Source organism: Rhineura floridana, chromosome 10 (genome assembly GCF_030035675.1).
Source record: "Rhineura floridana isolate rRhiFlo1 chromosome 10, rRhiFlo1.hap2, whole genome shotgun sequence".
Classification (NCBI taxonomy): Eukaryota; Metazoa; Chordata; class Lepidosauria; order Squamata; family Rhineuridae; genus Rhineura; species Rhineura floridana.
In genome coordinates, this window is record NC_084489.1 from 58,931,921 (window position 1) to 58,984,756 (window position 52,836).

The following is a 52,836-nucleotide window of genomic DNA, read 5'->3' on the forward strand; positions in this document are numbered from 1 at the left end:
AAAACTTAGGGCCCATCCATACCTAACCTCAAAATCCATGTTTTCCATATTTGGTTGGTGGCCTCCAGATCCATACATGTTCTGTTTGTGCTCGGATTTATTTTTTAAAACCCAAATTTTCAAATCCATATGCACAGGCGTTAAATTTTTTTGGTCTAATTTGCTTCTGCATTAGTCACACCCCTAAGTCCACCCCTTTACGGTGATTGGTCCAGAACGGTACTTTGCTTTTACCGCACTTTTCTGGAAGAGTGCAGAAACATATATCTGACTTTTTGAATTAACACAAAAGCGCAGGTTTGCCGTGCTTTCAATGAAGTCTATTGGCCTTTGCATAATATTGCAAAATAGCTTTTAAGTGGAAACATGATTCATTAAACATTTGATTTTATGTTTGATTGCAAAAGAGTAGTTTTAAAAAAGAAAAAAAGCAATGCCATACAGCTACAGAAGCCAGAAGGAGGAAATACCCAAGTTCAGTACCGGAAGCAGGAATGAATTGTAAGCATGGAGGAGGAAGCATGGACAGAGGGTGGGATCTAACGTCATCTGCCCATAATACAAAAAAGCAGGGAAAGATGCCCTCACTACAGAGGTTAGAGCGGTTAATAATTGGGATAGAAAAAATAATCGGTTTATACCAGGGTAGACGAAGTGTGGATCTAACTGGGAGAAAGTCCGAAATGGCGGGGAACATTATATGAACGCCGGTGAATTAATGGACACATAATGGGGTTAGATTGCAGATTAAAAGGCAGTATGGAAGGCCCTTAGAGGGCACATTTCTGTCAGAACATTAGACAAAAATTTTATTGACCCTCTTAAGACAAACATAACAGCAACAGGAAATTCTTGACTCAACCCAGACATAACTCAGTCTAGCTCTGACAATTCAAATAAAGGGCTGTAAATGAGGCCATGTCATGGCCCCTTTGGAAGACTCCTCGGAGGAGGAGGAGGACTCAAGGGCAGCAGGTGGCAGACCCAGGAGAAGGAACAAACAGAATCCCAGAGGATGCAACTCCAGCTACTCCCCAGCTGGAGAGTGTCCAGGACATGGTTGAAGCCCCTCAGTCGGACTCAGGGAGTGAACAGGAGCCTCCCTTCCCCCCTGCAGAGCGAAGACACTAGCGAGTATTGCAACAATGCCATAGATCAGGCCGTTTAAGACAGGCAAGCTCTTAGAAGCCGGGAGGCTGATCACCTGCACCTGTCTTAGGGAGTGGGGTTTATAAGGCAGTTAATGACTGCAGCAAGCTGCTGACTACAGCGTCGGTCATGACCTCCACGCGAGACCCAGCTTCCAAAACCCAGATCCTTGGACTGAACCCTTGGCTCACTGAACCCAGCTTTCCCTCCTTGACGAACGCGTTTGGACACTGCTTTTGGTACGTTTGCTCAGAAACATTCCTTCCCTTGTCCTGTTCCTGTTATCTGCCTAGCCTTGGCAGATTTACAACCCAGCTAACTGCCGGCTAATTAGTTATGGCCCAGCTATCAGCCCTCTGAAGTTGACAGGCCACATTGGTCAGCCTATTCCACTCTCAGCCTTACCCCATTGATTATGTTTCCAGTGGGCTGACTACCATTTTATTTTCAAGGCATGTAAAAACATTTGTCCTGGTGTCCATAACAGTTGCCCCTTATTTTAAAAAAAGAAAACTGTTTTTATAACAGTACAAAACAGTGCTCTGCTCGGGGATTGGAAGGGTTTTTCTTGGCGACTTAATGGAGGAAGCCAATTAGTGCTTCTGCACTGCGATCACAGACCAACAAGCATCTGCTTGAAACTTGCAGAACAGTTTCCCATCCCACACCCATCTGGGCGGAGAGAAATAGGTAACTTTTGGATTAAGGGTGCTTCCAGACAGGAGTTTATTATGGGATTGGTGCTCCCTGTGCATGCAAGTTTTTTGCAGCATCTACACATTGTCAGCATAAAAAATGCCAACCCATATCCCCCCCCGCCAAATTAATCTGGATTTACCCATTCTGGGAGAAATCTCTTTCTAAAAAACAAAACCTGTTTGCAATATCTCTGGGATGCAATTCCAAATTAAGGCTCTTGCCTTACATGTGTGCTGTTGCTCTCAGCTCCTGCTTGTGGGCTTTCCATGGGCATCTGGTTGGCCACTGTGAGAACAGGATGCTGGACTAGATGGTCCATTGGCTTGATCCAGCAATCTCTTCTTATGTTCTTACCATACATTTAAAGCACTCTCCCCCCCCCCAAAAAGAATCCTGGGAATAGTATTTTGTTAAGGGTGCAGTGAATTGTGGCTCTGTGGTGGGTAAATTATAGTTCCCAGGATTCTTTAGGGGAGGGATGTATATTAAATGTGCTTTCAATGTACGGTGTGTATGTAGCCAAGGTCCCTGCCTGGAAGTACCCTAAATTAAGTGAAGATGCTTCTAGAACAGCAGTACTTCTCAGGGAATGTTTTGTGAATCAGACTTGGGGAAGGGCCGTAGCTTAGAGGTAGAGTATCTGCTTTGTATGCAAAAGGTCCCACATACAATCTCCGGCATCTTCAGGTAGGGCTGGGAGAGAACCTTCCCTGAAATCCTGGAGAGCCGCTTCCGTCATTGTAGACAATACTGAGTTTGATGGACCAATGGGTCTGATTCAGGAGAAGGCAGCTGTCCGTGTTCTTTCTTCACTGCTGGCCCAAGGCATTTTGCTGTGGAAAGTGGACCCCAAAATGCTAGCATCCGCCGCCACTTGAAAATGTTTTGCTGCACCATTCTGACACAAATGCCTGCCTTCATCTGTCCTCCCTCACCACCACGCTCTCTCACACAGTGTTGTCTGCAGCAGGCCACTTAGCCCTGCTGCAAGGCAGGACTAACCCTGTCATCTTCTGTCTAAGGAAGACATTTCATTCCAATTTTAATCCAGAAAAAAACCCAACAACCGTGGCTTGGTTATCAAATGTTTGAGAAACTCTGGTACAGTGCCTTTTAACACTGCTTGTTAGATGCCCCTCTGTTTACTGCTTACTAATATCAAATGAGCGGGGACAATAAGGACATCAGCACCATCCATGGTGAAGAGTGGGAAACTTCAGATTTATCTCCCCTCACACAGGTACACAGGTACAATAAAATCTATAAATCTCTTCCTGGATTCAAAAGATACACTTATTTGATTGCTCAATAGGTTTATATTCCAATTCATCAAGATAAATGTTGAGGTGGCATATAAAACTCGTACAACAAGAAAACATACAAGTAAAAAAATGAGGTTAAAATAGCTTGCAGCAAAACATTAAAACAAATAACACTCAAACACAGAAATGAACATTCCTAAAAGTAGCAGATCAAAGTCCAAATAGGTGCAAACAGTAAAATCAGATTTAAAGCCCTGGACAAATAAATACCTTTACCCCATGCCTAAAGTTCACGTGGGGAGGTGTCAGATATATATGTATCCAGAGAGGGCTTTCCAAAGATGAGGTGCTACCACCCTCATCACCTCAGCTGGTAGGGTACCTCTGCAAGGGCCTCCCGAGATTCCCTCAAAATGTGGGCTGATTCATACAAGAATATGTAGTCCTTCCACTTTATGGAGAGCACTGTGATTTGCAACCAGCATAGGGTTGCCCTATTGCCTGGTTTACCTGGATTCCAGCCATGCTAATGCCTGCTTAGCCCATTAGGTGGCCTCAATTCCCAGCTTTCATTAAAACAAGTAAGTCTCTAGCCCTTGTGGAACTAAGATACAAGGCAAAATGTGGAGGCAGTTTTCTGCCCATTTTGTGAGAAGTGAGCCTACTCCTGCCTTCCATTGTTCTTAGCCAATGAGGGGCACCACAGCTACGATGGGAAAATCAAGAATTTTAGTCTGCCTGTGTGCTGCAGAATTTAGGCATTTTAGAAAACTTGACCAACATGTGCTCCTTACCCCTTAGCCATAGACTTTCTGGTTGAGTCAGCAAGGAGAAGCAGACTTCATCTCAATTGCCTCTGTGTCTCAGGGTATGTGACTTAAGTGATGAATGCAATGGGAGGGTTTGCCTGCCATCATGGAAGATGGAATAAAGGGGTCCACTTAAGACCAATAGGCATGGAATAGCTGCCCTGTCTAATGCTAGCACAGCTTGCCCATCTCTAGAATCCACTGCATTTTTTTATTTGAAAAAGAGGCACCAGCACTCAAGTCTCCATCAAGTTCCAGACTTTAAAGCACTTCTAGTTAATGAGAAATATGGAAGGCTTCAGCAAACAATGCATGTGGGAAAAAAGATGCAGAAAAAATGTAAACTTTCTATATCAGGTAGCAATTCGTACAGAATCCATTTTTGCCTGATGAAGAAACAGGCGGGGGTTGTGTTTGTGAAACAGGATTGGCAGGATAAATCAGTCCAAAATAACTTTGGCCTTTTCTCCTTGTTTCAGATTCTAGTTTCATCCAGTTGGGATAATGGCCTCATAAGAAGAGAAAAACCCAATGGAAATAGGATAATATTCCTTATGCAAGTAAGTGGGTTTTATTGCTCATTACCTTGTGCTTGTGAGCAATTTGTGTTCATATTTATTTCAGCAAAATTTACACGAAAAAGCAGCCTCATTTCCTTTTGGTTATGACATCTCTCCTATAAAGAAGCCTTTGGGGAAATGATTATATAAGCCCTTTCTGTGTTCTGAGGGTATATATCATACAGTGCCAATAGAACATTTTCTATGGCTTCTACAACCAAATACACTGAAGCAATATCAGGCTTGCATTTGAAAAAAGATTTCCTGTTTTTCTCAGATTATGGTTTTCTCTTCCAGTTCCAAACATTTTTGACTCTATAGGACATCACAATCAAGTCATGTCTATTCTAACTTCTTTCTTTACATTTCTCTTAAGGATTCCCTTTCCTTTGGCTGTTATATCCCCATAGAAATGCTACCAGTCCTCATCTGCATTTCAGCAAACCCACTTAAACTTGCCTCTATCAGCCAAGAGCATGCCATTTCTCTGTGTCCCTTGACGCTATGTAAAAAGGTTTCCTTCCATCCAAACTGACTTTTCACTTCCTTCATAGAAGCTGTTCTGTTATCAGAATCCTTCAGAATATGGTACATGGATTTGCATTGTGTTTTTGACTTGCCATCTCGGCTCACCCACTGGGCTTACCTCATTGTGTCATCTGCTCTATGGGCACCTTGCTAGTTCCCTGTTTCCTCACTGGACAGGCTGGTGCTGCAATTTAAGCTACCCTCCCCCTAAATCCACAAAATCAGTTTTGAAAACAGATGGGAAGATGGTATGGCAAATATTATTTGAAGTCATCTGGCTTCTCTATTAAAACTTGAGTGAACAAACAATATCCATTACAGACAAATGTGGAAGAATCCACTATTACTTATCTCAGTACAAGTGTGGAAAAACAACAAAACACAACAGAAATACTATGATTGTTCCTAGCCTGGTTTTTAACTTACTGAAGATTTGCAAAGCTCTGGCTCTATCTAGAGCATAGATTGGGAGTTACCAGTGTGGCACCTATGGATGCCAGTGTGCTCACCAGTACATCCTATGGTGCCTGTGAAATTTCTCAGTTAATATCCTCTTCAGAAATCTACAATGCACAAGATACTGTTTGCTCCACTGCTTGGCTCCTATTTGCACTGGCTTGACCTCTCCTACATTGAACACACACCCTTAAACACGCCCACATTTCATTAGATGCCATCCCTTCCCTGCCATTCAGAACAAAGGAGAGGTGCAAAAAGCTTCTCCCTGTAAGCAAGTGCAGTGGTGGCTGATGCAGGTTTTTCCCATTAATGTGAGGAGTTGATAGTAGCCATGGCCATGCCATTTTTATGTCCCTGTCTCTTTTTCTGTTTCTTATAGATGTGGCAGCCATTTTGTGTTATTCCATGCCCCCTTGGCAGCCATTTTGAGACTGTCACCCACATACTTGCTCTAAATCGCAAATGTGCCCACTGGCTCAAAAATGGTTGGCAATCTCTGCACCATACGGCCATTTATAACCTTGTCCACAAAATGCTTTGCATTGTGTGGGCAAAACTAAAACAAATTTGGACATATCATTCAAATTTTACATCATGCGGAGTGTGTTGTATTTTTGTATTTGATTTTTATTCATACTGTTTATGTTTAAGAGAATACTTTTTCTGTTAATTATTCTGTTTTGAATGTGTCTTTTATATTTGACCTGTATCTGTAGTGATTTCTTTTAATATTTTGTGATGTTTTTGTTTGCTGCTTTAATCTAGATTGAAAACCCCCAAGGTTTGCCCCCCCAAAATATAAAGCAGTGTAGAAATTACTTATATTATTATTATTAATAGAATAATAATAATAGTAAAACTGTTTTAACGTGTGACAATTTCTTCCATTAAAAACAACTTTTATCTGTAGCTTCTATTTAGGCAGGCAAAATGCATCAAAATATGCGTATCTGCATAATACATGAAAAGTCATTAGCAAGATCTTTCAAATGCCTTAAGAACTCCTCTAATAGGAAGTGCCAGGCTCTACATTATGCTAGCTCCAGTCTGCTCTGCCTATCTACTTAATTTTTGTCTTTGCCCTTAATGTGCACAATGAATGAATGAATGAATGAATGAATGCTAGTACAGAAGACAATCGCTGAAAATATTCCAAAAGGCAGCTCTGAATTATTATTCAAGGTCATGATGAGATAGAGTGTGCAATTTATTTCTGACTTGCGTAGACCTAAATGAGGAATGGATGAATCTGTCATTGTTGGGTTCCCTCAGTTTCTCATTTTCCCAATCTGAAGTTCAATTTGCCACATTTCTGCATCAGTTTGCAATTTTTTAAAAAACACCTTACAAAAATGGCTCTGCATTTTAGTGTCCATTTCTCCTTATACACACATTTTTGTATGCAATTTTGCCTTATACTGCTTTGCATGTTATTTTCAATAATATATGCATTTTTATGCACACTGTCTAATATGATACATATTTTTGCGCAACGTTTTTAGGTTGGAGAAATGTTTCACAAAATTCGGAGAAGTGCAGATTTAAAAGGACCACTGTGTTTCACTTCACATATTGTTTCAGGAAGAGCAAATTAGGTAGGTCTGCATTAAAATGCAAAGCAAACCAAATTCTTCTTTCTTCCCTGCCTTAAACTACAAAGCTCTATACAGCTTAGGACCAGGATACCTAAAAGATTTTTATTTATTTATTTATTTAATTCGATTTCTATACCGCCCGTAGCAAGCTCTCTGGGCGGTGTATAATCGATACGACATATAATTACATTTCAATTTTTAAAACAATCCTTAAAAACACAATAAACAAGCAGACAAAACACAGCCAACTTAAATAATATCAAATACAGATACAAAGATACAAGGTACAAAATTTTAAGATTTAAAAGGTTAAAATGATTTAAAATGATTTAAAATGCCTGGGTAAAGAGGAAGGTTTTCACCTGGCGCCGAAAAGATAATAAAGTAGGCGCCAGGCGTACCTCGTCAGGAAGGGTGTTCCATAGTTCGGGGGCCGCTACCGAGAAGGCCCTCTTTCTTGTAATCACCTTCCGGGCGTCTTTTTGAGTAGGCACCCGAAGGATAGTTTCATCCCTTATATACCCAACCAATCACTACACTCTGCAGGAGAGGATCTCCTACAGATGTTATCCCATCAGGAAGTCTGTCCTGCACGATGTAGGAATTGTGCCTTTAATGTTGTGGTATCTCCGTCCCATTGCATATCAGAAAGGCGTCATCTTAATTTTCTTTGCGGGGCCAACTGAAGTTCTTCCTTTGTCAACAAGACTTTATAAGTGGACATTTTTATCCCAGGCTGTATCTGTATTGGATCTGAAATTTCTTACATATGAAATTGCTTTTTATCCAAAATTGTTTTGTTGATGTTGTTATTGTTACATGGCTTCAAGGTCTTTTATAGGAAGCGATTCATAAATAGAATCAATTAAATAAATAACAAATAAATAATCTAACCATGAGGGGAGGAAAGTAAGGGAGTGTTCCTTTCCACTCAGCCAGTCAGCTTTCACACAGAGAACCTGGTACCTAGGCCATCGTGGAAGCTTCATTGAGTGAGCCTGGGGAGGAAAGGAAGACAAAAGTCATAGTGGATCAGCTTACTGACAAAATGATGCAGAGATATGAGAGGTCGATCCTCCCTGCATCACTGTACCCCAGAGCCTTGCACCAAACATCCTAGTGCCATCTTGCTGGGATGGAGACAGGAGTGGGAGGGGAGGGGAGCCTGCCCTATAAGACCAGGGGCCATCTTCGCAAGATAGTAATGAAAACATGAACTGCTATTTAAGCACAGATGCTCTCAAGATTGTGTGTGCTGGGGAACAGAGCCATATTACACCGATTCTGAAAGAATTACAATAGCTGCTGACTTTCTTCTGAGCCTAATTCAGTTCAATCGGGCTCAAATAAAAATTGGTACTTTTTTGAGACAGTGTTTCTCCATTTGTCTATATGAACTTTCAGAGTCCACCACTTAAGGCAGGGAAGGGGAACCTGTGACTAGGGATGAGGGAGAATATCCACTAAATCAGGCTTGGTACTGGACTGTCGAATTCTGACTGAATTCAACAGTTCACTATCCTTTTGGACCAGCACTGATTTCTTGCAGTGGGCCATGGCTGTAATCAGCATGGATTTCCCCCCCAAATTTCCCCCCTATTTCATGTAACTATCTTTGTAATCAAAGCTGCTGCATTCATAATTGCAGGTATGATAACAATCACAAAAAATCCATTTGGAACACTGTGATCATTCACGTATGCTACATAAAAATTATACAATTTTTTCCCACCACCAAAAAACCATGTCGAATACTGTCATCATTTACATAAGCACTCACGTTAATAATTACAAAAACATTTTGCCAGTGGAATCCCCCCCCACGCAGATTGAATCACCCAAAAACACACAGAGCAGATCAAATTGGCAAGTGCCAGAGCAAACTGGAACAAAAAAAGGGTGGATCGGGATCAAACGGCGGACTTTCAGAATACAAGCAGATCAGAACTATGCCATAAACCCCATCCCTACCTGTGTCCATTCAGATATTGGGCCAGCTCCCATCTGCCCCAGCCAGCATGGCCAATGGTCAGGGATGATGGAAGCTGTAGCCCAGCAGTATTTGAAAGAGTAATTTCATGGCCATTCACACAGTCTTGCTTTCCACCACTCTCTCCATGCTTCTGCCTGAACCCCTTCCCCCATTCCACCCCTCCAGTTTGAGCACAATAACCAATACCTTTCAGGATCCTGGCAACCCAGAACCTGGAGAGTCCTTGAAAAGGAATTGGAGCCCCAGATGCCACTCCAGAGATGGAGAAACCTGCACCAGTCCAAAGGCAGCCTGAGGAGCCACCTTTCAGAGACGGTTCACCTGAGTCCCCCAATGATCCCATCCCGAGTCCCGCCTTGACCCCTGATTCTCCACCATTGGCCCCTTGGGCCTTAGGAACAAAGGCAGTGGCAATCCTAGCTGCATTTGTTTGTTTGTGAATTTAATGGTAATATGTACTTGGTAGGCAGGAGAGGATTAAAGGTTAAGAACCACTGATCTAAACGCATTGAGGCCCTTCTCCATGTGCCCCCTTCAAGGGAAGTGCAGAGGGTAGCAACATGAGAAGGGGCCTTCACAGTGGTGGCTCCCCATTTGTGGAATGCTCTTCCCAGGGAGGAATGACTGGCACCATCATTGTTTATTTTTTGGCTCCTTTCGAGTTTTCTGTTTGTTTTTAGTTAGGTGGAGAGGAGTTGGATTTTGCTGTAAATATTTTTTGTGCATTTTATGATGTTTTTATCCTTGCTTTTATGTTCTAAGTCACTTGGAGTTTCTTTTGGAAAAAAAGCAACTAGTAAATTAAATAAATAATACTAAAATAATTCCTTTAAAAGCATCTGCAACATTTTCTTCTGCAACCTGCCATCCGCTATACTGTAACTGTAAGTCCTGCCTTCAGGACAGGCAAAATGCCATTGTGATGGAATGTCATGAGCAGAGATCAGTGACAGAAAATTAAAGAGGTTAACTGGCCACAGCATTCCAAGCTGAGAATGTCACAGCAGCTGAGCCTTGATCTGAATTGCCTATTTTTAATAGGATGTGTCATTAAACTCGCATTCATTGTGGAGGATTACTTTTTGAGATAATTTCTGTTGACAGGTGGGCCAGGTGTTTCCTTCTTTGTGGAATTAATCAGCAGAAGTGGATGATTTCAATGTCAAAGTTGTATTTTGCTAACTCTGCCAGACAAAATTCCTGCCAGCAGTCCCTGGGGTGGTTATTACTTATCTGGATCACAATTATGTCAGTGCAGTGCAACTTGGCAGGCCATTTAGCTGAAGTTGCCCTCAACTTGTTTGAAATTGTAGCAGTTTTCAAACAAACCATCACAAATCTTGGTATAATTTAAGCAGCAATTCCCTGCTATTAATCTATACGGACAAAAGAACATTCATAATGTTATCTGGATCTCAACACTCCTTTCAAGCTCAAATGTGGATTCTCTCCACCCTAATTTTTGTTAGTGTAAGCATCTTGCAGCTTCAGGTACATTATCAGAAATATTTCTGTCCCTAACCCCTACTGTGATCTCCATGGACATCTTGCGTGGCCTCCTTTTTGCCACATTAAAGTGCACAGATGAAGAGGGTGAAGGGGTGTGTGTGTGTACCCACCTTGCCTGTACTTCAAAACTTCCAACCCAAGGTGGATGATCAGGAGCAACATGGGCTGCAAGGTCTTTCTTCCTTCCTCTGAAGGACAACCTAGTCATTTTATTGCCCCAAGTAGCAGTAGCTCACCCTAGGAGCTGTTTTAAAGTTGCTACCCACTGGGGTGAATAGGGCTGAAGCATCCTCTGTGGCATTGTACAGGTTGCAGTGACAGATTTCTCAGATTTCCACAGCTTCTTTGCAAGTGTGAAGCACTGGCATCACAGATAAAATGTTGGGAGAAAAAATTGTAAAGTGAGTTGGATAGAAATGACAGATTAAATATATATATATTGGAGAGGACTGAGGACAGATGCATGTGTGAAGGTATAGGGCTCATCCAGACGACTGTAAAATGTGTGACATGATCGCTTTGTGTTTTCATTATTTTTCAGTTGTCCATATGACGCCACACGCTTTTGCGCATTTTCGTGCGGTTAAATCCGCTCCTGCAATACCTCAAATCATGCGATTTGCTTTTTTAAACCGGGAATCATCCGCTGTACCTTCAGGCGCTTGGATGCAATACCACAGACTTTACAGATGTGGGTGTTTGATGGGCTGTTCTTGGGCGGTTCCCCATATCCCTTCCCTCATTCTCAACCAATCATGTATTTCCACTGTTGCGCATGTGCACGAATGTCCGGGGAAAGCCCGGGAAAAAGGAACCTATCAGAGCAATTGTGTGGTGTTGGGGGGGCCCTGCAACTTCTACTGCGCAGATGCAAAAAAGCGCATTTGCGCAGAAGCAGCAATAGTGGTTAATTTTTAGCCAGCCTGCAAACTGGGCGGCCGCTCAGGGTGAGATCTGCAATTGTGGTTGTTTGTAAACTTTTTCAAGGGAGAAAATATTTATCTTTACCTATCTTTATTTATTTATCTTTACCTAACCTCCACCTCCCACCCTTCACCCTCCACATCAAATGCCCTTCTTGAACGTATTGGTCTTTGCTTCCAGGCATCCAGAGTCGAGGGAGAGGGGGGGAGAAGAGAAGAGAAATAGAGGCTTTCCTCTTGGATTACAGACAGTCATGCACCCTTAGTCAATTTTGCTTTCCTACTCTCTTTGAGTCTTCTCAATTTCAACCACAGCCTGCAGGTTCTCCGCAGCCCAGCTGAGCTGAAAAGCATACAGTCAATAAATACAAGCAAAAAACCCACAGGAATTATTGGCATATAAGTGGTCTGCTAGAGTGTCTCAGCCACCTGCAACTATAGAGACTGGTGGTCTACCTTCCTAGACATGACACATCATTACTTGCTGTTCTGGAGAAATAAGTGGAATTGCAATCATGTGTATCTCCAGAAACGTTAAAGGTAGAAAAGCATACAGTCGGTTTTGCGAAATATTGCAAATACAAACAAAACAAAAATACAGGAATTATAGGCATATAAGTGATTTGCATGTTTCTTTTATCAGAGGGAACACCGCAAAGCCTGTGCTGGTCGCTTCAGCACAGATTGACACAGCAGCACGTGGGGCTGTTTGCCCGCATTCCCTGCCTGAGCCAAGAGTGGACACCTGTGGGGGGGGCTGTTTGCTTCCCTCAGGGGCAGCATTCCTGCCGCCGAGCCGCATAACGGTCCGGGGCTGAACCCTGCAGTGAATGAGCCCAAGGGTCATGGGGGGATTCGCCCGGCGATTACAAGCGCTGATCCCTTGCACTGCCCACAATCCCCCTGGATGGTCAGGGGCACCTGGAGACACACACCCCGGCTGGTGCTGCTCCAGAGTGATGTGCGACAAGGAACTCCATTACAGCCACTACTACCAAACCATCAGGAAATTCAAACTTTCGCGCTTGTACGTTCAAGCGCATGTGCCTTATTGTGCTTTGTTGCAAAGGGTGAGAGGAGCATACATCATATTTTTGCAGACCAATTGGCTGATAGGGGGGAGTGTTATGGGCAGAGCTGGGAAAAAGCAAGAAGAAGTACGGGTCCTCTCGCTGCGTGTGCGGGAGCAAAAGAAGCGGGTTTTTTTATTGGGAAAGAGCGAACAAACAGGCAAAGTGAGGACTGTCAGATGACGAACTGGATATGGAAAACGTGGATTATTCCGTTCCATTTGGATGAGCCAATAATCACATTCTAAGACATCGAGGAATAGTTGATACAATTGAAAGGAAGCAGGCTGCAATCCTCTACTCAGTCTCATGGGAGTAAGCTCCATTGAACTCAATGGGACTTCCTTGAGTAGGCACATATAGGATTATGCTAAGAGAGGCAAAACAGCAAAACTCAGACCTAGGTTCATTTACAAAACAGGAGTGAGAGAGACAGAATTAGTCACAGACAAACAAAACAATTGGCTGAAGACTAATTTATGGATCAAAATGCATGAGAGATTTTTATTTGAGAAAAGGAAGATAAATATTCATGGCCCATTAAGTGAAGGTTATATCAAACATGTAAAGGTTACTATTGGAGGAAGGAATCATTCTTGAGAGCTTCTGAAATCTGCACCATGGGAATGTGCTTGGTGTTTAACACATGCAACAGCACATTGCAGAATGTAAGCCTGTAAATAGAAAACAAATGAATGGCTAAGATTAAATATTAACAGCACACCAATATTTCCAAAAAAATCCTACACAACTACAAGATCTGTTTGCTAAATAATATAATATTTGCATTAAAAATATCAAGATTGAAGGAAGGATAAAACATGGATGTGTGTCAAAAAACATGCTGCAATTTCTTATAGTTGGGATCTCAAGGTGAACTTTGTGTGCAGTAATCCTGGTTATGGAAACATAATATTTGTATCTATGCAGTGACCTGCTGTAAAATTTCAGCTCCATAAATTGACCAGTGCCATTTGGTCAATGCTTGGTAAAACCAGACACATTCAAACTACCATGAAGCACAAGTTTTTGTTGAATTGCCAAGTTAATTCCCTTCAGTACTGGAAGCATCTAGAAAGGCTCATTTGCAGTAGTATATAAACACTGAGAAACTATCTTATTTAAAAGGTTAGTTTTTCTGTTTTTCTTCTTTAAAAAAATCAATCTACATAGATTGAGTATTGATATTGTACAGTATCTGAGAAAATGCAACTTGGTGAACTTCACATATATGGACTGAGATATGTTAACAGCATGGCTTTTAAAATGAAAGTCTTGGAGAAGATGGATTGGAATACATCTAAGCAGGCTACTGAAAACAAACAAAAACAGTACAAAAGGGAAAAAAGAGTATGCATTGCCAAGCCACATAGCATATTTAATGCTAAAATGTTTGCAAGTCCCACAGGCTACTTAGCTTGGAGCCCTGGTGAGGAACCAAAACTAAAAGCGTACATAGAGTGACTCCGTGTACATTTAGTGCTCAGAACTGGCAGCGACCAGTTACACAGGGCTAAGTTCTAAGATGCCAGTAGTACTTTACGAATGCAGATAGCGTACTCCTCTAAGCAAGTACTCCCTGACAGAAATGCCCTCATCTCTCTGGAAAGCTTGGCATTCTCCATTTTGCATTAAAGTCAGTGTCATATGAAGATGCTGAATTTCTATAAAGCACAAAGGAGTTCAAACTGGGGATTTAGATAGAACCAGGCACCTCACTTCCTCAGCCACTAGGACTATTTTAAGGTTGAAGGCATAACTGTATAAGGTTCTGTTGTGATGTAGCACCACTCATATAGTGGCCTGTGTTCACAGGACCATGTGACTTGAGGAACCAATAGGACTGGTCTATACAACCACGAGCTTGTCTTTTTGACTACATTTCTGCCTCTGGACCTTAGCTTTTTATCTAATCAGCTTGGGATCTGATCGCCAGCCACAGCCTGTCTTTTGAGTACATTTCCTGCTTCTGGTCCCTCGCCTCCCTTTGCCAGAATCTGAACCCAGCTTCAGCCTGCCACAGAACTATGCCTCTGGCTGAACAGCTTCTCTCACACTATCGACTGGCATCTTACCACAAATGCTCAGGCAACTTGCCAAGTCTAGCACACTTGCTGTCACACACACCTAGTTATAAAAACACACCCTTCAAGGAAAAGAGAATCAAGCTTAAGGTTGCTTGATTCCTTCTTCTAAAAGGATATATGCACATATGCAATACTGTTTTTTTTTGTCATTGCTAACTTGGTTTGGCTTTTAATTAAAACTCCATCATGCAATTTATTACTGAACTGGCATGTTGCATATGCAAACATGGAAGTTAGTCGCACTTAAGTCCCATTGAAATTAATTGGGCCTGTTACTATTATTTATTTATTATTTATTTAATTTATTAGTCGCCCATCTGGCTGGTTGTCCAGCCACTCTGGGCAACGTACAAGATAAAACAATACATTAAAACATTAAAATTTAAAACCATAACAGTAAGAAACCTAACCCACCCCAAAAGCCTGCCTGAAGAGCCAGGTCTTCAAGGCCCGGCGGAAGCTTATCTGTATATTCATGTTGAAAAATTGGGTGAAACTGTGTGCTCTCTCTGGGGATAGGACATCTCTATATTTAACATGGCTTGCATTATGAAATTAGATACTTATTAATTGAAAATTGATAAATACACCACTTATGCTAACATCAGGTTATTACATTTAAATCTTCCATCATTGAATTTGTGGCAGCATACATGGAGCTCCCAGGTTGCCTCCCATCTATGGATCTCAACCAGACTCTGAGCAGACCCTGACGTGCTTAGCTTCAACAAGATGACTGATCCATGTGCCTTCAGACAATGCTGTCTAAAGTTGGTTTGCACAAGGCAGAGTTAAGATCTGCAGACTCAAGACTTGAAATCACTGGATTGGATCCAGACTAAGATAGTCACCCTTTAGACCCATCGAACTCAGTCAACTGGAAGAGTGAATAAGCACAAGGCTCATTCATAATGCAAATGAGTTTGGCATTATATGTGATCCAGCTCAGTTAGACATAACACTAAACTGACATTTAGTGGTATGTGAATGAAAATGGGTGACCCTTGGGCTCAAGCAGTTCCCTTTCTCCCTCCAGTGTGCATAAGAAAAGGAGAGTGAAAGCATCTGGTTCCTAGTTTAAAACTAACCAGAGTTTGTCATTAGATAGAATCTGTAGTTAATTAAACTGTGATGTATTGGAACAAGTCAAGATCAGGAAGCATGATTTTTGAGAAGTTTCAATAAACCATAGCTTAAACTAACCATAGTTGTCAGAGCTAATGACAAACCACAGTCAGTTTGAACCTGCAGCTGCTTTTGATCTCCTCCTTGCACACACACACCAAAGGAGCAGAAGGACTGTGGAAGATTGAAGTGTGTCTGGGCTCATTTAATATTAACTACGGTTTACCATTATGCCTATGTCAGGTCAATATATCCTATTCAGTTTGAAGATATTATCAGCTGGTGTGGGGAACCTTTAGCCCTCCAGATGTTGACCATGCTTCCTGGGGCTGATGGGAGTTGTAGTTCAGCAACACCTTGAGGGCCAAAAGTCCTCCACACCTGTACTATAGTAATAGAAGCCATCAATATCTCCAATTATATATGAATGTATAACTTAAATATGGCACTAGGTAATAAACAGACACAAACAAGAAAAGATTATAAATTTAAATGTTTGGTTGAATTCACACGATGTTATTTTTATAAATGTCTCATTACATTTGTCTCACTGGAATACGTTGTCTGCAATATGCTGATGACATGCAGCTCTGCTTCTCCTTTATATCTGCAGGTGTGACAGTGGGTGCACTAAATTGGTGTCTTGCCCCGGTAAATGACTGGTTAAGAGCCAATAAACTGAAACTTGATCTATATAAGACTGTCAGTAGGTGGTTCCCTAGATCAGATGGATGGGATGTGGCCTGCTCTGGATGGGGGTCACACTCCTTCTGAAGAAGCAGGTACATAGCTTGGTGGTATTCCTGAATCCATTATACTGTTTTGTCACCGAGGTCAAGAGGCCTTGGTGGCATGGAGTGCCTTCTATCAGCTTTGGCTGGTAGCCCATCTGCACCCCTATCTGGAGAGGACTAGCATGATTTCTGTTGTCTATTTTCTACTAGGTTGGACTACTGCAATGCATTATAATTGGGGCTGCATTTGAAGACAGTTCAGAAACTGCAGCTAGTACAGAATTCAGCGGCCAGATTGTTGACTAGGGTAAGTTGGTCTCAACATAAAACACAAATTCTGGCACGATTGCATTGGCTACCGATTAGTTTTGGGGCTCAATTCAAAGTGCTGGTTTTGACCTGTAAAAGCCTTATGCTACTCAGGACCCCAATACCAGCTGTCCCCATATGAACCAACCTGGACCTAGCAATCATCAATGGCCTGTCATTAAAACCCATGGAAGGTTCAGAGGATGGCAACACAAGAAAGGGCCTTTTCACAGATAGCCCCCCGGGTATGGAATGCTCTCCCTAGGGAGGCAAGCCTGGTGCCATCTTTATCCATTTTTAGGTGGCAGGCGCAGACCTTCCTCCACACCCAGGCCTTGAGCCCTTGATGACCTCTTTTAGTGGGGTGGAACATGTATACCTGTCCTATATTTATACTGATTGTGTTTGTTTTAATTTGGCTTTTAATTGTCAGAGGTGTTTTTAGGCTTTATGGATTCTGATTTTAATTGGTTATGTATGTCACTTTGGGTCACCTGGAGAGAAAAGCTACCCATAAAAATAAACAACAACATAAGATGAACTGTCATGAATGTGAAGCCTTTTTTTTTCTTTTTTGGCAAGAGCTATTTATGTCCACATGTGTGTGACAGGAAAGTGAGATCCAAGATAGTGGAAAAGTTACATATTGGTTGTGACAATAGTACACTGGCCCTGCACTGAAAATATGTTCTGTGCATCTGGAAGCTGCAGAAGTATAAAAACATTTGGGTGTGGATTTAATAGTTTATTTGAAGTGCAATTTTGCAGAGTATTAGGATAGTAAAATCACCTTAAAATGTTTTCCTTCTTAAAATATACCCATGAATACTACATGCCTGTTCTGTGGAAAATCAGAAATCATGATCACAAGAAATGGTATTGTTTTAATATTGGATGTACAAAATGGTAAAAAAAATACCTACAATATTACCTTGTTTACTGTACGACAACATCCTCAGGTTTAACGACAGCATACATGAGAACCAGGACAGCTGCAGCAATTCCAATTTAGATCAGCAAGAATTACAGGATGAGGCACATAATATACTTAGGAATTAGGAAGTTAAAAATGCTAGAAAAAAGGTAACCACAGTAGCCATGGAAAAAAATAAATCTTCCCATACAGTTCTTCTCTGTAATAATTCAGACGTATGCACCAAAGAGCTGCCTAGATATTTTGTAAGAAATAGTTTGAAGTTTTTAAAAGGAAAATCAGGCTTAAACAGTAATTGCAAAAATATAATTGATGCAACTTGAAACACTTTAATCTAAACATGACCAAATCATTTTGTATGGTACTTTATTTTAAAGCTTTATGTAACATGAAAAAATTGTTAGAGCACCTTTGATAATTTCCTTGTAGAAATCTCCCCCTCTAAAATAAAGTTGTATTGCCAGAAAAGCACTTATAGTAGCAAACATATGATTAACAAGTATACAGTAAAAAGCTGCATTTTTTCCAACTAAAGCCTTGTAAATACACAATTTGGAAGGACCTGACACATAAAATCAAGTATATTTGAAGAAAGAATTTACAACAAGCTCTAATCACATCATGGTTTGGATCCAAAAAATCTTGCAGCACAAGCAGAAAGCATGTCTATTCATGCAGGGAGGGATCACCAATTCCACTACCACCACCACCACACATACTGTATCTATTGGCAGCTCCCCCAGTCCAGATGCTCTGGAGCAGCCTTTCCCAACAGGTGTGCCTCCAGATGTTGTTGGACCACAACTCCCATCAGCCTCAGGCATTGGCAATGTTGGCTGAGGCTGATGGGATTTGTGGTCCAACAACATCTGGAGGCACACCAGTTGGGAAAGGCTGCTCTGGAGTATCCCCTGACCCTCTGGAGTAAGATTTCAGGATCTGTGGGACTAGACTGACACCCTGGGCTCCTACTGAGAGGAAGGGTAGGATATAAATCAAATGACAGACAGACAGACAGACAGACAGATAGATAGATAGCAGGTGGAGGTGGAAGAGATGGGAAGCCCTCATGCCAAGATATTCAAGTCTTTTATCCTTCCCTGAATTCCCTTTTCCATATGCTTTATGGATCATAGCTTTACATTGTTCTGTGTTAAAGCCCAGGACCCAAACAGCTGCATAATACATGCACAATTACTTGGGTGTACCAAGATAGATTAACCCCACCACAAGTTTTTGAGCAGAAAACCTTGTCTTTCAAAAGGTTTTCTATGTTAGATTGATGGCAGCTTTTTGAAAAGTGTTAAGCCCAAAGTTCCTACGGGAATATTAGTTGTGTGATTTTTTGGATCCTCCCATCAAGTATTTAACTGACAAGATTCAAATAAATAAGAAGAAACTGCTAAACAGTCCATTAGTGACAAATAAACCAAAGTTTTATCTATCACAGATTGTCAATGCATAGAGGCAAAGGGTGACCAAGTTTTCGTATACTTTTCTACTTTTAATTGTTCATGTGCAAAAATACATTTTAAAAAATGAACAAAATACCTTGCCCTAAAATTACCTGGGCAATTGAAAACTAAACTAGAGTGTTATTCTATGATCCAGTAATATGCTTTTGCATGGAAGATATTGCAGAATCTAGTAATGAATTCTTTTACACAGGACGGTTTTTTTAAAATCACTGCAGCATTGACAACCGAGCCCATTTCCATGTCCTCTGCTTACAGCGAACAACACAGTTTTGTTAGTTTCTATGAGATGCTTTTAAAAACTATTCAAATTCTATGCAATCAATGAAATAATCCTAATTAAAATAAGCTTTGAATTTATAAAATGTGCGCAGAAGTACAACATTTAATGAATTCTTTTAAGAAGATATTAACAGGAACAAAATGATAGGAACGGAAGACAGGCCAGGATCTGAAGCGCTGTGTGTAGTTATCTACACACACTGGGGCTTTTTTGGCTGCCTCTTCCAACTGGGGGGGGGGGAGAAGAGGGTACAAAAATGAGCGCAAACTTGAAAAGTGAAGTCTGAAAATATTAGTGTCACTAAATAATATAGTCTACTTTGGTTTTGTGCACTGGTTCTTCTTGTTCCATGATTTCACATTTGGACTCGTGCAACACGTTATAGATTTGGTTTGTTACTCTGAAAAAAGCACCATGATTAAAAGGGTTCTTTTAATCATCCTTTTCTATAATCACTTCACCATGAAGCACTTTTCTTCTTTGACGAAGCATGTGAAAGTACAGTTGTGGAAATACTGTAAATGAAGAAAAGAAAAAAAAACTGGACCGTGTCATGTATACAAAACACAGATGTGTAACTGTAGCAAATTGCATTGATATTTTATTTATGTAAAAAGTCCTAAACTGCAATCTAAACCCCAGCTGGGGAGCAGCAGGGCCACCACTGCATTCGTAGCCATGTTACTCACGCAGACCAGGAAGGAAGGAAGGCGGGTGGCAAGCAAATCGCTGCGCCAGCCTGGAGTCATGCGATGCTAGTAAGGCTGGCTGAGTCCTTCCCCACCCGCGGAACACCCAGTTTTGGGGATTCCAACAGCAGCACTTTTGTTTGCTTCCACAGACGGAACAGGGAACTCTATGGCAGCAGAATGATGCTGGCATCACCCCACAGATGGAAGTGGGCTGGGTGGAGGAACACCTCCACCCCAATGCAACCTCCTCCCCCCCAGCTTGGTGCAAAGGGGGGTTAAAGTAAAGCCTTATACCCCATCTTTTTTAAAAAATGGATTCAAGGTAGATTACAAATTATCTTACAATAATTTAAAAATATATACATAATCAACCAAATCCTAAAAGCAAGTCATAAAAACCCCACCAGAGAATGATGAAAATTATTTCTAAAAGCAGCACTCATAAAGGGAGAATAAGCCATAAATAAGCCATGTTTAATCAGCCATCTATAACAATACAGTGTCAGGGAATCTTGCTTCCTAGGGAGGACATTCCACAAGGCAGGCACCACTCCAGAAAAAGCCCTGCTCTTCTGTCTTATGATAGAAGCCACAAGTTGGCTGGAGTGATCACATCTGAAAGACTGGGAATTGTTTATTACATATTACTTTTCTATGGAATTATTCTCTGCATTGAAAGACACAGGGTATGATAATGCAATAATAAAATAACTAAGGTGAGATAATCTTTTGAAAGCTACTCTGAGTTTCTTGGGAAGAGGGCAGAATACATATGAAGTTGCTTTATAATGAGTCAGACCATTACTCTATACAGTACTATTGACTACTGATTATAACTGATTATTAGTTCTGTAAGGTCTTGGGAAGATGAAGGTCTTTCCCAGTGCTGCTAACCCAAAATCTTTTAAAACTGAAGATTCTGGTTATTGAACTTGGAATCCCATACATGCAAACTATACGCTCCACAACTGAGGTATGATCCTTCCCAAAGAGATTAATTACAACAATACACAAATCTTGACTTCAGTGGGTTGTATCTAATGGCGTCACTGAGCTGACAGTAAGGATTCCATCACCGTAAAGGAATTTCTAGCAATTTCCTGACACTTCCCCTAAATCTGCTTTGCAGAGTTCCCCTACTATGTGGGCAGATTTAGGGGCATAGGAAAGTTGCTGAAGAAAAGGAGTAGGAAAACTGCTGAAAATGTCTTCTCTTCCAGTTCTGCCGATAGTACTGTCAGCTGAACACCACCATTGGATACCATTCATTCTGTTCAGTACAACTGAAAAACAAATGTTTCTACATGCATCTATTGATACCTACATGGTACATAGGACGCCATGACGATGAGAAGGAAATAGTAGTAGTCAAAAGAGACATTATACTTGTTGGGAAGTCTCACTGAAAACATGCCCGATCTCTTCACATAGGGTAAGGCAGCATAAATTGTCAGAAGCTCACCAACAACTCCCACTGGATATAAGATAATGAAAAAATTGTACCTGGAAGAAACAAAAACAACTAAACAAATAGCTCCAATAGTGCTATTTCTGGTTTTCTGCTTTGAATTAATAACAGGAAAAAAGTGACAGGAGTATAAGGCTACAATCCTATGTACACTCACCTGGAAGTAAGCTCCACTAAACACAGTGGAACTTACCATGCATTGGCTTGCTCTACATTTATTTGTGTTGAACAAGGGTTCTCAATGTGCAAGTCACACCAGAGGAGTTGCCTCAAATGTAAGTAATTCTATTGAATTTGAGAGGCCTGCATCATCAAGGATTTTTATTATTCATGGATCAGTCCAAATTAAAAGACTAAGCAAGACACACATTGTACAATATATGGTGTAGGTCAGATTTATTATTTACAAGATCTGAAAACACCAAAGAAGCTCAGGAACATCCAACTACCAAAAAATCCAAAGTACCCACTAAAGAAGACTTTTACAGGCTGAAACACATTTGGTAAAGATGTAGAACTAGATTTGAATGCAAGGAATGTATTAAGCATATTTTATTGTCTTATATGATGGTTTTTAATGTTTTATGATTGCTAGCTATTATATAATAAAATTGCATTTAATATTTTAGATGTTCTAACATACATTAGCAAGCTCATTTGAGTTTTTCAGAGGTGGTTTAGGTTGGGTTTCTATCCTTTTTGGTTGTAGTCAATTCAGGTAAATAAGAACTGAATACACATCTGATTGGTTTAGTTATTTATGGGCAGCCTCTCCACTGTCTCACCACTTGTGTTGGCTAGCAGCAGTCACCAGGGGCTAACGGAAAAACACCCTTTTGGGGTGGCATTTTTAATCTCCATTCATAATACTTTGGGTGGGTATTAACATGTTATTCTCTTTCCCTTTGCAATCAGGTTTACCCAAGTCTGCAATTTGGAAGGATGGTCTGATTTGTCTAATTAGTAGACTCAGAATTGTTATTCCTTTATCCTGCAGAAGCTCAGCCAAGATATGGCTCTAAACCAGTGGTTCTTAACCTTTTCCTCTGCCAGCACCCCTTGGATTTCCAACATATGCTCTCACACCTCCTGAAAAAATACAGTTCATTTTTTATTTATAAATGACAAGTTTTCCAAAATCTTTGGTTGTATAGTTAATTTTCTATTCTTGCTTCTATTTAAATGATTTTTTAAAATCTCTTGAACAACGCCTCGCACCCCTAGAAAAAGTGTCTTGTACCCCTGGGGGTTCGTGCACTTCAGGTTAAGAACCACTGTGTCTAAACTGAAGGTACTTAAAAATACCTTAACTAAAGAAATATCAGTTAATGCATTTTTATTCATATTTCTTGTATACGATTGCTGATGTTGTATGGACAAAGGAGAATCAATTAAACTGATAGCAAACAAGGGTAGGATCCAATTGGTGCCCTTGTGCTCACAGAAGGGCTTTTGATCAAGCAAATGTCTTCCCTAACTAGAGAGGAGGGGAGGGGACTTTTGCGGTTCGTTCTTCCTGCCATTTCCCCCCAAGTGATCCTCTGAGTCTCTGGCAAAAACAGTCTTCTGTGAGTGGAGGCCTCCACTGCATCAAAAAACTCTTCCATGAGCACAGGGGAATCAACTGGATTTCACTCAGTACACTCACCTGGTTTGCTTTATAGTTATAGTTCAGTACAATTCTAAGAGAGTAACCAAGCAGCTAAAACTAATACTTTATTTGAAATTAATGCAAGTACATCTATTGACTGCACCTATAATGCAGTTGGGAAGTATCCTTTTGAAATGTCTGAGCATACTATAGACATTTGAGAGAGCCCAGGGTCAGCTTCCAATCAAGAAATGAAAGAAGCCAACTGCTTGAACACCCACCCACCCCATGATATTACCTTATTTATATTTGTCACTTTACACATGGGGAACCTTTTAAAATGGACAGCAATACTTTGAAGAGTTTTCGCACAAGGTAAAAGCATACAAATACAGCCATTCATAAAGAACCAGTCTCTTCAGCTCAGTCTGGAAAAGGCAATGAGAGTTCCCTCCCAGGGTCAGAAAGAAATACACAATGTGCATTCTGTGACCAAAACAGGTACAGCCAAGGAACCTGAAACCCTTGGAAGAACTCATGGACTTTGGTCAAGTATAGTGGACTATAAGGGGTGCAAGAAAGAGCCAAATACATTAGTGGCATGCAAGAAGAAAAGAGCTTATTAATACAGTTTAGGCATAACAGAAACAATCAATGAAAGGGGAGCTTTCATATAGAGTATGCACAGGCAGGCAAAGCTTTTTTGGCAGAAAATACAGAAGATTAGAGATCCCAAACGATTATAAAGAAGTACAGTATAATGATTTATCAGAAATTTTTAATGCACTGAATGAAAGGTAAGGTGCTAAATTAATTCCTTTGAATTCTAAAATCTCATTTAAGAGATACACACAGTGGAGGAGGAAAATCAGAATATGGTTGTTTGCTTTGCTCTGTAATGTTCAGAATACAGGGTCCTTTACCATGTACATGAATACAAACAGATCTCTAAACTGCTGAGGAGTTCTACTGGGCAGACATGAAAAACAAGATACTATGTGCCCACCACCACAGTAGAGTTGGAAGCATCTATTGGCCACCCTGGGCTCCTTCTGGAAGGAAGAGCAGGATATAAATTTAATAAATAAACAAACAAATAAATAATTCAATTGACATATTCTTTTAAACAAAATAGTGTTTCAACACCATCCACTGAAACTGCAATCCTACACCTACCAGAACCTTTCTTCCAAATAAGTATGTCTAGGATTGCTTGATACATATATTTAGAAAGTTTTATGAAACTTAATGAAAAGATTTGTTTCTCTATAGGGAATCTTAAAATAGTGCCAAGTAAAAGAAGCAACAACCTGTGAAGAAACAATTTTTCTATTTTATTCAATTTGCAATTTTCAAATGACATACAAGAACTCTCTAGAAATATTAATGGCATAAGCGCAGGGCAGGTTAACTTTAAAAATGTTAGCAAATTTTGCTTTTAAAACAGATCTAGTGATATGAATTTAACTACTCTATTTTAATGTTGTCACTGATTCATAGGGTCACCATAAGTCGTAATCGACTTGAAGGCACATAACACACACATACTGTTTTAAAAGCAAACCACACAGTCAACCACACACTAAGCTCTCACAGCTGCTTATTTCCTTGCTGATTAAGCATGCATGAAAATTAGCATGCACAGAACAATGAGAAACTAAACTGCAAGGCATTTTCCACCTGGCCCATTTTATGAAGTACGGCAAGTGGTTCAGCATATTGAATGTGTAGAAGGAATATCGAGTAATCTCTGTCACAGTCCATACGACCAGAAAAAGAATAACACTCTCCTCATTCTGGATCTGTAGAAGCATAAAGAACCAACATTTTTTGTATCCTTAAGTTGTAAAGAAAGCTGGTAATAGACCCTCACACACCAAAGTTTTTAAGAAGAATGCATGAGTAGTCACAGATTTTTTTATGTTAAATATTCCCCACCAAATTAAGAGAAGGCTTATTGAACAGAAAAAGATCTAAAATAGGAAATTTACAAACTAGTACAGAGGTATTTATTAAAAATGAAAGTTCTCTACTCCCCCACCAGCAACATTTTCAGTTGGCTTTCCAATAACTCTTATTTGGTCTAATTGCTCTGCAAGCAACCCTATACATGTATTCTCAGAAGTAAATCCCATAGAATTCAGTGGGGCTTACTCCCAAGTATGTGTGTGTACAATTACAGCCTTAGAAGCCAAAGGATGCAATACTGGCACAATTTAAATCAGGGGTGGGGAACCTGTGGCCCTCCAAATGTTGCTGAACTACAATTCCAATCATCCCCCACTATTAGCCATGTTGGCTGGGATGGATGGGAGATAGATTCTGACAACATCTGAAGGGCCACAGGTTCCCATGTTGGATTTAAATAATTGACAAAACAAATCTATTTTTTAACCTAGCAACTATTTTGCGTTCATATCCTGGTTTTGCCTCCATATCTCTTCTAATAAATGGAACATTATACTTTCCCCTCTCACTGCTCGATCAGGAGTTTAGAAGAGGATGGACATACCTACTGAGAACTCTCTTAGGCTGCATTTGACCTTCTTGGGTAAGTGGAAGTGGTAGCACTTAGTCAGCTATAACCCCTCTGCTGGTCTTGGGGCCCTGGCCTTTCCATCCCTGGTACCAGCCCTGCCCTTTTTAAAAGCTCTTGCCACCTTCTGCCTCTCCACATACTGTATGTTTCACTTTCTGATATATGAAAATTACTTCACTTTGTCCTCTGTAACCATAAGGAGGCTACAGGCTGCAAAAAGAACCTGATGTCAAAGTGCTGGTTGGGATCATTTCTGCAAGCCACAAGAAGATTACTTAGCCAAAATTGGATGTCAGATCTCTAATGCCCAATATGCAACATGGCCCAAAAAACTAAGAACTGGAGATGCTCATTTGCAGCTTGGTCAACGAATGAAACATTAAACTGCTTTTGTAGATAAAATAGATCTACCTACTACTTCAGGATACCAGAGTCTATCCATAGCTGGTACAACAGCAGATTAATTTCTAACTCTGCAAAGAAGGTGGGCAGGGATCTATTTTATTACCTTCTGAGAAGAGGAATTATAGACAAGTAATTTTCTTTTTGTTAAAATGAGTAATAGATTTCCATGCCTGAAAACTAATAAAAGCTCCAGGGACATCTGTGAAATAAGATAAAGCAGCACAGATTTTGTTACAAGAGCAGAAAAAGAGACCACACTTGTTCCTTAACAAAATGCAGCACAGTGACAAAATTCAAAGACCATGAAGTTTTCAGGCATGTGAGCATCTCAAGTATCTCATGAAGTCAAGGAGTAATACTAAGCGTTTAAGTAATGCTCTGCAAATGTTTTGCATTATGCATGCTTACTTAGAAACAAGTCCCACTATGTTCAATGGGGCTTACTCTAAGGTAAGTGTACACAAAACTGCCATCTAGTGTTGTTGTTTTTACATTTTGTCCACGGCGTTCTATATTAAATGTACTGTTACCCATCTAAAATTTTGAAGAAAGGCAAGCTAAAAAAGCCAATGTATAAGGAAGATATTTTTAAATCTTGACTGATTGAACTTCAGATTTGTTCAAAGAGTTTCCTTTCACAGCTGTAACAAATTGATGAGCACAGGGCATTCTCTGTAACGTCTTATACATAGCAGGTAATAAAGCTCACTTAAGCGTGGGCAGCTAATATTTCAGATTTTATCCATTCTGTTCCAAAAGGAGAGTCAGCTGACAGGTTCTACTGATGATGTGCTTGATAATAGTTCCATTAACAAACCAGTTAAAGTTAAGTACTAGAATTTAAGTTCATATGTAGCCACATCCCATATCTCCCTGCATCAGAAAATAAATGGTTTAGCGTACAGCCCATAGATCATCATACTAGCACAATACAAACCATGGCACAGACACAGAAATGCAGATACACTTATTTTCAGCAAAATATTTTTACATCTACAATGGCAGTGTCTTCAGCTGATTCGGACAGAGTGGCTAAGATACAAGTACCACTGTATAACTGGATTGTGGATGGAGCTGTGCACTTCTATTGCTTTCAAACAGAAATAGGGAACCTGTGGCCTTCAAGATGTCTTTGGACTCTCAACTCCCATCAAACCCCAGCCAGCATGGCTAAGGGGCATGGATTATAGGAGTGGTAGTCCAACAAGATCTGGAGGGCCATAGGTTTCCCCATCCCTGCTTTAAAATCTTTAACCATTGGTGTTGGTTTAATATTAAATGTTTTATATAGAAAGATAAGACTTTTAAATATTGAGCCAACACCAGTGGTTAAAGCAATGTGCCTTCCTATAGCTTAATGCAGAAACTACACTTCAAGCTGAGGTGTGAAAAGAGCTGGCCTTCCCAAGGGAAGGGGTGAAGATTCTCAGGGGTTGCATGAGGAAAGGAAAGTTCTAAGGTAGGGAGAGTAAACAAATAACAGGTTGTTCAGTTGATTAGAGATTAAGTGGCACCTGCAACAAAATGTTGCAGTGTTTCCTAATTTCCTAGCAGGAGTGCTCCTATTCAGGGTGCTAGCCAGCCCCCCCTTCCCCCAGCAGACCATTTAATTCCTTCTGTTTTCTTGTCCAACTGACCGTCAACATTCTGTGGCTACAGAGCATGCTCAGTTCCAATGGATCTGAGCCTGTCTAGGGAGGGTTCCCCCAAGCATTTCAGTACCTCCTTTTTAGTACCATTTTGTTTCTCAAGCCTGTCACCATTCACCATTTGAGTTTACTATTATCTAATTTGTTATTTCAATTATGTTTATAATTATTTAAAGTTTTTTTAAAAAAACAAAAGATCAACTTGGCCTCTTCTATGCCTTTAGATTAGAATATAATTAATACTTGCTGGGCAGTTGAAGCTGAGGGAGAAAAGTATGCGTGCAGTTGACACCCACCAGAAAGGGACAGCTGGTAAGTGTAATTAATAAGAACACAAGAGCAGCCTGCTGAATCAGTCCAGTGGCTCATCCAGTTGAGCATCCTGTTCACACAGTGGCCAACCAAATAACTATTAATAAATTTCTCCATAAAGTGCCTTCTCCATAAAGTAGCTACTGATTTTGGCTTATATTGATTTAAAATGTTGTGTGTCTTAAGAAAGCATTTAAAGTAAGACTTTCAAGCAACACCCAGTGCAATGGATTCACACCAGAGCACATTGACAAGAAAATAAACAGCAAAGGATACAAACAAACAAAAGGAATAAAGCTTTTTGTTGTCATATTGACCTGGGCTGTGCAATACCAAAAGGACGAACAAGTGAGTCACTGTGATGACATGCCATCACTGAGGCATCTAAGAGCAGATTTAACGGTGCCATCAGGACAAGATTTTGGGCACAGATTTGCCCCCCACCCCATTAAAAGAATGAGCAGGATAGAGGGCAAACGCAGCAGGACTGGCTTACCCCATTTTGAAGTCAGTCAGTAATTTACATTCCCTTCTGGAGGGGGTGGAGATGTAAGATAATTAAATACAGAGCTTAAAATTACCAAACTGCACCAATCAGCAGATTCAGGCATTACTCAAAACAGGGTGACAGGAAGCACTAGTGATCCACACAGTTTCTGTGCTCTGCCCCCTGGCTTACAAGGGACCAATATGTTCCGATTAGTGCTAGAGGCAGAACAGAACAGTTGCTGGCTTTTAAAGGAATAGCAGTAGCCCTTGGTACAGCCTAAAATCCATTTTACACCTAGCATGATCTAACCCAATTGTGAACAACACCTCCCCTGTTCCATTTTAATTATCAGTTGCAGACTAGAACATAATCATCACACCCATGTTATTTTTAAACAGACTTTATTTTGCTCTGTTTTGTTTGATTTGCTTTAATTTAGCCCTCTCAAGAGTTCAGATCAGGAGTGGAAAAGTGGATTCTGCTTGACTGGATCCAGAACTGGTCCGGTCTCTGCAGGCCACTGTGACAGGCGGGTAAGGATGCCCACCTCTTCATTTGCAGAAGATTCTTCATTTGCAGTCCTGGCTTGAATGCAAGCCACATCTACTAAGGAAGATCCTTTGCATCCCTGGCTTGAATTCATATACGATGAGAGACCTTGGAAAGGTCAATGAGGTTAACCCAAAATGACCCTAGCCTCTGAGGCCTGCTGGGCCTAATTAGGTGGGTGGCCTGAAAGTTCCCCACCACTGGTTTGAATGAGCTCAAAAGCCTGTTCACTTTTGTAATTTTTCAGTTGTGCTAATAAATACATTATACTACAGTTACTTGGGGATTTTTTCCCTACTCGGCAGGGTTTCTTCACAGTCCCATGATCACTGATGATTGCAGGAATCTATTTTCCTTCTCTCTACTGCTGTTGTGTTTTTGCAGTTTGGATGGAGAACGTAAAGCTGGTATGGGTATCTTAGGGGAAAAAGGCACCATTTCTACCAATGCTTAAAAAAAAGGAATTTGAACATCAAGTAATTTCAGAAGAAAATTACCCTGTGCTTTATAGACTACAGCAAAGCCTTTGACTGTGTAAATCATGAAAAAGTATGGAATGCTTTAAAAGAAATGGGGGTGCAACAGCATCTGATTGTCCTGATGCGCAACCTATACTCTGCACAAGAGGCTACTGTAAGGACAGAATATGGAAAAACCAATTGATTCCCAATAGAAAAGGGTGTGAGACAGGGGTGTATTTTATCACCCTATTTGTTTAATCTATACACAAATATCATACGGAAAGTGGAATTGGACCAAGATGAAGGAGGTGTGAAAATTGGAGGGAGAAAGATCAATAATTTAAGATATGCAGACTATACCATACTCTTAGCAGAAACCAGTAACGATTTGAAACAAATGCTGATGAAAGTTAAAGAGGAAAGCACAAAAGCAGGACTACAGCTGAACGTCAAGAAGACTATAGTAATGACAACAGAAGATTTATGTAACTTTAAAGTTGACAATGAGGACATTGAACTTGTCAAGGATTATCAATACCTTGGCACAGTCATTAACCACAATGGAGACAATAGTCAAGAAATCAGAAGAAGGCTAGGACTGGGGAAGGCAGCTATGAGAGAACTAAAAAAGGTCCTCAAATGCAAAGATGTATCACTGAACACTAAAGTCAGGATCATTCAGACCATGGTATTCCCGCTCTATGAATGGATGTGAAAGTTGACCAGTGAAAAAGGCAGATAAGAGAAAAATCAACTCATTTGAAATGTGGTGCTGGAGGAGAGCTTTGTGCATACCATGGACTGCGAAAAAGACAAATAATTGGATGTTAGAATTAAACCAGAACTGTCACTAGAAGCTAAAATGATGAAACTGAAGTTATCATACTTTGGACACATCATGAGAAGACATGAGTCACTAGAAAAGACAATAATGCTGGGAAAAACAGAAGGAAGTAGAAAAAGAGGAAGGCCAAACAAGAGATGGATTGATTCCATAAAGGAAGCCACAGACCTGAACTTACAAGATCTGAACAGGGTGGTTCATGACAGATGCTCTTGGAGGTCACTGATTCATAGGGTCGCCATAAGTCGTAGTCAACTTGAAGGCACATAAAAACAACAACAACAACAACATGATTTAACCTATCCCTGACTGGGGGAGAAAATAAAAATAAACAGTTGTACTTTTAAGCAGATGGCACATCATACAGCTGTGCTAAGAAGAGAGGATGCAGTGATGCAGAAAAACATCCCACGAGATCTCACCTGCAAGGATGTTTAAAACAAACATAAAAAGGAATGAAAAAAATGAGGCAGTTTCTGAGTATAATTTCACATAAGATAGGCAAAAGTGCCACCTGCTGTTGAGACAGTTTAATGGCTCAGACCCTTTAAAAAACGCAAATGAGTATACATACACAAATCAAATATTTGTGAGCAAAGGTCTAAAGCTACTATTAATTTAGGCTGTAAACATTAAGACCTTCCAGATAACATTGTCAGACTACAATAATTGCTCCCTAAATTATGTACTAATGTAAAGCACTTTATATGACAGACTGTGCATCGATCAGCCAAAGCAACACACTTTACAAGGAAATCCTGACCAGATTTACTCTTAAGTCATTCTGAGTTTGTTTAGTGAGATTTGCATCCTAGTAGGCATATCTAGGGTTCCTGCTCAAATTTCCGATGGAAGAGAAGTAAACATACCCCTTCACATTTTCCCCATGGAAATCAACGGGATGTGTAAAAAATCGTAACACCAAGCACTAGGATTTGACAAAAATCAATCTGGTAGTGCTTCACGTCAAAACTAACTGCTGATGCTTCTTGTTTCTGAAGCCACACAGTAGTTACTGAGTATCTAAGCTTGTAGTCCTATAAACTCTTACTTGGGAGTAAATACCATTAAACTCTGTGGAAGTGATTTCTGAGTAAACATGCACAGAATTGAGTGTCATTTACACATAGTTTTCAACAAGTCAAAAACTTACGACATGGGTCGCCAACATGGTGTCCTCCAGATGTTGTAGACTAACTCCCATCAGCCCCAGCCAGCATGGCCAATGGTCAGGAATTGTAGTCCAGAACACCTAGAGGGCACCATGTTGGCTACCCCTGTCTTAGGGATACCAAAGGCATGCCACAGTAGGGCATAACAATACATCATCGCAAGGAATGGGATGGCCCAGAGAGAGAAACAGGTAGGTAATACTACAAATTTCACCTACGTCCAACAGCTCATGAGAGACAGTAAGTCTACACAGTAGGGCCCCACTCATACGGCGGGTTACGTTCTGGACCCCCGCTGTAAAGCGAAAACCGCTGTAAAGCAGAACCCATCGAATAGAATGGTGCGTGATGCCCAAAAACCGCCATAAAAGCGGAACAAGCACTGTATGAGTGGTGCTTTAGTCTAATTGCGTCTGAGACCGCTGTATTAGCGAAGCGCTGTAAAGCGAAGCGCTGTAAAGCGGGGCCCTACTGTAAATATGTTTCACTATTTCAGCATTGGTTTATTATCTATTAACTACTTGCTCTAACATTAAAAGTATCTTCCTCATATTCCACATATTGTTACTTTTCAAATAGATTTTGGTGAGGCTTTGTGAAATCTTGACTACATCTACCAGGCTACACTTGACACATTCACATTTCCTTTTCTTGTTCTAGACTTAATCTCTTGTATATGTCTATAAATCTAATAAGCCTATTTGCTTAGATTGTGTCAATTTTCTTAATACTACAGTTCAGCTCACTCACGTATAGCTATCTAGGAGTTCCTCTCGAGCCTTCTCGGCTGAGCCACCTTTCCGTGCTATGACAGAAAGTTTGATTTTAAGTGACTCACTAACTGCCACAATTAGCATCTCTGAAATGCCATATACTAGTGTCTTTAGAACTTGTGAGTGAATGCTATAGATCCATGTGGTTTATTGCTGGTAAAATTATCAGTTCTCTTCAAAATCTTTTTAACAACATACCTAATTGCAGAATTTTATTAGACCACAGGCAGAGGTCTGTTTCCCAACTGCCCCGTGTAAGAAAAGTTGACCTTAAAAATTATTCGAATGCTCATTTTAGTCTATGGGATTTCTAGACTAACAAAACAGCATCTTTAGGCAGGCTTCCATTATATATTATAGAAGGGATGAGGAATATGCAGCCTGAGGGCTGCATGCTGCCTTCAGCATAATTTCATGAAGCCCTCAGTGTCATCCTGCTCTCCGGATGTTGTACACCTACTCTTATTCTCTGGGCTATCCCTCTGGAAATCACTTCCTCTTCTACTTCACATATGCATGCGTGTGTGTATGAAAGAGAGTGTTTGTGCAACAGATAGAGAAAAAGGATGGGATGGCACAGAGAGAGAACAAATAGGTAATACTACAAATTCCACCCACGTTTGGCTCTGGCCACCACTGACTGCACCCTGCCACAACATACTTTTCCCCATTGATCAACAGCCCTTCATGGGGAAAAGGTTCCTCACCCCTAAATTGAAGTTTTATATTTAAATTGCGAAAAGGTGTGTGTTTGTACAAATCAACTGTCTTATCCAATTTCACTTCATATTATACATCTCACTAGTCTCAGCTACTTTTCCTTAAGAGTTTAAATATGGTAAAAGACTTATACCTATTAAAATGGTCCAGCACCTACTACACATATTTAAAAAAGAATGGAATTAATGCAAACTAGGAAAACACCTGTGAGAAATATAGTTCACGTGCATTCAGCTTAAGGCCTATTTTCAATTAATCCATTCAACATGTGCTAATTTTAAGTTCTCTCTGAAACAGGAACAACCGAAAGCTTGGTGAATAGTTGATGAAGAGATGTGTCAGCCTTTATCTTATTTCATAGAGAGAGCAAACCAGGCAGCAAGCCAACGTAGCTCAAATATCAATCTCCAATGGTCTTGAAGTCCTCGTCTCCCACGTGCAAGGCAGATACAAATGAGGAACTTTTACGTTCTGCCTGCAGAGCTGTGTGCAGTTATAGCCAACCTCAGTCCTCTGAGAGTTTCTTCAGATTTGCTAAAGACAGCTCTCTGCTCACTTTTAAAAGATTGTGACTTGCCACATAAACATGCTATGATGTAGGTCTTACCATGCAGAGTGGAAGCATTAGACATTTTTATGAAAGTTACCTGCTTTACACTATGTGTAATAAACCACACCATGAAGATTCTGGAACTCACTTGGACCCCAGTCACAAGCACAGAAGTGTGCACTACTCCTTAAAAAGAGAAATAGGTCACCTTTGTCTCATAGGGCATGATTTTGCTTAGTTAATTGAGAAAGTGAAACTAAGACTCACCAGCTGCACAATGGACTATCTGTAAATTTAAAGAAAGAGAGAGAAAAAATTAAAGAGTATTTTAAAAAAACCTGAAATGCCTGTACCTGATTCATTAGCATCAGAGCCATGTAAATATCAACACAGAAATTAAAAACAAATTCCGTTCATGATTTCATGAGACTTGTAGTCTAGGATAGAATTTAATATAGAAGACTGAAGCTACACAAGAATCACAGTAATCATGCAGGAATGAACATAAGGAAATGTCCACACTGCAGGTAGGCGCATGACAGCAAGGAGAATATCACCACCTAGGCACTTCATAAATAGGGAAAACAAGTTGCATGTATGGGGTCAGGAAAAGCAAAGTAGGTGGCCATCCTTCTTATCTCTCAGCTGAGAGGGTAAGGCTTGGAATACAATGAAGTTTATAAGCTACAGTGTCTCTTAGTCATCTAATAGGTAGTAGCTAAGAGCAAGGTCTTAAAAAAATTATGAGTTGCACTATTTGGGTTGTAAAGCATTCTGCTTTTTATCTCAATATATTTTTATGACTGCAAACTGGCTGCTGTTAGATGTCTGTAGGTCATGCATCACTAACCCCGCCATGGTAGTTGAACCCAGAAGCTGATCAGTTCAGGCATACCCCGCTTTAACGTTCACAATGGGACCGGAGAGTATACTTAAAGCGAAAATAAACGTTAAGTGAAGCAATTGTCTTCACTTGTAGTGCACGCAATCACCACTAGATGGCAGCGGCGTCATGCCAATAAAGTATACGTTGTTGCGAAGCGCATGAACGTTAAGCGGGGTATGGGGACGAATGGAGCATGTACGTTATAGCGGGGCAACGTTAAACGGGGTATGCCTGTAAATGTGTAGCTTTTGGTGGGTTTTTTTTTTTTGGCCTTGTTTAATTTAGGTTGTATCCAGTGTTAGTCATGCTGATACTAGACACATTAAGTGACCTAGGGGAAGAACAACAGACAAGTACGAGTAGCACTGTGACTAATGACGCAGCCGGGTCAAAGCCAAAAGGAAGCCCAGAGGCTGATGCGCACAGATGCAAAAGGAGAGTCCTGAGTTGTACGACGCACACAACAGGAACATGGAATGTGAGAAGCATGAACCAGGGAAAGTTAGAAATTGTCACGCAAGTTCAAGGTTCTAGTTTTGGTGTACAAAGCCCTATACAGCTTGGGACCGGGATACCTGAAAGAAAAAACATCTTATCCCTTATACACCAAGTCGATCACTGTGCTTAGCAGGTGAGGGCATCCTGCAGATACCATCTCATCAAGAGGTCCGTTCTACACAACATAGGAGACAGACCTTTAGTGTAGTGGCACCTACCTTGTGGAATTCCCTACCCTTAAATTAGACAGGCACCATCTCTGTTATCTTTTTGGCGTCTACTGAAGACCTTCCTCTTTCAACACGCTTTTTAAGTTGAGACCTTATCCCAGTCTGCGTCTGTGTTGGAATTGCTTTTTAATATATTTTTAAACTTTTTTAAAAAAAATAGATTTTTAAAAGCTTTTTAAAAAAATGTTAAAAATGTTTTGTTTTAATATGTTTTTTATGGTTGTTTTGTTTTAATATGTTTTAAAGCCTGTCTTTATGATGTGTTAAAAATGTTTTTAGTGCTTTTGTTTGCCGCCCTAGGCTCCTACTGGGAGAAAGGGTGGGATATAAATCTAATAAATAAAATAAAATAAAAAATAAATAAAATACATGGATTTGAAGTTGCTTTTAAAACAAAAATGTAGGCAATGGATATAATAACAGCAGTGCCTCCACGAGTGGTTGGCAGTATTATGGAACAGAAGGCGGAAAACATAAAATTCAAGTCCAAATCAGTGGGAAACAAAACAGGGGACAGGTGATTTGCAAAAACATGTTATCAATATGCATATCTTTCAAATTCAATGTGCCTATCTTCCAAATTCTGCAACATAGTTTGCAAGGCGTTTCATAAACTGTTCTCTCTTATTTAAACATAATAAATGTTTAGCAAATCTATTTTGATAATTTGGTGCCAAGAATAAATTTGTATGGGCTGGTTCATACTAGAATGCAGCCACTCATGACGGTGCCATGATAGCATATAAGGCCCCTGCCAAATCCATGGCTCCCCCAGGGCATCTATGTCACATGGGAAATGTGCGTGTGGCAAACACCTTCCCTGAGGCTACCTGTGTGTCCTAAGGCAATGCAGAAGCAAATAAGTCCAGGTCTAGGGAGCTCATGCCATCACTTCTTGAAGCCAAAAGAATCCTATTCTACATTTTGTAGCATTTGTTTAATATTTTTAAACTGTATGCCACCTTGGGCATCTTGATAGAAATGTGTGTGTGAGAGAGAGAGAGAAAGAAAGAATAAATATGCGTAACAATGACACCTCAGAAAAGGATCATTGCAACCACAGGTATCATAGTAGTTGCATATACAGCCCCCATTCACACAAATGGCACCTCCATACAGGCCCACTGTTAGCAGCTGCCAAGAGACTGCCCTTAGAAAAAAAAGTAATGCCTTGGTCTGGGCGCCACCATATACATTTTCCCCAGTGCCCCAGAGAGATGCTGTACTGAGGGCACTGGGGAAAATTACAACTGCAGCTCCTGGACTCAGCCATTTGGTGCTGGTGCTGCTAAATAAACCAGAGGGGGCTCACTGCAGGGCCCTTTGCCAAAGGCACCCTCAAACCTGGAGCTGGCCCTGCCCCCAGGTATATATCTTCTGACCGCAAACTCAGCAGTCCAGAGGCAATTAGTTTAGGCTGTCCAATTGGAGACTTGTATTAGATTGACAACCGACTAAACTTCTATGTCTCTTAAAGTTGGTTAAAATTATTTGCATAGACCACCACCACTCCACCCACACACCCACACACAGAGCATTACTTTAAAAACTTACCTCAAGCAAAGCAAACGTCTGGAAAAATTTAAGTGTCTTTTGAATGTTTTTGTATAAGCCTTTGTATGTTCCTTTTTCCATGTAAAATCGCATCATGGCGATAGCCAAAACCAGCCACCTAGACAGAGGAGAAGCAGTTTTCTTGGTGGAAGAACATTACACCACTCCATTAGTTTAGTTAGTCAGATACCACGCAGTGGTGCCATCCAATTAAGCCTTCTGGGTGGTATTCAACGCTAATCCCTACTCAGGGTTAACCAGTTGAAGTTCATAGACATGACTATCTTAAGTTCATTAATTTCAATTGGTCTAGGACTTAGCTGAATACAACCCTTTGGGCAAAAGTCTAGTGCCCCACTCAGCAGGAGGGCCTCCAAAAACACATAACTGCATTTAGCTTACCACAGTTTAAAATAAATGACACAAAGTGCATTACCTTCTAAAGAGCAACTCCCCCATAAAACCATTAAGATAAGAGTCTAAATTACTCAGCTGCACCACTGATACCAAGTCTAACATACCTCATTTGATTATACCATAGCCAGGGTGGATTTTTCACATTCCGCAATGTTAAATTGAAAATACTCCACATGTGATTCTAATGCTTCCCATAAGCTCATTTCAAAACAAAACCTTACAAAACTTATAGTCCTGAACTCAGAAAAGCTTGCTTAACAATCCCCTAAATTTTCATGGCGATATACAAAACAGTCAAAGAGAATAGAGTTCAAATTCTAAAAAGAGAGAAAAGAAACCCAGAGCCCTTTTGGACTTTTTTCTGTCAGAGTTCTCATAATCTGTTGAAATTCATTAAAAACCAGCCATATTCACAGAGTATCTGTAATCCTATTACTGACCTTGCCCCACACTCTGACCTTCATTGTCTGCAGTTTAAAAGTTAAAAAAATGGCTGGCTGATTTTTAATTAATTTAAGAAATTTTGCATTGAACTGAATGATAGTGTCGGGCATGCTCAGTAAGAACCAGCAGTCAGTGTTCTAAAAGCCAGACTCACAGCTGCTGAACTTGCCTGATTAGGGGGCCACACCCACACCAGATGTTGATTTTACGAGAGACAGTAATGGCTTCCCCCAAAGAATCCTGGGAAGTGTAGATTGTGAAGGGTGCTCAGAGGAGACTCATATTCCCCTGAGAGAGCTCCAGTGGCTGGACTGGTTTAACAGTAAACCACTCTGACTGAAGGTCTGTGAGGGGAACAGGACATCTCCTAGCAACTCTCAGCACCCTTCACTAACTACACTTACCAAGATTCTTTGAGAGAAGCCATGACTGTCCAAAGTGAAATAAAGGCCTGGCGTAGATGTGGCCAGGGACAGCTTTGGTTTAAATTTGGGTGGGAGCCTACATGTGCCTGCTGTAGAATAAAAAGTTGGGGGAAACCTTGAAAAGCAATGATACTGTTCACAATGTTTTCCTTTTGGAAAGGAAAGGGGCTTCCCCTCTGCCCACCCACCCAATCTCCTCCCCTCCCCGGGTTGGACTATGACCTGCTAGACCAGGGTTCGAATCCCCATACAGCCATGAAGCTCACTGGGTGACCTTGGGCCAGTCACTGCCTCTTAGCCTCAAAGGAAGGCAATGGTAAAACCACCTCTGAATATCGTTTACTATGAAAACCGTATTCATAGGGTTGCCATAAGTCAGGATCGACTTGAAGGCAGTCCATTTCCATTTTCAAACATGATTGCACAGAAATAAATCCCATTGAACTCAAAAAGTATGCAACTGATCAAACCCACCCTCCTTTCTCCTCCCCCCTATCCCCTCCCCCTTCCCCTCCCCCCCTCCTCCCCCTCCTGGTCAGTTTTACCTATCTTAAGCATGATTGCACAGAAGTAAATACCACTGAACTCTATAAGCACGCAAATGATCAAACCTGCCCTGCCCTGCCCTCCCCCTTCCTTTGCCCCCCTTCAACATGCTCCTTCCCCCTCCCCTGCCTCTTACTCCTCTCCCATACTGAGCCAGTGTGGTGTAGTGGTTAAGGTGTTGGACTATGACCTGGGAGACCAGGGTTCGAATCCCCACATAGCCATGAAATTCACTGGGTGACCTTGGGCCAGTCACTGCCTCTCAGCCTCATGAAAACCCTATTCATAGGGCCGCCATATGTTGGAATCGACTTGAAGGCAGTATATATATACATATAACCTGGATTGCATAGGAGTAAATCCCACTGAACCCAATAAGCATGCAAATGATCAGACCTGCCTTTCCCCTCCTTCGCCTCTCCTCTCCCTTCCTCCTCCCCTCCCCTCTTCCTTCTTCCTCCTCTCCTGCACACTCCAGCCCTCCCTCTCTGCCCGGTCAGTTTTACCTATCCTAAGCATGATTGCACAGGAGTAAATCCCACTGAACTCAATAAATATGCAAATGATCAAACCTGTCCTTCTCCTCCCCTCCCCCTCCTGCCTGCTCCCATCCCCCTTGTCCCCTCCGCCCTTCCTCCTCCTCCTCCCCCCTCCCCATCCCCTGTGGTCAGTTTCACCTATACTAAGCTTGATTGCAGGGAAGTAAATCCCACTGAACTCAATAAGCATGCAAATGATAAATCCATTCTCAGCAAACTTGCACGGGATCTATTATTTGGGCTGATTGCAGGTGTTGCCACCACTCCCCATATACTCAGAGGCACGTTACCAAATTCTTCCAAGCTACACAGGAAGTGGATTGGACTGTGAAAGACCAACCCAAATTGTGTTTGCATTTTGACAACTTTGTAGGGCAGTACAATATCTCAGAGAGGTCAGGTCTCCTGCTCCCCTGGTGCATTCACTATAGCTGCCCAATTTCACTGCTTTTGAAAGTTTGATAGAAATATCTGTGGGCTATAGGTATGTTCTTAAACCACAAGGGTTTTTTTGCCTATTAGTGATATTTATCATATTTAACATAGCTTCTACAATTACAAGTGTTTTTGCACAGATATTTAGGCTTATCCACAGAATTTGTGGTAGGATTGGGACCCTAATGTGGCACAAATGTGTGGGTGGTGGTGATAGTGGTAGTGAGGAAATTCAGGAGTTGAACACTGTTTGGTAAAGCTATTTCTTAAATAAAAACATAGCAACTTTTTTTTTACTCTCCAATCACACCTCCTGTTCATGCTCCACAGGAAACACAGCCCATTCCAGCCATTTGGGCTCTGATACAGGCTGCAAAATGTCTTGGGGTCAGCACTGCTCCCAGGATGTCTGTTCATGAGAAAGCAAGCTCCCCAAGTATTTCACCTTTCTGCAACCAAACCTGGAATTGGATTTCACTCAAGATATGAACTGAAGTAGGCACACATCACAGAAAAAAACAGCTTGTGCAATCACACTCTTAAATAGTTTGAATTATAACACATGTCCAATCAGTCAGCAATCCTGTGGTGGAATGGTTAAGTGTCAGACTAGGATCTGGGAGATCAGGGTTCAAGTCCCCATTAGCCATGAAGCTCACTGGATGACCTTGAGCCAATCACTGTCTTTCACAGCCTAACCTATCTCACAGGGTTTTTGGATGATAAAATTAGGAGGGGGGGAGGAACTGTATATGCCACCTTGAGTTCCTTGAAGGAAAGGTGGGAAGTAAATGTAATAGTAATAAATTATCATTAGCAAACCCTTCCAAAGCTGACAATAAGCTCTCTCAGGCATTACAAAGAATGTGTGAGAATTCAAACTGCCAGCCCCATCCACTCTTCTTCTGACCTGCACTTTGCTGAACAAGGTTAGAATCCACTTTTTTTATCAAGAACCCTGAAGGATTCCTGATTGCAAAGCAGGATTCTAACCACATTCAACCTGACACATTTGGAATCCCCCTTCAGACCTTCACAAGTGGTGGGGCTTGTGTGCACACCCCATTTCCCTCTTTAAGCCCACATGTGTTCACGTGAACACTTTAAAAGGGCTATCATATTTGCCATGCAAAATCACCTTTAAAAAAGCACTGATATCCAGGCAAGTACAAAATAAATAAATAAATAGTCCACAGGTGAGTTTGCAAGCAAAATATTTAGAAATCATTTTCTCAAACCCAATCAAAAGGTGAACTAGGGCATTTATCACTTCTGACTGAATTTTACAAGGGTAAATGCATTTCATTCAAATTCCCATAGTCAAATACAAAAAGCCACTATTCTAATCCAACCTTTCCGTAGGTGTGCAATAGGATTACAATATCTAATATGCTAATGCAGCAATTCTTTATCAAGTCTGTAGTGTGCATTTACATGGTGCAGGGAAGGACGTATTGGTGGCGGAGTCGCTCTATACGTGAAAGAAGGCATTGAATCCAGCAAGCTCGAAACCCCAAAAGAGGCAGACTCCTCCACAGAATCGTTGTGGGTGGTGATACCGTGCCCCAGGAGGGACTTAATACTGGGAACGATCTATCGTCCCCCTGATCAAAATGCTCAGGGAGACCTTGAGATGAGATATGAAATTGAGGAAGCATCCAAACTAGGAAATGTGGTAGTAATGGGTGACTTCAACTACCCGGACATAGACTGGCTGCATATGTGTTCCAGTCATGACAAAGAAGCAAAGTTTCTAGATATTCTAAATGACTATTCCCTAGACCAGTTGGTCATGGAACCGACCAGAGGGACGGCAACCCTGGACTTAATCCTCAGTGGGGACCGGGACCTGGTGCGAGATGTAAGTGTTGTTGAACCGATTGGGAGCAGTGACCACAGTGCTATTAAATTAAACATACATGTAACTGGCCAATTGCCAAGAAAATCCAACACGGTCACATTTGACTTCAAAAGAGGAAACTTCACAAAAATGAGGGGATTGGTAAAAAGAAAGCTGAAAAACAAAGTCCAGAGGGTCACATCACTCGAGAATGCTTGGAAGTTGTTTAAAAACACTATATTAGAAGCTCAACTGGAGTGCATACCGCAGATCAGAAAAGGTACCGCCAGGGCCAAGAAGATGCCAGCATGGTTAACGAGCAAAGTCAAGGAAGCTCTTAGAGGCAAAAAGTCTTCCTTCAGAAAATGGAAGTCTTGTCCGAATGAAGAACATAAAAAAGAACACAAACTCTGGCAAAAGAAATGCAAGAAGACAATAAGGGATGCTAAAAAAGAATTTGAGGAGCACATTGCTAAGAACATAAAAACCAACAACAAAAAATTCTATAAATACATTCAAAGCAGGAGACCATCTAGGGAGACAATTGGACCCTTGGATGATAAGGGAGTCAAAGGTGTACTAAAGAATGATAAGGAGATTGCAGAGAAGCTAAATGAATTCTTTGCATCTGTCTTCACAGTGGAAGATATAGGGCAGATCCCTGAACCTGAACTAACATTTGCAGGAAGGGATTCTGAGGAACTAAGACAAATAGTGGTAATGAGAGAGGAAGTTCTAAGCTTAAATGGACAATATAAAAACTGACAAATCACCGGGCCCGGATGGCATCCACCCGAGAGTTCTCAAAGAACTCAAAGGTGAAATTGCTGATCTGCTAACTAAAATATGTAACTTGTCCCTCGGGTCCTCCTCCGTGCCTGAGGACTGGAAAGTGGCAAATGTAACACCAATCTTCAAAAAGGGATCCAGAGGGGATCCCGGAAATTACAGGCCAGTTAGCTTAACTTCTGTCCCTGGAAAACTGGTAGAAAGTATGATTAAAGCTAGATTAACCAAGCACATAGAAGAACAAGCCTTGCTGAAGCAGAGCCAGCATGGCTTCTGCAAGGGAAAGTCCTGTCTCAGTAACCTATTAGAATTCTTTGAGAGTGTCAACAAGCATATAGATAGAGGTGATCCAGTGGACATAGTGTACTTAGACTTTCAAAAAGCGTTTGACAAGGTACCTCACCAAAGGCTTCTGAGGAAGCTTAGCAGTCATGGAATAAGAGGAGAGGTCCTCTTGTGGATAAGGAATTGGTTAAGAAGCAGAAAGCAGAGAGTAGGAATAAACGGACAGTTCTCCCAATGGAGGGCTGTAGAAAGTGGAGTCCCTCAAGGATCAGTATTGGGACCTGTACTTTTCAACTTGTTCATTAATGACCTAGAATTAGGAGTGAGCAGTGAAGTGGCCTAGTTTGCTGACGATACTAAATTGTTCAGGGTTGTTAAAACAAAAAGGGATTGCGAAGAACTCCAAAAAGACCTCTCCAAACTGAGTGCATGGGCGGAAAAATGGCAAATGCAATTCAATATAAACAAGTGTAAAATTATGCATATTGGAGCAAAAAATCTGAATTTCACATATACGCTCATGGGGTCTGAACTGGCGGTGACTGACCAGGAGAGAGACCTCGGGGTTGTAGTGGACAGCACGATGAAAATGTCGACCCAGTGTGCGGCAGCTGTGAAAAAGGCAAATTCCATGCTAGCAATAATTAGGAAAGGTATTGAAAATAAAGCAGCCGATATCATAATGCCGTTGTATAAATCTATGGTGCGGCCGCATTTGGAATACTGTGTACAGTTCTGGTCGCCTCATCTCAAAAAGGATATTATAGAGTTGGAAAAGGTTCAGAAGAGGGCAACCAGAATGATCAAGGGGATGGAGCGACTCCCTTACGAGGAAAGGTTGCAGCATTTGGGGCTTTTTAGTTTAGAGAAAAGGCGGGTCAGAGGAGACATGATAGAAGTGTATAAAATTATGCATGGCATTGAGAAAGTGGATAGAGAAAAATTCTTCTCCCTCTCTCATAATACTAGAACTCGTGGACATTCAAAGAAGTTGAATGTTGGAAGATTCAGGACAGACAAAAGGAAGTACTTTTTTACTCAGCGCATAGTTAAACTATGGAATCTGCTCCCACAAGATGCAGTAATGGCCACCAGCTTGGATGGCTTTAAAAGAAGATTAGACAAATTCATGGAGGACAGGGCTATCAATGGCTACTAGCCATGATGGCTGTGCTGTGCCACCCTAGTCAGAGGCAGCATGCTTCTGAAAACCAGTTGCCGGAAGCCTCAGGAGGGGAGAGTGTTCTTGCACTCGGGTCCTGCTTGCGGGCTTCCCCCAGGCACCTGGTTGGCCACTGTGAGAACAGGATGCTGGACTAGATGGGCCACTGGCCTGACCCAGCAGGCTCTTCTTATGTTCTTATGTTCTTATGGTCTCTGATCAAAACAAGAAACAAATATTAGAAGTCTTTTCCACAATGAATGGTGACACCTCTACACCTCTCCCACTGGATTCTGCAGCTGCTAGCCCTGGGTTGCTCTCTAGGGTGAAATTTCATACACATATACACCCTTTTCAGTCTTGCTGTCCACATATCTGAGGCAGTTCTGATCATGCTGTTGCTTGCCATCTGATATAGTACAGATGGGCCTGCTCCTACAGGAAACGAAAAAGAGATGCCAGGGGAAAGGTACAAATCTCTCTTGTATATGTTCCCTTATTCCTCCTGGTTGCAAAAGAACATAAGAAGAGCCCTGCTGGATCAGACCAAGGCACATCTAGTCCAGCATTCTGTATCACAGTGGATGCCAATAGGAAGTCAGGAGGTAAGACATAGACCTCTGCAACTTGTGACCTTCAGCAATTGGTATTTGGAGGCATTGGATAGTGGAGACACTCCACAGCCACCATGACTAGCAGCCACTGATAGCCATAGGAACATAAGAATCTGCCTTATACTGGGTCATACCATTGGTCCATTTAGCTCAGTATTGTCTACACTGACTAGTAGTGGCTCTCCAGGGTTTCAGGCAGGAGTCTCTCCCAGCCCTACCTGGAGATGCCGGGGACTGAACTTGGGACCTTCTGCATGCAAGGCAGATGCTCTGCCACGGAGCTACAGCCCTACATCATTCATGAATTATCCTTTCTGTGCTGATACTATCAGAACTGTAAACAGTATTCTAAGTGCAGCTGCATCATAGATTCGTACAACAGCATTGCGATATAGGCAGTTTTATTTTCAATCCCTTTCCTAACGATCCCTAATATGGAATTCACCTTTTTCACAGCTGCCACACAATGAGTTGACATTATCACAGAACTATCTGCTATGACCTCCAAGATCTCTTTCCATCATCAGTTCAGGCCGCATGAGCCTATGAAGTTAGGATTTTTTTGCCCCTACATGCATCATTTTACTCTTGCTTACGCTGAACCACATTTGCCATCTTAATGCTCACACACAGTTTGGAAAGTTCCTCACACAGCTCTTCACAATTCCCTTTTTGCTTTTAATCACCCTGAACAATTTGATATCATCAGCAAACCTGGCTACCTCACTGCTTGCCCCTAACTTCAGGACATTTATAAACAAGTTAAAAAACACCAGTCCCCAATACAGGTCCTTGGGGAACCACTTCTTGCATTCCCTCCCTCGTGAGAACCATCAATGTATTCCTGCTCTCTGCTTCTTGTTCTTTAACTAGTTCTTGATCCATAGGAGGACCTCTCCTCTTATCCCATGGCTGCTTTGTAAAATTACAAAGATGAGAAGCCACCCTCATTTCCTATATGAAAAAGCACTTCTGAAAAGGAAAAAAATGTAAACTGTAAACCAATGTGTACTAAGTCTTGTGTAACACATTTATTTTACCATGTGCATGCTTGTGTGACAGTGCTGAACAATGTGTTTTATTTGTTTATTATTACATTTATCTCACCTTTCCTTCCAAGGAGCTCAAGGTGACATACATGGATCTCCCCCTTCCCATTTTATCTTCACAACAACCCCGTGAGATAGGTTAGACTGAGACAGTGACTGGCCCAAGGTCACCCAGTGAGCTTTATGGCTGACCAATGGTCTCCCAGATCCTACTTCAGCACTTTAACGCTACACCAGCACTGCCGAGACAGAAAGGGGGTGCCGGAGAGTAGCTCCAGCTGTCAGGCAGGATTTTTCAAAATGCAAATACAAATTGTTGTACAGTCACGTCCAGTTCGATCCTAAAGAGCGAGTCCATAGAACATACATAAGAGAGCTTTGCCCTTTTGCTTTCCTTTGACGAAATGGGCTTGAGTCCACGAAAGCTTATCCCATACTACATTTGTCAGTGGCTAAGGTGCCACAAAACTCTTACACTTTTTTGGGTTTGGTTTGCGGGAGGTAGGGGTCCGTCCAACGGCTGAAGGAAGCCCAGTCCAGTCGGTGGGAGAGGACCGCGGAGACCAGCACGCCTGGGGAACCGAGCAACGGGCAGCGGCTGAGCGTGGAAGCACCTTGGGCGGCAGCCGCAGTAAATTCTGCCGAGGGAAGCAGTCTGCCCCCATTCCACCGCCCCCCGTGCACCCCCGCCCGGCATTCCGGGCTCGGGCTATACTTAACCTCTCCGGCGGGCTAGAGGGATGACGTGCTCGCTTCGCTGGAAGCTGGCACCGTATTAGGAAATGCAGGCAAGCCAGGGCTTACCCCCCAGTCGCTGCCGCCGCTCTCCTTCAGTGCCCCCCTCCTCCCCGTCCTTTCGCTCCCAGCTGCAAGGCCAGGTGCAGGCCGGCCCATTGCCCGGGGTGGGGGCGTGCGGATCTGGAAAACGGAAAGCATGCCCATCTCTCCTCCGGGGCTGGGGGTGTGCGAGCGAGCAGCCAGCGAGAGCAAGAGCCGGTCCGCCGCAAGGGAGCGTCAGCTCGCACTCACCCCGCCGTCATGGTGATGTTGAAGAAGATGAGCCAGGCTGTAGTCACGGCGCCGCGACGCCGAACGGCCTTCTTGCCGTTCTCCTTCTCTTCCAAGGAGCCGTTGCCGGCTCCGCTGCCCTCTTCGCTGGATGCCATGGTTTCCTTCACCGGAGGCCAGGCGGAGATAGACGGACACACGTGGGGGAACCGATGGTGGTGGAGGAGGAGGGGTCAGGCGCAGGCGGCGCTGACAGCTGGAGCTGACTCTGGCGCTCGCCCCATCCGTCTTCGCAGAGCCCGACGGCAGCTGCTTCCCAGGCAGCTGCTCGTATGCTGCGCCCGCCCACTCCCAGCCATACAGGGGCTCCGAAGTATACCAGTGACCCGTCCGGCGACCGCCCCTCCTCAGCCTTCTCTGTGTGCTTGTGAGAGAGAGAGATTTGCCTGACAAGATGTGACTTATCGGGGGACATAGTTCGCCTTATACTGAGTCAGACTAACAGTCCATCTAGCTTAGTATTGTCTACACTGACTTGGCAGCGGCTCTCTAGGGTTTCAGACAGGGATTCTCTGCCAGCCCTACCTGGAGATGCCGGGATCGAACCTGAGACCTTCTCCCTGCAAGGCAATGTTCTGTCACTAAGTTAGGGCCCTTCCACTGCCTTCTCACGTTCCCATTCGCCTCTTTCACACTTTTACAAAATTAGCATATGCTGGTTAAGCTATGCTCCTTAACAAGTGTGATGGAAACATACATTTATTTATTTTTTCATTTATACAAAATATTTATAAACTGCCCAGTCACAGGGTTGTATTCAACTAAGTCCTACACATTGAAATTAGGGAACTGAAGTTATTCATGCTTATTAACTTCAATAGGTCTATTCTGAGTAGGACTAGAATACCATCCATATAAAATATCAATAAACATGAAATATGATTAAAAAAACAAAATAATCATAAAAATGACTGACTTATCTTAAGAACTTTTAAACAACTTAGTAGGCTGGACAGCATAAAAAGGTCATCAAGATGGTGAAAGTGCATGTTTCCCCTGCATTATATGATAATATGATGTACATGTCTATGGTGTCTATGGTGTTTTAATGTGCAAAGTGATCCTAATATACTGGAGATTCCTAAATTTTTCATTTCTAACTAATCCTAAAGTGGCTTTCCTACCATATTTCCAGCAGTGAACGTAAACTTTCAGACATCATAGCTGAAAAAAGGAAATTGGCACCCATCTATCCCAATTTCTGATCTTTTAGGCAGTCATTCACAAATATTGTGGAATACAGGTAGGCGATTGTTCAGTAGCAAATTACTAAACATACATGCTGGAGGGCAGAACTATACAGATTATACAAATGGCCAAGCTAAATTGGTGGATAAACTGAGTTTTTCTAGTGTACCCACTACATTAAGGAGAAAAAATACCACCGATTTCAAAAGGGGCTGGCACATCTAACAGTACTGAAGATTCAGACTACTGCACAAGAATCTCAGTATTGCTCTGTTGCCTAAGCCCATTTTAGAGTGTTTAAATACAAAATTCAAAGGAAATTAGTTGTTGAGCTGCTTTTTGATGTAGAAACCTGTTAATTTGTGGTCACAAACACATTAGAGAAGGAGCACGGACCCAGAATGGACATTTACGTTTGCTTGGAACCTGTGCCAAATTTCCTCCAATACTGAGATTTAAAACAGAAAAATAATATTGGCCAACCACCACTCCAATCCTGAATTCAATACAATAGAGTTTCAATATAACAGTTTCATGACATATGAATATAATTTAATGTTCAGTATAACAATGTGCTTAAAGGCCAACCTACACAAGCTGTTTGTCCTTGAGTGCAACCTTTTTATTTTCAAAAACTGCAGCATTGGTGGGTAGGATTTGAACTTGGCATGGGCGTAGAAGGTATAACCCTTTGCCCTGTGCTTTGGATGTCCCAAACCTACTCCGGCTATGCAAGACACCCACTCTCATCTACCTAGGAGCTACCTATGGCCTAACAGAGGCATCCAACAGTCATGCAGTAGTAGTGCACACTCCCTGGCATCATAACATTCTTGTAGGGGAAGATGCTCTGGGTGTCCTGCCCAAACTCACTGAAGTCAGACTCAGATGTGAAGGGATGTTTTTCTTTAATTGGTTTAATGGAAAATTTCAGTTCAGAGTGCTTCATGAACCAGCTTGATTCAGCATCAGATGTTTTATTACTACTACTACTAATAATAATAAATTTAATTTCTTCGTCGCCTATCTGGCCAATGGCCACTCTAGGCGACTTACACATTTGTTAGAATACAATTGATAAAATATAATAATACAATATAAAAACAATACATCTGCAGCAACAATATTAAAACTGGGCAGGAGGCATTACAGTTATAACAATTAACCCTCCCCGGATACCCCGAAGGCCTGCTGAAAGAGCCAGGTCTTTAAGGCTTTCCGAAACACATTTAGGGAAGAGGCGTGCCGGAGATCTTGTGGGAGGGAGTTCCAAAGAGTGGGGGCCGCCACTGAGAATGCCCTCTCTCTAGTACCCGCCAATCTGGCTGTTTTTGTTGGCGGGATTGAGAGAAGGCCCTGTGTGGCCGATCTTGTCGGGCGGCATAATTGGTGGTGTTGAAGGTGCTCCGTGAGATAAACTGGGCCGAAACCGTGTAGGGATTTAAAGGTCAATACCAACACCTTGAATTGGGCTCGGAAAACAACTGGTAGCCAGTGTAGGTCGAACAACACTGGTGTGATGTGATCTCAGCGGCGACTATTCGTAAGTAGTCGAGCCGCCGCATTTTGTATCAGTTGTAATTTCCGGACCGTTTTCAAGGGTAACCCCACGTAGAGCGCATTACAGTAGTCCAAACGAGAGGTGACCAGGGCGTGTACCACTAGTGGGAGCTGGTGAACAGGAAGGTAGGGTTGCAACCTTCGTATGAAGTGTAGTTGGTACCAGGCTGCCCGGCTCACTGCCGAAATCTGAGCCTCCATGGACAGCCTGGAATCAAGCACAACCCCAAGGCTGCGGACCTGGTCCTTTAGGGGTAGACTCACCCCGTTGAACTTCAGGTCAATGTCGCCCAACTTTCTCTTGTCCCCCACAAGTAGTACCTCGGTCTTATCAGGGTTCAACTTCAGCTTGTTCCTTCCCATCCATCCACTCACAGATTCCAGGCACTTGGACAAGGTCTCCACAGCCAACTCTGGTGAAGATTTAAACGAGAGATAGAGCTGAGTGTCATCCGCATATTGATGACACTGCAGCCCAGATCTCCTGATGATTGTCCCCAGTGGCTTCATATAGATGTTAAATAGCATGGGAGAGAGGATAGAGCCCTGTGGCACACCACAATTGAGAGGCCAAGGGTCTGATACCTCCTCCCCCAACGCTACCTGTTGGTACCTGTCGGAGAGAAAGGAATGGAACCACTGTAATACAGTGCCTCCAATTCCCAATCCCTCCAGGCGAAGCAAAAGGATACTGTGGTCGACAGTATCAAAAGCCGCTGAGAGATCGAGGAGGACAAGAAAGGTGGATTCTCCCCTATCTAATGCCCTCCTCATATCATCTACCAGAGCAACCAAGGCTGTTTCAGTTCCGTGACCAGTCCTGAAACCCGATTGGTATGGATCCAAATAATCCGTTTCATCCAAGTGTGCTGACAACTGGTTGGCCACCACTCGCTCAATGACCTTGCCCAGAAATGGTAAATTCGAAACGTTTTATTGAGTTTGACAAAAGATTAACATACATTATCTTCACATTGTCTCCATTTACAATCAGAAACAATATAGCAGTTTTAATATCCTAAGCAGAAAACTCTTCCCCCAGCCTCTGCTACCCACTGAGTAATTTACAGCTGAATATAACTGATTGACAGCCAATTATAGAGAAGTTTATTTGACAGTAAGGCTCACTGAATTCAGTAGTACTTACAACTAAGTAAGTGTACATATGATTGTAGCCTGAAAGTGCTAAAGAAAATTTAACCCAGGGATGGGGATCCTGTAGGTCTCCAGATGTTGCTGGACTATATACTCACATCATCCCAAATCAGCATAACCAATGCTCAAAGATGACAGGGGAGGTAGTCCAAAACATCTATAGCAGTGATTCCCAATTTTTTTCCCCTGTGGACCACTTAAAATTTACTGAGGGTCTTGATGGACCACTTAATGATTTTTATGCCGGTTGCAGTGATTGTAATGTTCTGTGATAGATGCTGTATGATTTTTAACTGTATTTTTATTGTTTCTTTTTTTTATTCTGTTCAAACTATAATACAATAAAAAACAATGAAAGAAATAAAAGTAGCAGTAAAATACAATAAACAGTCAATATTAATATTTAATGCAATGGACGTGCCCAGTGCTTTTTTGGTAAAAAAATGAGCTGCCAGCACTCATACCTTGATAAAAGTGCTGTGCGTACCAGCTAGGAATAGGGGAGAATATCTGCTAAATTGGACTTAATACCGGATTTGACAGTCCGCTATCTTTTTGGACTGGCACTGATTCCTTGTGGTGGGCTGTGGCTGCAATCAGCATGGATTTTTTTTAAAAAATTCTTCCTATTTTAGGTAATTATCTTCATACTTTCCTCAAAGTTACTTTATTTGTAACAGTGTAGATGTGATCATGATCGCCATTTGTCCATTGCATATTACAAAAAAATGTTAAAACCAAGACAAATGCTAATCTGGAGTGTCATTGTAAGTCACAAGGCAACAATATAAAATCAGTGAAGGGCTATCAGCAGTCCCTATTTGATAGGGCCTATTGTTAACCAAGTATAGCTGGTATAGCAGTGGGGAGGAGAGCCTGGCTGGGAGACCAGAGTCTGTGAGTTCAAATCCCTGCTCGTGTCTCCTGGGTGTCAAAGGGCAACTAAAGATCACCTCCATAGTGAGTGGCTCAGGGGTTATGTGCCCTGCCACCTGTGCAGCCATGGGCAAGCTGCATAGTCCCAAGGAGCCCAGTTGCCCCCCAGCTGGCAGTTGCGGACAAGGAAGGGGCTGGCTTGTGCAGCTGTGGCAAGCTGAGCAGGCCCTAGACAGCTGGGGAGGACTAGCCTCAGAGGGAGGCAATGGATAACCCCCTCTGAATACCACTTACCATGAAAACCCTATTCATAGGGTCGCCATAAGTCAGGATCGACTTGAAGGCAGTCCATTTCCATTTTCAAAGTAAAAAATACTGGCTGGCTGCCCTAGGCTATATACGTCCTCAATGTTAATTGTCAAATGATCCTACAATTTTATGTTTTCCAAACAAGACAGCTCAGAGCATTCTGAATCTCCAACCTCTTGTGCCAGAAACATTATGATGATGAGAGAGACTGACCTACGGGACCCAAGCTGCCCCACTTTCATTGCTGCTGTCCTCAGCTCATCAGGGGCTTTCTCTCTGTGTGTGTGCTAAATTGTGTGTGTTTGTGTGAATAAAAATAAAGGTGGTACTAGTGGTGGTGGTGCTGCTGCTGTGGTGCTCCTGGCAAACTAATTCAGGAATAGCAATTGTGAAAGGAGGGGAAGCATTAAGCAGAACATTAGTTAGCGAGACAAGAGACAGACTCAAAGGCAATTATCTGCTTCATTGATATGTAAATAGGAAAAAACCCCATGTAGGCCACCATGATAATTTACATAGCCATTTATGTTAAATTACAAATATTATTTTTTGCCACCAAAAGCCCCCCTCCTGTATCAAATCACAAAAACAAAACAAAACCCCCCCACAGCGGATCCAGTCAGCAAGACTAAGAATAACGGACTATCAGAATACAACTAGGCAGCGAACCCCATGGTTGTCATGGGCAGCAAAAAAAGAGGTGCCAGTACTTCATACTGGCGAGTACTGTCACAAAAAAAGCACTGGCTGTGCCATCTCTCATCTTCAGCTACACATTTACAGACATGCCACACCCCACCTAAATGAAGCTCATGGACCACTGGTGGTTCACGGACCACAGTTGGGGAATCCCTAATCTATAGGACATCAGGTTGCCTTTTCCTTTCCTTCGGGAAGGTGGTGATTTGATCCAATGGAGAGAAAATAGGCAGCAGCAATTGAGGTAAGAGGTGGACACATTCTAGAAAAGAAGCCCACTGAAAGCAACTCCCCCCCCCATCTGTAACCAGCATTGGATTATGATCTTCAAAAGGGTTCAGAAAAGGGAAACCAAAAAGATCCAGGGCCTGGAGCAATTGCCCAGTAAGGAAAGGTTACAACATTTGGGGCTTTTTACTTGAAAAGGTAAGTGAAGACGGTAGAATTATGGAAAACTATGCCTGATGTAGATAGACATTTCTCTTTTATAGTACTAGAACCCGGGCCCATCCAATTAAGGTGAATGTTGGAAGATTCAGGGCAGATAAAA

At 41.8% G+C, this 52,836-nt stretch overlaps 1 protein-coding gene and 1 long non-coding RNA gene across 5 annotated transcripts; one reads left to right on the forward strand and one right to left on the reverse strand.

Annotated features, from left to right (window-relative positions):
* The first annotated feature begins 1,287 nt into the window (after positions 1-1,287).
* Positions 1,288-16,804, forward strand: LOC133364911 (uncharacterized). Its single transcript, XR_009758056.1, has 3 exons — positions 1,288-1,388; positions 4,399-4,479; positions 16,713-16,804. It is a non-coding gene; the product is annotated as an uncharacterized LOC133364911 (long non-coding RNA).
* Positions 13,054-46,752, reverse strand: HACD1 (3-hydroxyacyl-CoA dehydratase 1). Of its 4 annotated transcripts, none has more exons than XR_009758055.1 (8): positions 46,461-46,752; positions 36,887-37,004; positions 33,986-34,004; positions 33,816-33,898; positions 24,935-25,056; positions 21,520-21,698; positions 17,743-20,018; positions 13,054-13,230 (listed from the first exon to the last, which is right to left on the reverse strand). XR_009758055.1 is itself a non-coding variant. In XM_061585936.1 (7 exons), the coding sequence occupies exons 1-7, from the start codon at positions 46,595-46,597 to the stop codon at positions 19,936-19,938; spliced, it is 747 nt and encodes a 248-aa protein (XP_061441920.1). In that variant the 5' UTR covers positions 46,598-46,751; the 3' UTR covers positions 17,618-19,935. The 4 variants fall into 4 exon arrangements, 1 of the variants encoding a protein (XP_061441920.1); XR_009758054.1 differs by having other exon boundaries at positions 33,816-33,901; XR_009758053.1 differs by having other exon boundaries at positions 33,816-33,904; positions 46,461-46,751.
* Positions 46,753-52,836: the final 6,084 nt, after the last annotated feature.

What these genes read in the sequence shown, in the direction of transcription:
- HACD1 (XM_061585936.1), bottom strand. Translation starts at nt 46,597, where the DNA reads ATGGCATCCAGCGAAGAGGGCAGCGGAGCCGGCAACGGCTCCTTGGAA. An exon ending in TTACACATAGTGTAAAGCAG is followed by an intron (nt 25,057 to 33,815) that starts GTAACTTTCATA and finishes ATGCTTCTACAG; the next exon opens with ATCCAGAATGAGGAGAGTGT. An exon ending in TACTTCATAAAATGGGCCAG is followed by an intron (nt 21,699 to 24,934) that starts GTGGAAAATGCC and finishes TGTTTCTTCCAG; the next exon opens with GTACAATTTTTTCATTATCT.